Source organism: Musca vetustissima, unplaced genomic scaffold (assembly GCF_032173495.1).
Source record: "Musca vetustissima isolate MV318-11 ecotype Yass unplaced genomic scaffold, APGP_CSIRO_Mvet_v1 utg30942, whole genome shotgun sequence".
Taxonomy (NCBI): Eukaryota; Metazoa; Arthropoda; class Insecta; order Diptera; family Muscidae; genus Musca; species Musca vetustissima.
Window position 1 is genome coordinate 6,184 of NW_026887064.1, and position 72,089 is coordinate 78,272.

Sequence of the window (72,089 nt, forward strand, 5' to 3'; positions counted from 1 at the left end):
TAACATGTGCTGTCAAATGCAACTAATACCATGACAACCAGTATATCCTTTCGGGCATTTTGTAGTTTTGTTGTTCTTACCTAGGGTTTGGTGTACACATTTTCCAGGTCGCAGCAAGGTCATTAGATGAGCTGACAAAATATGGTGACACAAATGCAAAAAAATGTTTCTCTGGCTATGACAAAAACGAAATTTGCTAACCACCACTTTAATGTATGTAATATTTTTCATGAAGAATAAAAATTATATTTTGAGAAATTATCCAAGAGATGTCCTTATCTGTTGTTAACGACATTTCGGTTGTCAAAATTTATAAAATTGTTATTCCATACACAACTATGTTGTCAGGGTATTATAGATTTGTGCAGCCCCAAGTATTTGGAACGCAGCCAAATATTGGCCCTTGACCCACCTTTAAGTATACCGATCGTCATATCTCGACTAGCTGACACCGAAATAGACTTGTGTGTCCGTCCGTCCGTCTGTCCATTATAATTTGTAAACACGATACAGGCCACAGTTATGGACCAATCCTCACGAAATTTTGCATGTAGGGTGGGTTCTGTTTTTGGTGAAGATCGGTTAATGGACCAAATACTTAATTTTTGTCTGCTTTTCTGGTCGCTCCAGAGACCGCAATTATGGCCCAAACTTCGCAATTTTTACAAGGAGAAGGGGATCGGGCCAAAGAATAAGCATGCCTGTTTTGATAAGGATTGGTCAAATGACAACATTTCTATTCTATAGCGTATATATTTACTCCTGAAGGTGAAGGTTGATAGTATATCCAAGAGTAGTGGTTGACCTTTAAATTGATGCCAATTAACTGTCGTATGTACTCGGATGCGGGAGTTAAACTTAAATATTTACAGGTGCTTAAATATTCAGATAATATTTAGTAATCCATTACTGCAATAGAGGGCGGAAATATAGCGCTGATCGCTTTGAAATGTCCATGAGGATCCAGTTATGGTCAAGGACAACGCTTATAATTTTCGGTGATGATCAGATAATAATTTTGGGATAAAGTGTACCGAAAACTTATTTTTTGTGTGTTTTTAAGATCGATCTAAAGGCGACAATTATAAGCCGAACATCACAACACAACCCACGATGTACTGAATATTAGTAATATTCGGAAAATATTTCAGTGTAAGGAAGAGGTGCTGTTGACCTCTAATCGGGCAAGAGGGTGCAACTATCAAGAAATATTTCCCAGGCTCGGAATAAAAATCCGCAGAAAGATTGAGTTCTTTGGTAGTTGTGTAGGGTATCGAACTATACTGCTCCGACTATACTGCTCCGCTCACTGGTATTGTAAATGCATTTGTCGTAATATATTCTAGAATTTGATCGGCAGACTGAACGCTATTACTGCCTAGCATTAATAATTGTCGGCGATATAGTAGAATCCACTATAAGATGGGCTATATAAACTTTGTAATAAAAAATTTAGGATTTCGGAAGATCCATTTTTTCAATCGAATTGATTAAAACTTCTTATTGTGGAATATCATTGGGTACAAAAACATAACAATATCGATCCATCTTTAGATATCGACAGCATATCAACAATTTTTTGGCAAGTATAGGTATGTCTGATGGTTCCAGGCATATTTTCCTACCGAAGGGACTATAATTTGGCATTCCGGTTTATGTTCCCGCCCCATTATAGTAATTTTGATGATCTTAGGCGCTTCTTCCAATCGAAGTGCATGTAGTTTGACATTCCGTTTTTTTGTTTAATCAATTTTTTAACATAACCTCCTAATATAGAATAATTTCAGATTGTTGAAGGTCCTAAAATAGTTACTGCTCCATAGAACGGTATTCCTAAATATTTGGTATTTTGGGCATTTTCAGCTCTTTTGAAACCAAATTGTCTGTAATTTAATATTTTCAATTCTTATGGTGTATTAAATCTCCCTATCGCTATTGGTCCAATCTTTGAGATAGCTCCCATACCGCTCTCTTATTATTCGTTATTTTAGGGATTATCAACATGTCATAGTATAGCCCGCCATTTATGAAGGCCCCAAACTATTAAAATTTAATTAAATGTTCATCTCATGTGGAGGGTATACAAACGTTTTTATACCCTTCACCACACTGTGGTACAGGGTATTATATATTTGTGCATAAGGAAACGAGATAGACACATGGTTCCCGACTTAATGTAAACGGTCCCTATATATCTTTCGATTTGCACAAAATTTGGTACAGCCTAACCATTTAGGTCTAGAATGATGTCTGCCAAGTTTCGTGAAAATCTGTCCAGATTTAGATATAGCTCCCATATATAGTTTCGTCCGATTTCATGTAAATGGTGCCCCAAAGTCCCTATATATCTTTCGATTTGCACGAAATTTGGCATAACGTTTTGAATTAAGCCTAGAGTGATGTCTGCCAAGTTTCGAGAAAATCGGTCCAGATTTAGATATAGCTCCCATATATAGTTTCGTCCGATTTCATGTAAATGGTGCCCCAAAGTCCCTATATATCTTTCGATTTGCACGAAATTTGACATAACATACTAAATTGGGCCTAGAATGATGTCTGCCAAGTTTCGTGAAAATCGGTCGAGATTTAGATATAGCTCCCATATATAGTTTCGTCCGATTTCATGTAAATGGTGCACCAAAGTCCCTATATATCTTTCGATATGCACGAAATTTGGCATAACGTACTGAATTGAGCCTAGAATGATGTCTGCCAAGTTTCGTTAAAATCGGTCAAGATTTTGATATAGCTCCCATATATAGTTTCGTCCGATTTCATGAAAATGGTGCCCCAAATTCTCTATATATCTTTCGATTTGCACGAAATTTGGCATAACATACTGAATTGGGCCTAGAATGATGTCTGTCAAGTTTCGTACAAAATTGAGCATAGAATTACGTAGTTGCGTTTTCTAGAAGTACAGACATAGCCCAACGGATGACCTATTTATATTTGTTTGAAGTCGATTTACATACTTTTGTCCCATTGTAACAAACGAATGACATGTTTATGGATAGATCTAGAAAGATTCACATTTAGATAAATATCACATATTTTATTTCATCCAATTTTATGTTAATAGTCTTGTTTAATATACCCATAGTGGTGAAGGGTATCATATAGTCGGCACCGTCCGACTTTACTACTTTCCTTACTGGTTAATTGTTCATTTTGCAATCTTCTTTTCTTCATCCCAGAGGATAATAATTCACCTAGATCTATATTTGATATAGTTCCCATATAAGGTCCCCGATCGATAACAGTTCACCTACATCTATATTAGACATAATTTTCATATAAGGTCCTCGATCGATTTTGGGTATTTAAATGCCCACCTCATGTTAGAGGGTAATAAAATTTCGTCTCTAGGTTATCTCTTGTTAAAGACAACAAAGGTCAAAACATATATAATAAACTCTCAACTTAATTATAAATATTACGAACTTATCGCCTTTTTTCACACTTTAATATGAAAATAAACATCATCTTTGAGATAATCGTGTTTCTAGGTCATGTGGGTCTACAGCACAGCACTTCACTTTCACCAAACCAAACGCACACACCAAAACAAAAATGAAAACATATCATTACACTGTGCGACACGAAAATTTTTCAGGGTTCTAATGTACCAATTCTGTTTAGTTGGAGTCCCTGGACCACGAAAATACCTTTGGTTTGTCTGGGTCACTTCGAAAATTAATTTTATAACGGTAAATATAGAGAAAAACGTGGTTGCATGGATTTTCTATTCGAAACTTGAATAACTTATTTACTTTATAACGGATTTATACTATTATTTTTTTCTTTCGAAGAGTACAATTTTTCCTTTCAAACATGATATATATTTGGTAAATCGGTTGAGGATTGGCTGAGTTACAGCGGTTGAAATGTGAAAAAATACGCATAAAATGACAAAATTTATTTTTCTTCGGACTGTACGATGAAATTATGATATCAAGCCATATAAGTTTTATTATATTACGGGGAAGAAAATTAAATTAGCTTTCGAAAATGATAAAAATCAAAAAAATCGGTTAAAAAATGGATGACTTATACACATTTTTGTATTGATTCTATGCATATTATCTAAAGGAAATATGGGTCTGTATCGTTTCCTGTTACAAACCGTTATGTTTGCAACAGGCAGAAGGAAACCAGATAGACCCATAGTTCCTTTAGAGAATATTCATAGAATCAATACAAAAATGTGTATAAGTCATCCATTTTTTAACCGATTTTTTTGATTTTTATCATTTTCGAAAGCTAATTCAATTTTCTTTCCCGTAATATAATAAAACTTATATGGCTTGATATCATAATTTCGTCGTACAGTCTGAAGAAAAATAAATTTTGTCATTTAATGCGTATTTTTTCACATTTCAACCGCTGTAACTCAGCTAATCCTCAACCGATTTACCAATTATATATCTTGTTTGAGAGGAAAAATTGTACTCTTCGAAAGAAAAAAATAATAGTATAAATCCGTTGTAAAGTAAATAAGTTATTCAAGTTTCAAATAGAAAATCCATGCAACCACGTTTTTCTCTATATTTACCGTTATAAAATTAATTTTCGAAGTGACCCAGAAAAACCAAAGGTATTTTCGTGGTCCAGAGACTCCAACTAAACAGAATTGGTACATTAGAAACCCTGAAAAAAAAATTTTTGTTATTTTGTAGCACAGTGTAATTTACAAGGCAAAACACTCATATATCACTCGCATGCTGATTTTCACACACGCACACACGTACAAAGAAAACACACGCATAAATTCCCACACTCTGATTTAAGTATCTAAAAACACATAAAAAAAACGTGTATATATGAATACGCGAACATATGGTACAATATGTTCGGCTTGTATTTGGAAAAGTGACGGTTCCAAGAATGTGCGTGTGTTTGTGTGAGTATGTATTTTCAATGTGAGATATAGACACGTTTTCCATTCTCACATCCTTGATACGCTGGTATGTTTGTGTACATTTACAAATTATTAGGGTTGACCATATGGTGTTGTGAAATTTAAGTAAATTAAACTGTCTAAAATATAATGAAGGATATTTTATCCTTAATTGGAGAATATTATGTTTTATTTGTATTTGTTTCTTTTATTAAGGATAATTTACAATAATTACAATGCCTAACCAAAGGGTGGTCGAAATTTGGGGACAGAAGTTTTTGACATGCCCTATATTAATGTAATAAGCACCCCAATTTCTTTTAATCCATCCTTAAGGCTTCAAATTGTTGATAGACGTTGTTTGCTTGTTCATATTTTAAAGCATTTTCAATTTAAATTGACTATTTGTATCAAACACCTCCTATTGGGTACTAACACTTATACAATCTCCCAACAGACTTTCATCAACACAAACACATTTGCTCAAATATTTGTCATTTTGCTAATCATAATCGGTAAATACCACAGATGACCAAACGAATGAATAAATGTCTTATTAAATTTGGATGTTTGTGTTACTAATGTGTATGCTATTGGACATGATTGTGTTTGCTTGTTTATTTATTTTCCCCCAATGTATACTCAGTATGTGTGCTAGTGAACTTTAACAGTTATAATTGCATTTCTGATACTTCACTTCTACTGAAGTGTTCAAGAACAGAAGAGAATGAGATAATATTGCATGACTTAATTTCATCCAGTGGATAGTTTACGAAATGAAAGGATGTCATTTGGTTATGTCATGAATTGCATGGCTTTTGTAAAACAAATAAAGAGTTTTACGGTCTGAAGGCAGATATATGGAATCTTAAAAGAAAATTAAAAACATCTACCCTTGAAGTAGCACCAGACGTCTTGGTGGGGCTACAGAAAAAAATATTTAATAAAAAACCAGTGAGCGGAGAAGTATAGTCGGACGGTGCCGACCATATAATCCCCACACAACTACCACGAACTTTCTGCGGTTCTATGTATATTCTGAGCCTGGGCAATATTTCGTGATATTTGCACCCTTTTTACCCTTTTTTTTCATTGCACCCCCTGAATGAAATCTCAACTTCACCGAAAACTATAGTCGTCGTCGTTGACCATAATCAGAACTTCATGTACAATGTCAAAGCGATCAGCGCGACAATTCCGTCCTCTAATGGAGTAATAGTAATACTATGCACATAATCACCTTTACCTAATTATACCCTACACAACTATGTTGTCAGGGTATTAAAGCTTTGTTAAACCCCAGGAGTTTGTAACGCCGCGAAATATTGGTCCTAGACACACCTTTAAGTATACCGATCGTCATATCTCGACTAGCTGCGTCGATCTAGACATGTGTGTCCGCCCGTCCGTCCGTCTGTCCATTATAATTTGTAAACACGATACAGGCCCCAGTTATGGACCAATCTTCACGAAATTTTGCATGTAGGATGGGTTCTGGCCAATGAAGACCCCTATTGTTTTTGGTAATCGATTTATGTTTAGGGAATGAAATGAACCAAATACTTAATTTTTGTCGGTTTTTCTGGTCCCTCCAGAGGCCGCAATTATGGTCCAAACATCGCGAATTTTTACATGGAGAATGGATGATCAGATTATAATATTGGAATGAAGTGGGCCGAAAACTTAATTTTTTGTGTTTTTTGAGTCGATGCCAATAATAGGCCGAACGTCATAACACAACACACGGTAATTAGAAGGGCTGTACTGAATATGAATAGTTATATTCGGAAAATATGTCAGTGTAAGGAAGAGGTGCTGTTGACCTCTAATCGGGCCAGATTGAACAAATATATCGGCCCCGTCCAACTATACTGCTCCGCTGACTGGTTACGTACAACTCCCATATCAGAGCACATACAAACATATAATTAATATCAATTTGAAGGTCAACAACCCATCTTGGATATGCTATCAACTTCTCGGGTATATGTACTTCAGGAGCAATTATATACGCCCCAGAATAAAAATGTTGTAATTTTTCACACAAAAGTCAGGGTCTATTTGACCCGCTAAATATTGACCGATCATTATCAAAACTGACCCCATCTTATTTTTTGGCCCGATCCCTTTCACGACGTTCTGACTATAACTTCTTCCTCTGGAGCGATCAGAAAACCCGACAAAATTAGGTATTTGGTTCATTTCATCCCCTAAATATTAACCGATCTTTACCAAAAACAAAAAGGATCTTCATTGACCACAACCCATCCTACATGCAAAATTTCGTGAAGATTGGTCCATAACTGTGGCCTGTATCATGTTTACAAATTATAATGGACAGACGGACGGACGGGCACACATGTCTAGATCGACTCAGCTAGATATGGCGATCGGTATACTTCAAGGTGGATCTCCCTTCAATATTTCGCTACGTTACAAACTCTTGGGGCTGCACAAAGCTATAATACCCTGACAACATAGTTGTGTAGGGTATAAATATTATATAAAAATCGAAGAATCAGAAAAGGTATTGTTCATAAAGGTATTAATAAAATCGAAGTTCTGCTAGGTATTCGAGAAAAAAACCTATCATTTTAAAATCTTTTCACGCCTGTTTCTAATCCGAAGAGGCCATATAAAAGTCGACCAAGGCGATCGGCCGAGAATATCGCTGCAGTACGAGCCAGTGTTTAGAGGCCCCCAAGAACATCCCAAAAACGCCGTTCTCAGCAATTGGGCATGGTTCGGTCCACTTTACAACGGATTATTCACATTGATTTGCATTTGTTCCCGTACAAAATTCAATTGACGCAAAGAATGTTGCCTGCGGACAAACCTCGTCGATTGGAATGGGCCCAAAGAGTCATCGAAATGGCCGAAGATGACGAGCAATTTTGGAACAAAATTATCATGTCCCATGAGCAAAATTGTCGTTTTTACGCCACTTAAAATCCTCAGGAGATTCAAGAAGTGCCTCTTCATGACGAAAAAGTCACAGTTTGGTGCGGCGTTAGTGCGAAAACGGGTGTTCTTCCAAAATGAAAATGGCCATGCTGTTACTATCAATCAGGAGCGTTATCGCGACATGATGACCAATTTTGTGATGCCAATTATTCGTCGAAAGCGTATGAGGCAGTTCTGGTTTCAACAAGACGGCGCTCCACCGCACACAAGTCGCATAACAATCGATTTTCTGAAGAATTTGTTTCCGGGCCGTTTGATGTCGATAAGTGGTGATTTGGATTGGCCACCGCGTTCGCCCGATTTGACGCCGCCTGACTTCTTCTTGTGCGGATATTTGAAGTCAAAGGTTTACGTTAACAAGCCAAGGACCGTAGAAGAGCTCAAGGACAACATTCGTGAAGAAATAGCCGCTATTCCGCCCGAAATGTTGGCAAAAACGATGGAAAATGCAGCAAAAAGGGCACAATACGTCATCAACGCCAGAGGAGGCTATTTGGGAGATATCATATTCAAAAATTGATGTAAACAAATCTACTTGGAACAAATTAAATGATTAACATTGCCAACCGCCAAATTTTTTAATTTTTTTCTTTGAATTTTACAAAAAAAAAAAAAAAAAAAAACATGGGTCCTTTGAATATGGGCAACCCTGTACTTTCACAGGTCTTAAGAAATAACATTATTTAAAATCTGTGATCTGTTATATATTTAGAATTTTTTTATTGTTGATAAATTCAAAAATTTTAATATATACTTACCAATTATAATTTTTTCTTTTCATATTTTCAGAATAATGCTCAATTATGTTGTTATGGCGAAATGAAATGAGCTTATAAATGATAATTCAATAAGCCTTAATTACTGTGGCTAAAATAGACTGGAATCCAGCCACCACAGCTGGCATTTACATATGTCACCATTAAGGGCGGAATTCATTCAGTTGTGTTCTTAGATCATACTACAACAACAAAACGCTTTTTTCTTTAAAAAGGAGTCGTGTGAATATAAATATGTCAGAATAACAACATTTACATACGCAATATTTCCATCAAGTAATTTCTCTCGGAAAGGATCACATTTTATAAATAGACAGACCGACAATAATAACAAGGATAATGAGAAATTAATTGAATTAAAAAAACAAAGAAATTCTATTCAATTCAAATTCGTTACCTGCTAACAATGGAAATGAGCTGAAAAAACAACAACAATTACTCAGCACAACAAATTCCGAAATTCAAAAAAATCAAAACCCATTCAAAAGAAAATCCTTCACTTCAAAAGACTAAAAAGGGAATAACAGAAAATAGAAATAAAGCCGGTTGTTCCCCACCCCATATTCATTGTAAATATCTATGTCAATTCACTGTAAGAAGAACAAAAATAACATCAACAACAACAATAACGGTAACATTAATCATCATTCCATTGCTGCTAATATTGTCTAGACAACAGTGACTCATTCCAACACCACCACCCCCCACAAACCCATCAAAGTGTGGCCAAATAAATGTCAACATGAGTTTTTTAAGTTCCATGCAACAGTATGTCACCAGTGGCATTAGCAGCCTTGGTCTGGGAAATCGCCGATTTTCACTCTCCAAACAGGATGCCAATGAAAATCAAGCACAGAATCCAGTTATGGGCACAACACCACTGCCCACACCAAATATACAACCAGCCATTGGATCGGGTAGTACGGCAAGCAATATTTTTAATGTTGTTGCACCGACAGTTGGCACCGGTTCTGGCGCACCGGGTACCATGGGTAATTACCCTAGTGGCGGAGTTGTAATTGGCAATCCGAATGCTACAAATCCATTATTGGGTAAGTAATGAAGAGTATAATTAAATAAAAATAAATAAATTATAAGACAATAATAAAGGTCGCTGAATTAAAAAAATCACAATCAGACTAGAATTAGGAATTAAAAAGTAGAACATTATATTAAACCAATAAGGAAAGCAGTAAAGTCGGACGGGGCCGACTATATGATACCCTTAACCACATTCGGTAAATTCAACAGATGAATCCTCACACCTGTCTCATTTTTGAAGGACCAGTAAAGTTAAATTGGATCCATAAACAGATATAGAGTTGCTTCTTACAATGGGACAAAATTATGTACACCAATTTAAAGCAAATATCAATCGGACACCCGTTGATTATTTGGATAAATATCTGATAAATCTCCTCATGTTTATGTTTAGTGCAGCATTTACGTCAAATCGGGAGAATATATATATGGTAGCTCTATCCAAATTTGAAAATATTTCAACAAAATTTTCCACATGCTAGGTTATATTAATTTGAGTAAGTTGTGCAGAATTGTGTTTCAATCGGACTAACTATGAGTCTTTGGTGTACCATTTACTTCAAATCGGACAAAGCTATATATGGGAAATATATCTAAATCGGAACCGATTCCTACAAATCTTGGCAAACGTTAGGCAATATTAATGTCTTTGGATCTTTTGTGCACCTTTTATTTAAATCGGACGAAACTATAAACTTTGGGTCTTTATATTCTACAATAAAGACTCATATAATCGGAAGAAAAAATGTGTAGGAGCTATGTCTAAATCTGAAACTTAACCCACATCATTCTAGACTTTTTTTTCAAATTTGGTGCACCATTTACATTAAATCGGACGAAACTATATACGGAAGCTATATCTGGGCCGATTTTCAGTAAACTTAACACATCTTTTTCTAGACCAGATTTATTGCGCTATGACAAACTTCGCGCAAATTGAATCTGAATCTGAACCGATTTTCAGGAGATTAACACATAGACTAGACTTAATTCAGTGTCCCATGCAGAATTCCGTGCAAATCGATAGATATATAGGGACTTTGGTATACCATTTACATTAAATCCGACGAAAATATATATGGGAGCTATATCTAAAACTTAACCGATTTTTACGAAAGTTAACACACATCATTCTAGACTTAATTCAGTAGGCAATGCCAAATATCGTGCAAATCGAAAGATATATAGGACCTATGGTACACCATTTACCTTAAATCGGACGAAAATATATATGGGAGCTATATCGAAATCGCAACCGATTTTCAGGAAACTTAACACAAATCATTCTAGACCTGATTCATTACGCTATGCGAAATTTCGTGCAAATCGAAAGACATATATGGACATTCGTGCACCATTTATATTAAATGGTACGAATATGTATATGGGATCTATATTTGAATCTGAACCAATTTTCAGGCTTAACACACATCATTGTAGACTTAATTCAGTACTCCGATTTGTCCCAATTTCAATAGGGTCCGTCCTTGGGCCAAAAAATTTAAATATAATTTTGTTATAAAAAAAAAAACGAAATTATATTTAAACTAGTGATCGGAGCTGTATAGTCGGACGGGGCCAACCACATGATACTCTACACAACTTCCTCGAAAATCTAACTTTCTGTGGTTGTATATTCTGAGCTTGGGCAATACTTCGAAATTGCGGCCTATAAATCGACCCAAAAAAATACCACAAAAAGTTAAGTTTTCGGTCCACTTCACACCAAAATTATTATATGATCGTCACCGAAAATTATAGGCGTTGTCCTTGACCGTAATTGGAATCTCATGGAAAATTTCAAAGCGATCAGCGTTATATTTCCGCCGTCTAGTGTGGTAATGGGTTACTAAATAATGTCTGAATACGTAAGCACCTGTAAATATTTAATTGTAACTCCCACATCTGAGGACATATGACCATATAATTGGTATCAATTTAAAGGTCAACCACTCCCCTTGAACGTACTATCAACTTTTCGGATCTATGTTCTTCAGGGCAAATATATACGTCATAGAATACAAATTTTGCCATTTTTCACACAAAAGTCAGGGTCCATTTGACCCGCTAAATATTGACCGATCTTTATCAAAACAGGACTTGGGTCTAGGTCCTCCAGGGGCAAATATATACGTCATATAATACAAATTTTGCCATTTTCCCACAAAGTCAGGGTCCATTTGACCCGCAAAATATTGGCCGATCTTTATCAAAACAGGCATGCTTATTCATTGGGCCGATCCCCTTTCTCCATACAAAAATTCGTGGTGTTTGGGCTATAATTGCGGCCTCTGGAGCGACCAGAAAAATCGACAAAAATAAAGTTTTTGGTCTATTTCATCCCTTAAATATTAACCGATCTTTTCCAAAAACAATAGGGACCAGAACCCATTCTACCTGCAAAATTTCGTGAAGATTGATCCATAACTATGGCCTGTATCGTGTTTACAAATTATAATGGACAGACGGACGGACACACATGTCTAGATCGACTCAGCTAGTCGATATATGACGATCGGTATACTTAAAGGTGGGTCAAGGACCTATATTTCGCGGCGTTACAAACTTTTGGGGCTGCACAAAGCTTTAATACCATGACAAAATGGTTGTGTAGGGGTTAAAAATTTGTATTTTATGGCGTATATATTTACTCCTGAAGGATATAGACCCGAGAAGTTGACAGTGTATCGAAGAGGAGTGGTTGACCTTTAAATTAATACCAATTATATTGTCGTATGAACTCGGATGTGGGAGATACACGTAAATATTTACAGGTGGATACGTATTTATATATTACTTAGTAACTCATTACCACACTAGAGGGCGGAAATGTAGCGCTGATCGTTTTGTAATTTTCCATGAGATTCCCGTTATGGTCAACGACAACGCTTATAATTTTCGGTGATGATCAGATAATAATTTTGGGATGAAGTGGACCGAAAACTTATTTTTTGTGTTTTTGTTTTCGAGTCGATCTATAGGCCACAATTGAAAGCCGAACATTACAACACAACCCACGATGAACGAAATCTGGACAAGTACACCCCTCGTCTACTGAATATTAGAAATATTTGTTGACATCTAGTCGGTCAAGAGGGTGCAAATATCGCGAAATATTATCCAAGCTCAGAATATATAGAACCACAGAATGTTAGATTTTCGTTGAAGTTGTGTAGGGTATCATATGGTCGGCCCCGTCCGACTATACTGCTCCGCTCACTGGTATAATGTTCGATCTTCGAAGTCTTCAGAAAAAAATATTATTGATAAACTAAGGTCCAATAAATCCAATTGAGACAAAATATTATAAAAATCTTCCAGAAAAAATAATCAATTCAGTTTGGTATTTGTTTGTCGGAATGTGTGTGTGACACATTTTACTTTAAGGTAAGCCAGCATAATCCTTCTACATTTGACTACATTTTTTGGTAGTAACATGTAAAAATTGTTAGCCGTTTAAGCTCTAATTAAACATTTTTTTAATTTATCTAAAGCCTATTAAGACCCCTCGAAATCTTGAAGGTTGTGATAGGTTATGTACTCAACGCGCATGAGTATATTTATGCATATTTTAACATCATATTATTCTTAATACATTTCAAAATGTAATATAAATTTTTCATTATACCCACACCAGTCAACCATTTCAATTTGCCCAACTCTTCATTTCTTCTGTTCACTTTATCTGCCAATGTGATTTATTTATAATTCCTCTTCTGTAACGATATTTTTTCCTTTTGGATTCAAATCTCCTTTGCCGTTTACAATTAGAATAATTGGAAAGAGTTGACTTAAATGATTTCCCATTAGCTTTTTTGTTGTTATCCTTCAGTTCTTTTGAAAAGGTTACAAAAAAAACATATTTTTCCGACATTGCATATTTATAATGGACAGAGAGAAAAAGGGTACAGTTGCTTGTCAGAATTCTCAAGTGTCGGAGATTGAAAAGTTTTTTTAATTAAAAATTCATGATTAACCCCTTTGTTTTTTTTTGTGCGTTCTTGGAGAATAATTCGTTCATTTAAATAACATTTCCATGTAGATTAATTGTAGCAATGTTTCCTTTTCTAGTGAAATTAATTATTGAAATGAAGCCGTTTCTGCAGAGAATAATTTTGAAAAATATCAATGTCCTGCAAAGATAAGGAGACAGTGGAAATTATGTATATTATAAAAATTAAAAAAAAATTTTGAAAAATATGAATTGCCTGCAAAGAGATGGAGACAGTGAAAATTGTGTATATTTCAAAAATTATAACATAAAAAACACATAGTTAATAAAAAATAAAAGTTTACACTTTACTTTTTTAGCGAATTTTACTACTGTATTAAATAAAAAATATGTTTTTGTTATTCCTTTCTTTAGGTTATCCAAAAGTTGTACCCTCATCGGGCGTGACTGCGGGCATGAACACCAGCACCACATCTGCTGCATCAACATCATCAGCCTCGAATACACCAGTTAGTTCACGTCGTCAATCACGTGCCCTAGAAGCTATGGCTCCACCACAGCGTGGCGGTTCATTTCGACATCGAAATCCACCGGCCCAACAGGCAGAGCCGTCACCAAGACCACCGTTGGCATTTTGTAAAAGACGTCTATCATGGCCGGAAGTGGATCCACGTTCAAATTCTGGGTAAGTTCAAATGCTCCGAAGGCTACAAACCCAGATATTATAGATAATTACTTTGAAGGACGCTCGTGTTTATAAATAAATATTCAGGGGTTCTAATGTACCGATTCTTTTTAGTTGGAGTCCCTGGAATACGAAAATACCTTTGGGTTTTCTGGGTCACTTCGAAATTTAGTTTTATAACGGTAAATGTATAGCAAAACGTGGTTCATAGATTTTCAATTTGGAAAAATATTCAGGGGTTCTAATGTACCGATTCTGTTTAGTTGGAGTCCCTGGAACACGAAAATACCTTTGAGTTTTCTGGGTCTCTTCGAAATTTAGTTTTATAACTGTAAATGTATAGAAAACGTGGTCTCAAAGATTTTCAATTTGAAACGCGAATAACATGTAGGAGGTGTTTTTTTAAAAGATCGGTTAATATTTAGGGGATGAAATGGACCAAAAACTTTTCTAGTCACTACAGAGGCAGCAATTATTTCCCAAACACAGCGAATTTTTGCATGGAGAAGGGGATCGGGCCAAAGAATAAGCATGCCTATTTTGATAAAGATCGGTCAATATTTAGCGGGTCAAATTGACCCTAACTTTTGTGTGAAAAATTACAAAATTTGTATTCTATAGCGTATATATTTACCACTGAAGGACATAGACCCGAGAAGTTGCTAGTATATAAGAGGTGTGGTTGACCTTTAAATTAATACCAATTATATTGTCGTAGGTACTCGGATGCGGGAGTTACACTTAAATATTTACAGGTTCTTGCGTATTCATATATTATTTAGTAACCTATTACCATACTGGAGGGCGGAATTATAGCGCTGAGCGCTTTGAAATGTTCCATGAGGTTCCAGTTATGGTCAAGGACAAAACCTAAAATGTTAGGTGATGATCAGATAATAATTTTGGGATGAAGTGGACCGATAACTTAATTATTTCTACTTTTCGAGTCGAAAGCCAACATCACAACCCACGGCGAAGAGAATCTGCACAAGTAATCAGACGGGCTGTACAGATAATTAGTAAAATTTGCTGACCTCTAGCCAGTCAAAATTGTGCAAATATCGCGAAATATTTCCCAATCTCAGAATATAGAACCACAGAAAGTTAGATTTGCATGGAAGTTGTGTAGGGTATCGTATGGTCAGCCCCGTCCGACTATACTGCTCCGATCACAGGTTAGTGTTACTTTTAACCCACAGGAGGGCGGGTGATTGCTTTGAAATTTTACATGAAGTTCCGATTATGGTCAATGACGATGCCTATAATTTTCGGTGATGTTGAGATGGTGCTTAGGGTGCAATAAATCAAAATCTTTATTTTTGTAAGATTTTCTAATCGCTCTAGAGGCCATTGTTATATGCAGAATATCACATATTTTTTTTCGAAATATTGACCATGATGATCGGTCAATATTTCGAAAAAAAGGGGTCAAATCAACTACAACCTAAAGTGACCACAGTTTTATTTTATGGATTAAATATTCACCTCGGGAAAACAAGATTTGGAAAATATGCCAGCGTTAGAACGTGGAGCTGTTGCCCAGGCCCAGGCTCGATATAGAACCGCAGAAATTATAGTTTTGTGGAAGTTGTATAGGGTTTCATGTGATCGGCCCGTCCGACTATACTGCTCCGCTCACTGGTTCTTTTTTCTTTCGATGAGTTGAATTTTTCCTTTCAAACGAGATACATATATTTAAATCGGTTGAGGATTGGGTGAGTTACAGTGGTTCAAATGTGAAAAAATACGCATAAAAAGACAATCCCGTTTCCATATTATGTTTGTAACAGACAAAAGGAAACGAGATAGACCCATAGTTCCTTTATAGAATATGCATAGAATCAATACAGAAATGTGTATAAGTCATCCATTTTTAACCGATATTTTGGTTTTTCTCATTTTCGAAAGCTTAAATATATAGTTTGTTTTTGAGACTCATAATGAAATATAAAATTTGTTGAAAATGAGTTTTTATATTTTTTATTTGTAAAATATTCTGACCCGTATAAATCCGTTTTAATTGAGTTTTCAATCATGTCTGGATAAGTGAAGCGAAAAAACTCCTTCGGAGAGTCGACTGAGAAATAAGGTATTAGACAAAAATATTCCTCACATTTATATCAGAAATATTGATAAAAGACGCCATATACCCAAACTGCGTAGATTTCGAAAAATATTCATTTAAATATTTTTTAGTCCCTCTATCTTAATTTTTTTTTTTAATTTCGTAATAATTATCAAAAAATTGATATTTGTGCAACGTGCGCGTCAATTATCATAGCTAACTGGTAAAATATCCGCAGAATTCATTGTTTTCTGCTTCGACTCTCTACATTCAACCGATAAAAACTCTTAAAATTTCCGCTCCGGCTCGTCTAAAAAAAGCATTTGACACGTTAGTCAGCCAACGTAGACTCCGTACCTAATTATTGTTTTATTTTTTTTTAGATTTTCTTTATTGATTTATAAAAAATTACAATTAATGTGTCCTGCGAAGCTTTAGTTTTCGTCCATATACACATCCTGAATCTTATATACTCGGAGTCCATATAGAATTACAGGTCCTTCCTCTTAAAGATCAATCACAAAGACTTCATTGTCTTCAGCTCGTCTAGACCATCTATAGAACTTGTGGTTCTTCAGCTCAATTACGTAGGTACCCTAACTCTTCAAATAGTCCATATCGACTCTCTGGTCGTTCAAAAGCCCTTTGACCTTCAGGGTTGTCCATATTCGACGGACCCATCTGGCAACGCCATAACTTTTGACAGAGATGTCACATCGCTTAATGACATACCGCGTTTGAAGCGTCAGTCCAAGCAGATTTTTACCATGAACCAATACACGCCACGCGAGCGCTCTGAAATAGTTGACATTTACATTCAACAGAAGAAGTCAATTGTGAAAACTCAACGTGCTTTTAAAACATTAAAAAATGTGAGAAGTGCGCCTTCTAAGAAATGGCCGAAGATGACGAGCAATTTTGGAACAAAATTATCATGTCCGATAATGCCCATTTCACATTGAATGGGACCGTAAATAAGCAAAATTGCCGTTTTACGCCACTGAAAATCCTCAGGTGATTCAAGAAGTGCCTCTTCATGACGAAAAAGTCACAGTTTGGAGCGGCGTTAGTGCGAAAACGGTCATTGGGCTGTTTTTCTTCCAAAATGAAAATGGCCATTCTGTTACCATCAATCAGGAGCGTTAGCGCGACATGATGACCAATTTTGTGATGCCAATTATTCGTCGAAAGCGTATGAGGCTGTTCTGATTTCAATAAGACGGCGCTCCACCGCACACAAGTCGCATAACAATCGATTTTCTGAAGAAGTTGTTTCCGGGCCGTTTGATGTCGAAAAGTGGTGATTTGGACTGGCCACCGCGTTCGCTCGATTTGACGCCGCCTGACTTCTTCTTGTGGGGATATTTGAAGTGAAAGGTTTACGTTAACAAGCCAAGGACCGTAGAAGAGCTCAAGGACAACATTCGTAAAGAAATAGCCGCTATTCCGGCCGAAATGTTGGCAAAAACGATGGAAAATGCAGCAAACAGGGCACAATACGTCATCAACGCCAGAGGCGGCGATTTGAGAGATATCATATTCAAAAATTTATGTAAACAAATCTACTTGGAACAAATTAAATGATTAACATTGCCAATCGCCAATTTTTTTTTTCTTTGGTTAAAAAAAAAACATGGGTCAGTCAAATATGAGCAACCCTGTATAAAAGCCATTCTCAGCTCAATTATGATAAATCATTGACATTCAGCGCGTCTGTGATTACTCATTGATCTTCACATCGTCTATAAAACCTGTCTTCACTTCTTATATAAAGCAGAATTTTGCATCCAGAGTGTATGCAATGTTGTATTTCGGTTTATTTAGGGAAAATATTATTTTCAATTTAATATAAGTCCATAGTCGAATTTGTTTTTTTTAATTATTTGTTTTCAATGACACCTCATTCATTGACATATATAACTATGTCAATATAATAATAACTAATTTTTAATAATTATTTTAAATTATTTTTCGAATACACTAGAATACAAGCCACAGTATCTAGTGAAGTGACATCTGCACTGTCCAACTTCGTTTGGGGATAACAATATTCCGGTATATAATTATATTCCACTGATGAACCATTCAGATAGCTTACAACTGATCCCTTTAATTCTGTTGCACACACATAGCCCAATTGTCGCTGCTCCATTTCTCGGCCTTTAATTTGTTTAAGTCCCTTGCGATAAATTGTCATAACATCGGCTGTGAATGGAGTCCAAGGAAACCATAACTCTGAAACCAAATACATTTTTTTTTAATTTTATATAAAGTAAAATTAACTTCATACCCTCATTCATAATCGATTTTACAAAATCTGTTGTCAGCAGTGGATTATTTGTCATATACAATCGTGAACAAGCTGTCTTGGACTCATCGTAGCTATATTTTATTTTTATATCTACAAAATATAATATATATATTCGATGTCCACCACGTGAGGCAGTTTCGTCGACAAAATAAAATTGATCTCCGTGTCGAGCAGTGGTTTGGTTGATAAGCAAAAGGCAAACTGCTATGACTCTCCACAGTGATTTCATTGCTATCACTGGCATTATTGCCGTATTAAATAGATACGATTGTTTGTGGTATGTTTATATTGTGAATCATAAAATAAGCAATATATATATTTCTCGCCACATTTGTGGTCAAGGGTACTTTTGTGCTCTCTTAATTTTTATTGGGGTGATTTTTATTATTTATATTAATAAATGTAACAAGAGTTCTGAAATGTAAACTGTATATATTGCAAGATACGTTGTTAACATAAACCAGTAAGGACAGTAGTAAAGTCAGACTGGGCCGACTATATGATACCCTTCACCACCTTGGGTATATTCTACATATGTATCCTAACAGACGACAGGTTTTTGTTATATATCTATATCTGAACCGATTTCGGGAAACTTGCCAGAGACTAATTTATATTACGCCAGTACGTTGTGTCAATCGGCCTAGCTATGGATCTTTTCACGAAGCTTAGCAACAACTTAATTTAGTGCCGTATACCAAAATTCATGCAAATCGAAAGGTATATAGGGACTTTGGTGCACCAGTTACATAAAATCAGACGAAAATATATATGGGAGCTATATCTAAATCTGAACCGATGTTCACGAAACTTTGCACACATAATTCTAGACTTAATTCCGTACGCTATGCCAAAATTCGTTCAAATTAAAAGATTTCCAGGGACTTTGGTGGACCAATTACCTAAAATCGGGCGAAACTATATATGGGAGCTATATCTAAATCGGAGCCGATAGTCACGAAACTTTGCACACATCATTATAGACTTAATTTAGTACGCTGTGCCAATTTTCGTGCAAATCGAAAGATATATAGGGACTTTGGTGCACCATTTACCTTAAATCGGACGAAGATAAATATGGGTGCTATATCTAAATCTGAACCGATTTTCACGAAACTTGGCAGACATCATTCTAGGAACTTTCGTGGACTATTTACCTAAAATCGGTCGAAGCTATATATGGGAGCTATATTTAAATCTGAACCGATTTTCACGAAACTTTGCACACATCATTCTAGACCTTATTCATTACGCTGTGCCAAATTTCGTGCAAATCGAAAGATATATAGGGACTTTGGTGCACCATTTACCTTAAATCAAACGAAAATATATATGGGAGCTATAACTAAATCGGAACCGATTTTTCCCAATTTCAATAGGGTTCGTCCTTGGGCCAAACAAGTGAGCTGTGCCAAATTTCATCCAATTCGGATCATAAATGCGACCTGTACTTTGTTTACAATTTAACACCAACAGACGGACGGACATGCATAAATCGACTCAGAAAGTGATTCTATGCATATTCCTGAAAGGAACCATGGGTCTATCTCGATTATTTTTGCATGTTACAAACATATGCACAAAGACATAATACCCTGTACCACAGTGTGGTGAAGGGTATAAAAACAGATGGGTACACAACCATAATTACCACTATCAATATACGTAATTTGTAAAAAATTGCCATAATCTCAAAAATAAATGTCAAATTTTTCTTTTAACATTACAGCGTTCAAGAAACCGATGGCTCCTATTTTGAAAATTTCACATCGCTGGGATGGAAACGGGAAAACCGCCGTATGTCGGCAACGCGTGCCGCTGAGGCACGTGCCGAATCACTTCATGAGCAGGAACGTGAGCCGCCAAAAATTGCTGAAGATTCTATCGAAAGTCAAGAGCAAAAAGAAAAGCTATATTTGGAAGTATTGAATACCATTGCCAATACTGTGGGTGCATCAGCACCCGGTGGACAGGTAAGAAGCAATAACGAAAAACGACAAAGAAAACATCCGAGTTAATTCAAAAAGAAAACAGCTTATAACATTATTAAAAGTAAACATTATTATGGCTGCCATCAAGGTAAACTGATAAGGTTATGTATGAAATGGTGGTAATGTGTGTGCGTGCGTGTGTGTGTTTTGTTCAATGGCAAGCAAAAGAAGAATATGATAGTGATAATGCCATAACCACATCCTTGGGCTGCCAATTTCATTCCCCGCCCTTCTTTCTTCGCTTCACCTTGAAATGGAAACTAATTATTACTATTATATTATTTTTACTTTTCTTGTCTTTAAAAGGAAACAGCATCTCCACCCGACCAACAGCCACCCACCACTTGCCCCATTGACAGTTTGTAATAGAGATGTGTATCTAAGGAAAAATACTTTTCCATTTATATATAGACATTTCCATTATGTACATTCTCGTTCCTGGTTAAATTTCATTGTTGTATAACTCTAAATTATAAGAACAGAAGAAATAATTGAGAGAAGAAGTGGTTTTGAAAAGAGAGAGAAGGGGGAGAGAGAGAGCTAGGTAACAATGCCAAAATTACCAATTTATTGAAAATAATTAATTGGCTTTTCTTTCATAATAGTAACTTGTGAAATCAATATTGGTTTTCATTTTTTCATATTGGAATTGGAAATAATTTCAAAACCACCACAAGAATAAAACTGTTATAATTAGGATGGATCAGCACATGGAGAAAATTTATAATGTATCAAATAGGTTTTTATAATGTCGACGCCTCCGAACCATAGTGTGCTAGGTCGACTTAACATGTTTTAAAGTTCTTAACGTTTTTAGATACTACGGTCCTTAATTTAAATTCTCTGAAATTTTGGTTTGGATTGGCCGATGCCAAACCAAAGTTATAAGCAAAAATATACTTAGCATGGCACGTAACATTTAAGAAACGTCCATACTTTGAGAGCTTCTGCTGAAAAACTCACTTTTCAGACTTAGCAGACTATTCTTCGAAGGCGTCGATGTGTCAAATAAGTTTTTATAATGTATCAAATAAGTTTTGCAGTAGTATAGTAATTTGGTTGGATAACGGTATCGAACATCGAACAACCTTTTGGAAGCCATTATATATTATTTGTAATCAGCTGGACTGACAGGTATTGTTTGGCCCATTATTAAATCCCCGTCGGAATGCCAATTTGTACTCGCCCCACTGTAAGCCTTCTCTTCGAATATATTCAATAGAAGTCCATAATTTGACATAACACCTATAAGAGATTTATCCCATTTTTATGGTCCGAGTATAATTATTCATTCGGCATGTTTTTTTTTTGACATTTTATGTTCTGACAGAAAATGATCAAAAGGCTCCAATTTTTTTGAAATCCTCCCTTTCGGTATTTTGAAGGAATTAGTCGCATGATACATTTTTGAAGTAGCCCACGAATAATTGACCCGACCAAATTTCGGTATATTGAAAGGCCTAACTTAAATTTTGGTACTTTGAAAACGTTTACCTTGTTATGTTCTTCACTTGCAACAGATCATTCCATTTTGCAACTCCTCCAAAAAAGGTTCGTCTGATGAAATCACAATAAAGCTCGCAAGATAAATCTTTGATCTTTAGCATATACATTGTTATGACTCCTAGGATGTTTGGTATTGAAAATGGGATGTATATGTTTACGTTTTGGTATAACCCCAGAATAACATTACACCCAAATATTAAGTATTTTTGGATTTTTGGCACATTTTTCAACCGACTGGCTGAAAATTCCCCTTCCTTCAATGATCGAATTCGGCTCAATTTTTTGATAGCTCCCATATGTCACTTAAGGTTCTCAGAGGAGGAGATTTCAATGTAGACCCTACACAACAATGTTGTCAAGGTATTATAGCTTTGTGCAGCCCCAATAGCATTATTTATATTTAGGAGATGAAATGGACCAACAACATTATTTTTGTTTTTTTTTCCGGTCGCTCTGTAGGCCACTGTTATGTCACAAACACCAGAAAAGGAGTCTGGCCAAAAAATAAGCATGCCTGTTTTTATGAAGATCGGTTAATAGTTAGTGGGATGTTGAGATGATGCAATGAATGGAAAACATTATTTTTGTCTGGTTTTCTATAGAGGCCATTATTATATGAAAAACATCTGAACATCTGGATCTGACCAAATACTTAGAACGGCTGTTCAGATGATGATCGGCCAATATTCTGAAGGTCAAATGAACCGAAACCTAAACTACCCAAATTTTTAATTTAAGGCATAAATATTCACCTCGAAAAATATGCCAGTGTTAGAAAATGGAGCTGTTGTCCTGTAATCGATCAATAGGGTGCAAATATCGCGAAATATTAACCAGGCTCATAATAGAACATGCTTCGAATGTCCGATTTTAGCCAAATATGCACCATTTTGTTGCCATTTTTAAAGGCATTTCTCGATCATTTCGACGTCCGGCCTACCTATGCGAGCTGCATTTTTAACATCAAAAATTCCTGAACCAAAATTGCACATAATTGGCTGTTAAAGTATCGGAATCATAAACACAATTCACAATTTTAACCGCTTGGCTTGCATTTTCATTTTTGCTAAAGAAAAACTGTAGAATGATCGATACTTTACGAGAAATCTATTAATGCAGCCATCTGCCGAAAAAATAATCGATTTATTTTTCCGCATATAAATATATTCCCAACATATGAAGCGTCAAACTTTTTTTAAAGATTCTGGCCGAATTTTCTTACCAAATTTTCTTTACATTTCGGATTTCTTTAGAGTACAACGTGTCTTCTCCCTGAATATTTATACCCTTCACCACACTGTGGTACAGGGTATTATGTCTTTGTGCATATGTTTGTAACAGACAAAAGGAAACGAGATAGACACATGGTTCCTTTTGAGAATATGCATAGAATCACTTTCTGAGTCGATTTATGCATGTCCGTCCGTCTGTAGTTGTTAAATTGTAAACAAAGTACAGGTCGCATTTATGATTCGATTTGGATGAAATTTGGCACAAGTCACTTATTTGGCCCAAGGACAAACCCTATTGAAATTGGGAAAATCGGTTCAGATTTAGATATAGCTCCCATATATATTAGTCCGATTTAAGGTAAATGGGGCACCAAAGTCCGTCTATATCTCTCGATTGGCACGAAATTTGGCACAGAGTACTGAATTTGGTCCAGAATGATTTGTGCCAAATTTCGAGAAAATCGGTTCAGATTTAGATAGAGCTCCCATATATAGTTTCGTCCGATTTGAGGTAAATTGTGCACCAAAGTCCCTACATATCATTCGATTTGCATGAAATTTGACATAAAGTACTGAATTAGGTCAAGAATGACGTGTGCCAAGTTTCGAGGAAATCGGTTCAGATTTATATATAGCTCCCATATATATTTTCGTACGATTTAAGGTAAATGGTGCACCAAAGTCCTTATATATCTTTCGATTTGCAAGAAACTTGGCATAGAGTACTGAATTATGTCCAGAATAATGTGTGCAAAGTTTCGTAAAAATCGGTCCAGATTTAGATATAGCTTCCATATATATTTTCGTCCGATTTAAGGTAAATCGCTCTCCAAAGTCCCTATATATCGTTCGATTTGCACGAAGTTTGGCATAAAGTGCTGAATTAGGTCAAGAATGACGTGTGCCAAGTTTCGAGGAAATCGGTTCAGATTTATATATAGCTCCCATATATATTTTCGTCCGATTTAAGGTAAATGGGTCTCCAAAGTCCCTATATATCTTTCGATTTGCACGAAGGTTGCCATAGGGTACTGAATTGGATCCAGAATGATGTGTTAAAATCGGTTCAGATTTAGATATAGCTCCAATATATATTTTTGTCCGATTTAATGTAAATTTTGCACTAAAGAACCAAAGAATGGCCGACCAGCACACAATTTTGTACAATGTACTGAAGTTACTATAACCTTTCATGTGTCAAGTTTTCTTGAAATTGGTTCATTGCTTGCTTGATTGATATTACATTTTAAACAGTGAAGCATAAACAGTGAAGTTTCACAAAGTATGGAATAGATTGCAGAATGGCATGTGTAAGGATTGATGTTAGTCGGTTTACTTTTATATAAAGATCGTATTTTTAAGTTCGTTCAATTTCATGTCAATGTTCCTTCAAAAAAACGACATCTGTAAAGATACATATGTAGAATATCCCCAAAGTGGTGAAGGGTATCATATAGTCGGCCCAGTCCGACTTTACTACTTTCCTTACTGGTTTTATTCTCATTTAACCTATGTGGCTGTAATTTAGTCCTTTTTTAACTTAGGTAGTTTTAAGATATTAATTAAAGTTGTATTAAATTTAGTTTTTTTTTTTTTTTGATACGAAGTTACAGAATACTTTACTTATATCAGCGCTACGCACCAACGGCATACACACTATACTAGTTCCATCCTTGTAGTCGTTTTCTTTTTATTTCTTAATCTACCCGTTCCAAATTTCCAAAACCAATGGTTCTGCGTCCTACGTTTGTTGATTCGTCGTGTTAGATAGTTATTTATTTCTACCTTCGTATTAGTTAGTTGAAGTTCTAACGCACTTGTTGAACTATCTCCTCTTCCTCCTCTTCGTTTTCACAGATGGACGAGTCGACAACCACGTAAACTACCAACAATCATTTATTTATTTGCCTTTTTTTAATTTTCAGTTCACCCATTATAAAGATGAAATGTATTTGCATGCACAACGAGCATTTGGCATGAGTCCAGATCGTCATTATCGACTGTTGCATGCCACGGCTGAGGATAAACCAAAAGTTATCGTCCTGTCGGTGGTGGTCATTGAGGCAGAGGGGCTCGAAGCCAAAGATGCAAATGGTAAGTATGAAAAAGAAAACAGAAACAAAAAAAAAATGGAAAACAATTCGAAAACAAATGAATTGGCTATTAAAACAAACAATGTGTAAAATGAAAACATTGAATTACAGTACGGACTTCATTGGTAATAAACCTGTAAAGCACAAGTGTAAAACACATGGGATTCTGTAACATCTGATTAATATGTCGATTCGAATCCATTGAATTACATGAAATATTGAACAATTATAGGAATACTTGATTTCAATGTATTACGTGGTGGGAGAATTGAAACGAATACCATTCATCATAAGGTTGAGTGTATGCGAGGGCTGCTAGATTTATTTATAGGCTATTAATTAAAATTCATATATTTATCATTAAAAAAGCTTTATTCGCCCATGTGCTGCATTTCGAGTTTGCTCAAATGTGAAACATTTTCCCAAATTTGGTGTGCTCCATTCCGAATTCCAAAAAAATATTGGGAATATAATTCGAGCACATATTGCCTTGTGGATTGAAAACGAAATGAGATCGTACGTGTTTTTCTGAGCACATACAAGTTGAAAAAGAACGCTGAAGTAATATTTAACGTGTTTTACCAAAATGTATTTAAAAAATACAGTATTTACATTAGTTTTCATAGTAAAATTAAAGAAAATAAAAAGGGCTCCTTTTATCAAAAACAGCGCGTAACATTTTTTAGATCAATCTGGCAACTCAAACACCATATTATTAAAATAAAAATAGAATCTATAAAAAATCTACTTTTAAGATTTCCAATAGTCCTTTTAATAATGTTTCTTGCAGATGTGTGCAATTTATTATATCGATGTTGCTCCACTTGTTTATAGGGCAAAATTTTTGTCTAAAGCGTAACCACTGTTCCTAGATGCCACCTATTTTGCATGCCATTTTCTCTTTTGTTAATGCTGCCTAGCTGCATTCATATGCCAAATAAAAGCATCATGGCTGGATCCTGGTCTGCAGCTGTCCGCAGCTTGCACACACCTTGTCTTCCAGGACTTTCATTACCCTCCACAATATTTTACACATTGTTGTGAGATCAACATTTATATTTAAATCATTTGCCACTACCCTCTGAAACCCACCAACAGCCAGAAATCTTATGGTACCTGCTAACTGGAGGAATGGCACCCTTGTGTATGAAAGGACCCACTTCTCTCAAAATATCCATAAATGCTTATTGTAACACGTTCCAGTATCATTAGACTATTTCTGGTAGAAACCAGGGCAATTAATAAGCCAGTAGGCATATTTTTCTTAATTTTGTTGGTAAACAAATTGCAAATACCAATGAAACATATGTTTTTTTATTGAACACATTTCGTAACATATTGAACACAGCTATGCTTTCGAGCCGCACTTTCGCTCGAAATTGAGCACACCATTTTGCACAACATGGGAATTTAAAAAAGTATGGGAATTCAAAAACTCTCGGAACATGTTACATGAACGATTGTTTCTCTAAGCATTTTTTTATTCAATGTATATAATTTTTGTAATGCTAGCTTGTTGTTTATGCCATCAACAACCCGAATTTGTTAATAATTTGAAATAATCGGGTTTCTAAATGTTGAACAGCGCAATAAACCGATAATAGTCTGGTTCCATAAATTTAGCGGGTTTGTTTATTTGTTTTCTAATGATATGCATATGAGCCGGGTTTTTATACCCTCCACCATAAGTTTGTTTTTCCGTTTATAACTCATCGAAATAATAATTTCCGATCCGATAAATACATATTCTTGATCAGCGTAAAATTCTATGACGATTTATGCATGTCCGACTGTTGTAATTACTCTAGCCTCTAAACGAATTTGCATAGAGTTGTCTTTTGTCTGCAAGGAGGTCAAGTTGGAATTTGAGTTGTACTGGTTCACGTTTAGGGTTCTTATTATACCCTTCACCACACTGTGGTACAGGGTATTATGTCTTTGTGGATATGTTTGTAACAGGCAAAAGGAAACGAGATAGACACATGGTTCCTTTTGAGAATATGCATAGAATCGATTGCATGTCCGTCTGTCTGTCCGTCCGTCCGTCTATGTATTTTTGTTAACAAAGTACGGGTCGCATTTATGATCCGATATATATTTTCGTCCGATTTTAGGTAAATAGTGCACCAAAGTCCCTATATATCCTTCGATTTGCACGAAATTTAGCATAGCGTACTGGATTAAGTCTAGAAAGATGTGTGTTAAATTTCGTGAAAATCGGTTCAGATTTAGATATAGCTCCTATATATTTTCGTCCGATTTTAGGTAAATAGTGCACGAAAATCTCTATATATCCTTCGATTTGCACGAAATTTGGTACAGCGTACTGGATTAAGTCTAGAACGATGTGTCTTAAATTTCGTGAAAATCGGTTCAGATTTAGATATAGCTCCCTATATATTTTCGTCCGATTTTAGGTAAATAGTGCACCAAAGTCCCTATTTATCTTTCGATTTGCACGAAATATGGCATAGCGTATTGAATTAAGTCTAAAACGATGTGTGTTAAATTTCGTGAAAATCGGTTCAGATTTAGATATAGCTCCCATATATATTTTCGTCCGATTTTATGTACATGGTGCACCAAAGTCCCTATATATACTTCGATTTGCATGAAATTTGGATTTATAAGTTATTGAAGAACTCAAAAAGTTGCCGAATGCATAAAACATACTGAAATAAGTGTAACCTAACATGTGACAAGATCTGATGAAATTTGTTTAGATTTCGATATTTTGCTTTAAATTTATTTACATAATTTTTGTCCCATTGTAAGAAGCAACTCTATATCTGACCAAAATTTAGTATAGGTTGCAGAATGACATGTTTATACCCACAAAAGCTACAAAACAATTTTAGCTAGTCAGCAAAACATCATCGCGCCTTATATGCGAACTTTGACCTATGGGTAATTTTTTCTTTTGGGGTTTTCAAATACCCACCAATGTCTTTCATCCCCAATTTGAATTTCCACTCCTACAAAATCTTCTCACCCACTGAAATGAATATGCTGTTTATTAATTATAATATAAACTGTATACCTTTCATTTATTGTAAATGATTTTGTTGTAACGAATGATTAATATCGCTATTATTCGTTAATCATACGTACCATTGAACAACATTTAATTCCCATTTCAATTCTTAAAGCCCAGACACTTTCAACACCTTTAGGCCACATTTATTGATTCATTTATATTTATAACCTGCTTGCATGCCGCCAGACATAATGGCTGTGCACGCCATGAGTGTATGGGTGTGCGTGCGTGTCCGTGCAACAATTTGCACAAATATCCGTTTTATGCCTTCGAACAAATTTCCATTGCGTGTTCGCTAATATTTAAGCGTGTCGGCTGTCTGTTGATTGTTTGCCAGTAGTAGCAGCAACAAGACATACAACAACAACAGTGCATGCACACACATACATGCATGTTTGCAAATTTCCATTCATAAAACAAAACGTTTAATTTGCTTTGGCTGGCTATTTGCCAACGGAGGCCAAAACTTATAAATGACCCGATGTCAGGTTATACGCGAGTTAGCATAAAATTACGTTGCGGCAATAACCACGCAAATTAACTTCATTGCTGTCAATTGTCATTACTTGTCATCTACTGTAAAATTTTACGCTGTTAATTATGAAACAGAACAAAAAAGAATAAAAAAAGAAATAAAGTGTTAAATATTCCAATGATAATTTACATATTATTTAAATATAACTTCTTTTAAATTCTGTATTGTTTCGAAATAATTATTTTTGGAAGTATCAAACACTATATAAACCATTAAAATAGAACGGATACCCTTAGCACTTTGGATATATACACAAGGTACTCTACACTGTGCAATAAAATTTTGGAGGGTTGAAAATTCCCTTTGGGGAAGAAAGCACTTGGCGATTATATTAAGAACCCAAAATACAAATCCGCCACAAGTAAAGTTTTTGATTTGTGGCGTGACGATTTTTTTGCTGGTAACCCAAAGGCTTTATACATTTGTTTACTTTTTTGCTCGTCTATATTTTCTTGAACTGTACACTAAATACCACAATATCCACCACAAGATACCACAAGGGATCGAAAATTCAAGAAAATTTATGGTACGGATCCAACAATTCTTCATAATCTTCAAAATGTATTATTGTATATAGATGGGAGACATTTTTGTAGTTGATTTGGAGGTCAGAAATCTCGTTTTTATATTGTTTACGATTCAAGGAGCTAAAGAGTAAGTAAGAGTACCTCCCACAAAGGGTCACATTTTACAAACCTGTACATTTAATCTGAAGCGAATTGAATAATCGATTTAAATGCGAAAATGGGGTCTAAAGATAGGGTATAGGGTACCTTTCCACAGGTGGTCAACCCTTTTCTAAAAACATATATCTCATATAAAGCGAAAAAACCTGTGTATATAATTCCGTAGAACTCCGCAAGCTATAGGTTGAGGGTCGGCAACACCGACTTACAATATTTTACTTTTTTTTAAGTCATCAATTCAACATTTGTAATTTTAAATTGAAATCAATTCAACATTTGTAAATTTAAATTAACATAATAAATTTTCTTGGAATTGTTCATTTATATTATTTTTATATTAAATTTTATATTATTTTATTTATTTATTTTATTTTTATTTTAGTTTTTTTTAATAAAAACAAAAAATTCTTCTGTTTGTTTTGTCGGTTATGGAAATTATGCCGAAAATTGGCTTCAAATTACATATTGTCTCTTATTATACCCTACACAACTATGTTGCCAGGGTATTATTACTTTGTGCAGCCCCAAGACTTTGTAACGCCGCGAAATATTGGTCCTAGACCCACCTTTAAGTATACCGATCGTCTTATCTCGACTAGCTGGGTCGATCTAGACATGTGTGTCCGTCCGTCTGTCCATTATATTTTGAAAACACGATACAGCCCACAGTTATGGACCCTATTGTTTTTGGTAAAGATCGGATAATATTTAGGGGATGAAATGGACCAAATATTTAATTTTTGTCGATTTTTCTGGTCGCTCTAGAGGCCGCAATTATGGCCCAAACATCTCGAATTTTTATATGGAGAAGGGGATTGGTCCAAAGAATAAGCATACCTGTTTTGATAAAGAAAAACAGGTATGCTTATGCTTTGTGTTAAAAATGACAAAATTTGTATTCTATGGCGTATATATTTACTCCTGAAAGACATAGAGCCGGGAAGTGGATAGTATATCCAAGGGGAGTGGTTGACCTTTAAATTGATACCAATTATATTGTGGTATGTACTCGGATGTGGGAGTTACACTTACATATTTACAGGTGCTTATGTATTCAGATATTATTTAGTAACCCATAACCACACTAGAGGGCGGAAATATAGCACTGATCGCTTTGAAATTTTCCATGAGGTTCCAGTTATGGTCAAGGACAACGCCTACAATTTTCGGTGATGATCAGATAACAACTCGGGATGAAGTGGAGCGAAATTTTTTTTGTTGGTTTTTTTTCGAGACGATCTATAGGTCACAATTGTAAACCGAAGGGAATCTGGACAAGTAATTAGAGGGGCGTCTGTACTGAATATTAATAATATTCGGAAAATATGTCATTGTAAGCAAGTGGCGCTTTTGAACTCTAATCGGAAAAGAGGGTGCAAATTCGAGAAATATTGCCCAGGCTCGGAATAAAAATCCGCAGAAAGTTAGAGTTACGTGGTAGTTGTGTAGGGTATCGTATGGTCGGCCCCGTCCGACTATACTGCTCCGTTCACTTGTTTTTGATAAACGGTTGGTAACACTGGCAATGACACCCGGATAGCGCCATCTATTGATTTACATGATTGGTTTTAGCCAAACCATTTTTTCAGTTTACATATTTACACTCAATTTTCAAAAAAAAATGACACGGTATTAAATATTATATAATCGATTTCTTTCAACTACAAAAACGGTAAACCTATAAAAACAGAGTACATTCTTATTTTCTGATGATATTACATTCAGAATTTCTTTTGAATTTTATTAGTTTTTCTTACCCACGAGTGTAGGTGTGGGTAGTTGCTTGCTCTCTCTCATGGGTCCTGAAGTATTTTCTTTTTTTTTTTTTTTTGTGGTTTTCTCCTTTCCAGTTTAGTGCCACTAGTGCGAATATTGTTGTCAAGGATTCAGGTTGGGATGTGGTGCAGGTACACTTAAAGTTTTTATCTGTATTCGTGTATATAGATCGGTATTTGTTCGTTTATACTCTTTCTTGATATTGTTTGGATACGCTGATAAGGACAGGCGAATTTGGTTGCTATAAGCGTTATGTCGTTATAAACAATATGGAATAAATGGCAAAAATTACCTCGGGGGTTTCGTATAAGTCGTTATAAACAATTTCGGCTACATTTGTAATTTACAGAAAATTCGAATTGCAAAATTCAATAAATAATTGCGTGGTTGGGAATCTGCAAGAATTTAACGAAATTGTTTTCGATTTTTCCTTTGTTAATAATGTTACCAGTTTTTGTGTACGGTAACAGGCTATTTCTTTATTGATGTTGTCTGCAAGTTTTTAACGCAATAAGTGCATTTTTTCGGAGTAAATACAAATTTTTCCGTAAAGTAAGGGGTCACGATTTTACGCAAAATGACCATAAAATGTGTAATTATAAAATTAATTTACCAAAACCAATCATGTCATTCAATAGATGGCGCTGTCCGGGCACTTTTAAAAATTAAAGCATACTTTTAGGCGTAGACGGTAATATGAATAAAAACGTCATAATTTTATAAGCAAATTTATTATTTATTTTAAAATTTCAATGATAATGCATGATATTTGTAAAATATATCATACATATTTCAATCAAATACGCATAACATTTCCTGTTAAAATATTTATTCCGTATGCTAGTGGTGGGCATGTGTGCGGCTTCGACTGTAGAAATCCAATCCACTTTTGAAAACACGCGTTGCATGATCTGAAATGAAAGAACTAAGAAATTCTATTAAATTATGTGAAATATAAACGCCATTTATTTAAATATATTCTAAATTAGTAGAGGAAAAAATTATGAGGTCCTAGTTTATGATCTGTTAAGGAATTTAGGGACAAAGATCAACGTTGAATTTATTTAATATTTTCGATCAAAATGTGAGTGTTTTTAGCTTCAGATTTAAGTCTGTATCCAATAGGGTTATGACTGTTTTACAACATCGAATTCCTTTATCACATTTATATGAGTTTTTAGTAAGATTAGACCAATTGTTAATTATTAGGCGATTCTTTTATTTATTTATGGGAAATAAAAAAATTGAAATGGATTTGTTTCAAATAAATGTGGCGTCTAGAACCAATGTTTCGATGAGGCACATTTTTGCCGTAGAAAAGTGTATATAGTCATGAGGGTATAATAAGAAATATCAAATAGCTTGCGTCAATGTTTTCTGAACACCAATTTTCATTTTTTCACAATCAGTTCTAAATTCTCGCACTTTCAAATATATTAACAACATTTTACTTGTTTGTAATTTTTTTTATATTTTTAACTCAAATTGGTTTCCTTTTCAAACACAAAGAATTCAATATTTAAATTTAATTAAAAATTCTTTCTCTATATCTTCCCCTCCCCCATTCAAGGCTTCTCCGATCCATATTGTATGCTGGGCATTCAACCAGATGGTGGTCCACCCGTATCACCATTACCACTGCCACCAACACCACGGGCTCTATCAGCCGATATGAATGCATTCGATAATAATGCCGCCGATTCACCGCCCCACCGTAAGCATAGCTTTCGTTTGAGTTTCAAACGACGCGAAGGCAATCGTCGCGAGCAGCGTGATTCATTGGGTGGGCCGGTACCAGCAAAATTTATATGCGCCACATCAATAAAACCGCACACTCTGACGCCCAAATGGAATGAGAAATTTAAATTGTAAGTACAAAGAAGAAGAAATAACTACAGCATCAATAACAAAACAAGTCGAAACAACCACAACAAGAGAACAACATTTATCTCAAAAGCAATGTTTTGAGTATTTAAACACAATTGTAGAGAAATTTGATTTGCCTAAATTATTGTGATTCTTTATAACATACCACACACTGTGGTACAGATTATTATAATAGACTCATAGCTAATATTGAGGACACAAATCCAATGGATTATTCGATTTGATTCAAAACATTGCACATCCAAAACTTAATTGTATACAAATGTAGGGTATCTTTGGACACATGACGTAGAATGAAATATTCAGAATAAACGCACGGGTTGACTCATATTTGAGTGTATGTTTTTTTATTCAAAAACTTCGCCTACAGTCCTCCACAGCATTTTAGTCCAACACTGTTTTCCTGCACGTGTATACGACACACACACATACATCAGCATATCGTCACTATTACTTTTAATTGATTAAGTGTACGCCAGGAAGTCGGTTTGATGAAACAAAAGAAAATTAAATTTCTGGTTAAAAAGTTTCTTATATCATTTCCCTCTGGTATGCTCTGGGCTAAGAACATCGCAAAGCCAACCAAGTCATTTTAATGAAATAAAGTCAACATTTTGCCTGTGGTTAAGGAAATTAAATTAAGACGTGTCTGTCGAAGTTGTTCGTCATTTATTTTAGTTTTCCAATTTATTGCTTAAACGTGAAATGAAATGATATATATGTACGTAAAAAAACGATTTAGTTTTCTTGTGGTTTTAGAAGCAAACACTAATATAGTTTTTATACCCTACACAACTATGTTGTCAGGGTACTATAGCTTTGTGCAGCCCCAAGATTTTGTAACGCCGCGAAATATTGGTCCTAGACCCACCTATAAGTATACCGATCGTTATATCTCGACTAGCTGAGTCGATCTAGACATGTGTGTCCGTCCGTCCGTCCGTCTGTCCATTATAATTTGTAAACACGATACAGGCCACAGTTATTTACCAATGGACCAAAAACTTTATTTTTGTCGGTTTTTCTGGTCGCTCCAGAAGCCGCAATTATGGCTCAAATACTGCAAAATTTTTGCATGGAGAAAGGGATTGGGATAAAGAAATAGCATGCCTGTAAAGATTGGAAAATATTTAGCGGGTCAAACGAAACCTGACTTTTGTGTGAAAAATTACAAAATTTGTAGTCTATAGCGTACATATATTTATCCTGGAGGGACAAGTTGATAGTATACCCAAGAGGAGTGGTTGACCTTTAAATTGACACCAATTATATTGTCGTATGCACTCAGATGTGGGAGTTACACTTAAATATTTACAGATGCTTACGTATTCAGATATTAATTAGTAACCCATGACCACACTGGAGGGCGGAAATATAGTGCTGCTCGCTTTGAAATGTTCCATGAGGTTCCAGTTATGATCAAGGACAACGCCTATAATTTTCGGTATTGATCAAATAATGATATTGGAATGAAGTGGACCGAAAACTTATTTATTTATTTTTTCTTTCGAGTCGATCCACAGGCCACAATTGAAAGCCGAGAATCACAAAAGAAAACACGTTGGGATTTGTTAACCTCTAGTGGATCAAGAGGGCTCAAACATCGCGAAATATTGCCCAAGCTCAGGATGTAGTACCACAGAAAGTTAGATGTCGGCCCCGTCCGACTATACTGCTCCGCTCACTGGTTTAAATAAAATTTAAATTTAATGGAACATATTCCAAAAAAAAATCCTATGAACACTTTAAATGTTCGAACGAGTCATCGAAAATTGGAATGAACAGATGGGCCATTAGAAACATTGTCTTTGATAGCCATAAGAAAATAAATGCCAAATAAATGCCTTAAGAAAATAAATAACTAAGTTCTATGCTGATTGAGTGATGTCCGTGCTCCCAATGTTTAAGATAGAGCTTCGATATATTTTGCAATACATTTTTAATACTCGTAGGAGATTCGGTATTGAAAATAGAATATAGTATCACGTATAAATCCCCTGGAAATCTTCTTATCCTGCCAGATATGGTCTGTATATTAAATTTGTCATTCTGTTTGCAACACCTCGAAATATTCACCTGAGGCCACATAAAATAAAATATACACAGAAAATTTGTGTACCAAACATGTTCCAAATTTTGAAGCTTTTGGGAGCGTTTTTCAAGCAAACCAGCTGTAATTTGGTATTTTGGTTTCTCACTGGATAGAACATTGTCCTACTTAAAATTATCAATATTTGTCCCCTTTTTGGTAGCTAAGTCGGGTGTTTCAACAAAATATGCTGTAATTTTATATTTCAAATTCTCATTGCTTCAAAAATCTCACTACAAAAAATTATCAATATTGGCCCAAGTTGCCTTGTAGTCCCTATGTAATGCTTCCTCCATTATTCGGTATATTGGACACTTTTTAACCGAATGATTTTACGAAAAGGTCCACAAGCACTGACAAATATCCTTTAGAATTTTCAGTTTTTCAACCTGAGTGCTTGTAATTTTTTTTTTTTGGAGTATGAACAGCCACCACCACATACTACAATAACATAGTCCCCATATAAAGATCCCAACCGATTCGAGGCATTTTGAATATAGATTGTGGTTTTGAATGTAGATTTTATCCCCTGATAAAACGTTGGGCCCGGACGAACTTAACTAGATTTTTATATGCCCCCTACTTCGTTAGCGAATGTGGAAAATATTTAAACATTTATTAACAAATTATTTTATTTTCACAGAAAACTGCATATGTCAGAAAAATTAAATAATCAACACATTAATCTCGACCTAAATTTAATTTGAGTACCAAATATCATGATTCGAGCTCTAAAGGTTCACCCAAATACAAATCTTACCAAATTTAGTTTCATTAACACACTTACCCCGTACATACAGACATACCCCAATCCTACACCCCCACAGTGATCCTAAATCTAAATTTCAGGATTTCAACTCTATCGCTTCATCCACAACTTAAATTGTACCAAATTTGGTACACATTAGTACAAATTTCTAAAACTTCCTACATATCTCAATCTTACACCTCAACAATGATCCTGACTCCAAATTTCGTGATTCTAACTATATTTCTTCATTTAAAATCCAAACTGTACCAAATTTAGTACCCATAAGCAATAATGTCTTAAACTGAGTCCTGACCCCAATCCTACACCCCTACAATGATCCTGACTTCAAATTTCATTGTTCGCGCTCTATCGGTTGACCCAAATCCAAATTGTACCAATTATAGTACGATTTAGTACTTTTCGTAAACATAAGAAAAAAATTTCCAAAACTACGTACATATCCCAATCCTACACTTGAAATTTCAGGATTCCAGCTCGATGTGTATCTCCAAATTAAATTTGTACCAAATATTATACCATATAGTACTTTTCGTACACATGGGTACACGATTTCAAAACCATCTTCTTAAGGGGACCCCCCATTCTCGGGGTCAAACAATTTTTTTGACTTAATTCGAATCTACACAAATTCAAGAATGTCCCTACAAAATTTCAAGTGAAAATCTCAAGAACTCTTGAAGATATAGCCGATTTATTCTGTCAGCATCATGTGACGGCTGAAGGGCTTTTCAAACTTTAAACGTGTTTTTCTCTAAACGAATGGCGGGCACGATAACTCAAAAACCAATAATCCAATCGATTCCAATTTTTTACACGTTTCTCTGTGAGTGTATAGCTATCGTATGAACTAGGATAAAGCCAATCGGTGAAGAACTTCCTTATTTTTAACTTGGTTTTTGGTCAAAAATCGGCGATTTTCAAAAATATTTTTTTAAAGGTCCGCCATTTTTCATACGAGAGCCAGAAATGTACTCTTTCTAACACCTTTGGAATTTTCGGATTCCGATCTTCCAGTGAGGAGTTATCATGCCCGCCATCAAAAATAAGGACATTTCTTTAATTACAAAAAACAACAACAAAACAATAACAAAAATTTGTTATAAATTATTTTTTTCTCTTTTAATCTTCAAATATATATATATATATATATATATGCAAAGTTACATACGTTAACAAGCATTGGTATTGATTTACCAGCCCTTTGAAAATCTTGAAAAATTAAAATCGAGAAAAATGAAAATCGAAATTAAATAGGCTCGGCATCTCAACCCTAATTCGCAGTCCAAAGCTCCTCCGGTTCGCCAAATACAAATGGTTTCACATTTAGTACTTTTCGTACCGTTCTAGTACGAATTTCCAAAAACTTGTCTGTCACCTTTGGACCAGGATTGACCCTCACCAAAAATTTCATGATTCTAGCTTCAGCCTTTTCGTCTGGGCGTTAATGAATCGTTAATCTTTTTTATTGTATAGATTACATTTGGAATTTGAAAAGGACATACTTCAATACTTTAAATTTAAATATTGTCTTTTTTCTTCATCCTGATATCATCTCTTAGTTAGACAATATTTCTCTATTGTACAATTCATGGCGTATACTGAATAAGTGATCTACAATTTATGTATTGTAGTCCGACAAGGTGATTCACGACCATTTGTTTGCTTTTCTTAAATTAAAAAATATATAAGTCTCAAAACTGGCAGATGTTGAAATACCGGGCAATTCAACTTTTACAACACTTACAAATTCAAATCATTAAAGTCTCCGCCAAATTCAATACACCATTTCTCTCTTTCTTACTTCACTTCATATTGCAATCGGAATTTTATTATAATTGAATCGATGAATTAAAATACAACCAGCCAAATCATTTCTTGCAGTTTTTATCTGCGGATGACAACGTATCGGAATATCATAGACCTCAAAATATTTTGTTGAACCATTTTTATACCAAACAATAGCTCCCTGCAGTGGTGAGGCACATACAAATGTCTGATAAGGCATATACACCACCTTGCTGCTGACTTCATCGACATAATAACGATCGGTGGCATAATCTGCTCGAAAAGAATGAATATTAGCAAACCAAATATAGTTTTAGAAAATAAATATATAAATAAACATACCACTTTCCGGTCTCAACAACATTATTTCATATTCGGTATTTGAGTATTTCGTATTCAGTTCGTAACATTTCATAATACACTCGTCGTGAAAATATGAACGATTCACAACTAAATAGGGATAGCCAAATTTATTTGTGGCCACCAGCCACTGATCGGCTGAATGCTCTCGACTCAATATTATTTTCAAAATACAAATAATGATTGTAAATATGAAATGTTTCATTTTTGTTTTTTTTTTTTTTTCAAAAAGAATTGATATACTCGTTTGGGTGTTTTGTGTTAGACACTACGCGTATGACTGTTTTATTTTTACACTATTATTATAAATTTATTGATAAACATTTTATGAGTATTTAACTAATAACAACCACAAGACGCAGGCTAGTGATACGGTCAAATATGTACTAAAACGAAATGTCGACATCAGTTGCAGTTTTAATCGATTTTGATATGTTCGTGTATTTTTTAAAGAAATACTTTTTAATTTAGGAGTGTATAATTAAATTGGTAAAGGCATTAATTGTGTTATAAATGTACGATTCCCTGGAGCATATAACTATTGTCAATACTTATACGCCACATATATTTTTGGAATAAAATAGTTTTTTCCAGATTTCTTATTATTTTTTTGGTGAAATTTCCAATTCCAGAATTATTGTGAAAGCATCAACATTTTTATATATTAAAGTCAGAAATGGAGTTCCCATCATATGAGGAAAAAATCGAGTTTGCTTCATATTCGTCAACAAAAAATTGTCATAATAAATAAAAATTGTCAAAATAATCAACATCCTTAAAGGAAACTCATTTTAATTAGTAAAAAAATGGAATACCATCATGCTATTTACTACGTAGAACCACAACATTCTCTTTGAGAGCTTGATTCTGTATTTCAAATTAAATATTAAACCAACAATCTATTTTTCTTTTTCGTGTATAACAACAACGCATTTGCTTGTTTAATTAGAATTGAACCATGAAAACTAAAATTATTTTCTCATTATTTTCTCATTAATCTACGCGAACAAATATTATAATTTTGTAAATAATTAAACAATTAAAACATTTAATTATAAAACGGGATCAGATATAGTCAGAATATCTTCAATTTCAATTTGTGTTTGAAATATTGTCACAAATGGCCAAAAGTATGTTGCAAAAAACATAAAAATATTTTGTCTATTTTACTGTTTCTTTTTTTAAATTTGTTTGTGGAAAGTTTTACAAATATAATTGGAAGTTTATGCCACAACGATGTCCGATGACGAGAGAATATTTTTCTTACACATGTTTAGAAATTAGAATGATTGAATATGATTATATTCAGTATGTCGAATATTGCTATTATAATATTTCAATGTGTAATATTAAGAATACCTGATTCATATCGCATATGATGACCACAGTTTTCCTGATATTAATATATGCAAATATTGACCTGTAAAATAAATACTTAGATTTTAATTAAAAAAGGAATTACGATTAAAAGAAACAAAGGTTTTGTTATAGTTATATATAGGGCGAATAAGTTTTGTCACTAGTTATACGCACCAGTGGACCTCTATTTAAACACATCAAGAATACATATGTTACATGCTAAATGGACTTTGGCCAGAGGTTTAGAAGAAAAATATTTTTGATGGTACCTTTAGTCATTTATTTTCTAACTAAATATTTTATGTGGTTTCCTTTTGGTGTTGATTTTTCATGCATACCCCGATCCTACACCCCTACAATGATTCCAAATTCAAATTTCAAGATTCCAACTCTATTGGTTCACCCACAATTTAAATTGTACCAAATTTAGTACACAGTAGTACGAATTTTCTAAACTTCCTACATACCCCAATCCTTCACCCCCACCCCCACAGTAATCCTAAATCAAAATTTCATGATTTCAACGTTATCGGTTCACCCACATTTTAAATTGTACCAAATTCAGTACATCTTAGTACGAATTTCTAAAACTTCCTACATATTTCAATCTTACAACTCCACAGTGATCCTGACACCTATTTTCTTGATTCTAGCTCTATTGGTTCATCTAAAATTCAAATTGTACCAAATTTAGTACAATTTAGTATCCATAAGTATTAATTTGTTAAATTGAATCTTGACCCTAACTGAATCTTGATCCAAATTTCATTGTTCCAGCTCTATCGGTTCACCCAAATCCAAATTCAACCAATTATAGTACGATTTAGTACTTTTCGTACACATAAGTAAAAATCTTCCAAAACTACGTACATATCCTAATTATACACTCCGACGGTAATGTCACTTCAATTTTCGGGATTCCAGCTCGATTTGTACCATATATAGTACCATATAGTACTTTTCGTACACATGAGTACACGCTTTCCAAACTCTCTTCATATCGACCCTACTTCTCAACCTTAATTTGCATTCCAAATTTCAAGTTTTTAGCTCAATCCATTTACACGCTACGAAATAGTACCAAATTTAGTACATTTCAGTACTTTTCGGATACTTATAGTTATAGTTAGAATTTCCAAAAAGCTCTTCGCTACATCTATTCTACACTCCATCAGTGACCCTCAATCCAAATTTCAGCGTTCAAGCTCTACTGGTTCGCCAAATACAAATGGTATCACATTTAGTACTTTTCGTACTTTTCTAGTACGAATTTTCAAAAACCCAGCCCTTTCTGACACTTTTGGACCAAGAGTGACACACACCTAAAATTTCAAGATTCTAGCTTCAGCAGTTTCGTCTGGGCTTTGATGAATCGTTAAATAAGTCAGTCAGTTAATCCCATTACTCTTTTATTAGTATAGATTTGTACTTTTTAGTACATTTCATACCGTTCTAATACGAATTTCCAAAAACCCAGCCTTATCTGTCACATTTAGACCAAGAGTGACCCTCACCCAAAATTCTAGCTTCATCCGTTTCGTCTGGGCGTTGATGAAACGTTAAATCAGTCAGTCGGTCAATTACTTTACACTTTTATTAGTATAGATACAAGACAGTCATAACTCAAAAAAAGTGATTTTCGAGTTAATGATGCACGATTGTTAGCTATAATAGACCTCATGTTGTGAATGAATACCTCTTACACACTCTAAATGAGAAGCTGTAGATGTTCCTCTGTCCCATATAAAGTGTGAGTAAATTAAAAACTTAAAAGGAATTTTCCCTTTTTTTTTTTTTTGAGTTATGCCTGTCTTGCAGCAAATGAGCCATATGGACTTGAAGGCTTGTGTTTTAAAAATTTCCCGCATATGAATGAAAAATGTAAATGTAAATTCCTTAGCATATAAGTTTTAAAAAATCCTGTCAAAAAGACAGTATCAGCAAATATTTTAAATAATCTAAGCATAGAGAAACTATTTTAAAAAGTCATAGGACAGTCCTTAATTTATTATGAAACCACTTAGAAAATATTTTTAATTTCAATCCTCGACTTCTGCAAAATATATTTCGAAAAGAACTACGTTCATGATAGTGACTCTCCACACTCTACTTTAATCCAAGGAACATTTTACTGCATATATAATCACATTCTAAAGCTCTATATAATAAAATGAATATTTTTTTTAACAATTTACACATTTTTATTTCCAAGTATTAAAACACAAGCAGCCATATTATATTTTTGAAAATAATTCACACCCATATCCGCGTCTGGATGACAGCATTGAGGTATTGTCGTTTCACTGACACTGTAATAAATCGATGTACCATCCCTATAGTGTAGCAGAGCCCCCTGAAGAGGTGCAGAACAAACAAATGTTTTACCCGATTTGTAAATTTCTCGATCGAATTGTTCATTTATTTCATGTACATAAAAATTCGGACTAGGACGAGCTGAATAAAAAAGAAAACAAAAACTCATTGAGTCAAAACTTATCATTTTAAATTAAAAAAAAATTAAATATTTACCATAATCGGATGTTAAAAGCATAATTTTAAATTCAACCGCATTTGACCCGTCTCTATTCAGTTGCGAACAAACGTTTGTGGTATTTTGATATGATTGCTCGTGATCGTGTACAAAAACTAAATGTGGAACTATGGCCTCATTTTTTGCCATTAACCACTGACCCGTTGTTTGGTTGCTGAATTTCATTTGTAATAAAAATATAAAAAATGTGAATAATGAAATCTTCATTTTATTTGAAATCCAAATAAAATATCGTTTTTGTTGTTTTTCGTAAGAGAATCAGCAAGTGACTGACTGTTCACCAAAATCACAAAAACATCAAATAATTATTTAAAAATGCAAAAGCGAATTAAAAAAAATACCCATGTTAATGATAAAAGAATGTGTGGTACACCGCATCAATACTGATACTGAGTTCGTAGACCTTCGATTAAACCCTTTGGTCTTTGAGGGTTTTTTTTATATAAAATGGTTAGTGGAGACAAAATATGTCCATTGTTACTACTGAGAATGTAGATAGGCAGAATTATATATGACAAATTTAAATTCAAAACAACTCGGCTACGGAATTTACATTTACAAATTGTTTTCAAAGATATTCATATACGGATTTTGTTTTACCATATAAATTTTTTCGTATCCTTTACAAGTATCCTACAAGTACATATATACAAAGATAGATGTAATGCAAGTCCATTTGCCAGCCGTGAACATTTTAAAAAAAAGTTGAAATTTCACCAAAAAGTTAATGAAAGCAATCAGGATTTTATTCTAGTTTCATATCTGGCGTATCCGTATTGACAATAGTTATACGCACAATTGAACACTATATTATTCACTGCGTATAATAGACTTTAATCAACGACTGAATAAATATTTCTTTCGAAAGTCCACGCCTAAAGTCACACTAAAAATGTTTCAATGATAATTCCACACACAAAAATTTCCCTCAAAAATTATTTAATAAATACCTGTCGAAAGTGTCTTTAATTAATTCATACCCCCAAAATATATTTTTAATTTGTCCAAGGCTAAAAGTGGTTACAAATCCTATTTCTGTAAAAATCCACACCTCCACCTCATCAAATATTTGAATAGTAAATGTACCCCTAAAGGTACATTCAAAAATATGTTTCTTCTAAATCTCTGTCCAAAGCCCATTTAGCCTGTATCGTGTGTTTTCTTGATATGTTTAATTGATGGTGCACTAGTTCCTCATTCTCCCGTCACCGGACATCGTTGTGCAATAAGGGCTCAATTATATTTGTAAAGTTTTCCACAAACAAATAAACAAACCAGTAACGAAAGGAGTAAAGTCGGGCTGGGCCGACTATATGATACCCTTCACCACTTTGGGCATACTGGTACTGTTTAAAATTTAATCTCAATCAGACACCCATTGATAATTTGGTGTACAATCAACATAAATAAGTCGAAATTATATATGGAAGCTAAGTTATATCTATATCTAAACCGATTTCAAGCAAACCTGCCAGAGATTAATTTTTATTAACTTCAGTACGTTGTGTCAATCGGCCTAGCTATGGATCTTTAGTGCACAATTTACTTAAAACCATCACATTATTCTAGACTTAATTTAGTACGCTATGCCAAAATTCTTGCCTTTCACGAAACTTAGCATACATCATTCTAGACCTAATTCAGTAGGCTATACCAAATTTCGTGCAAATCGGAAGATATATAGGGACTTTGGTACACCATTTACCTTAAATCGTACGAAAATATATATAGGTGCTATATCTAAATATGAACCAATTTTTCCAAATTTCAATAGGGTTCGTCCTTGGGGCAAATAAGTGAGCTGTGCCAAATTTCATCCAAATCGGATCATAAATGCGACCTGTACTTCCGATATATATACAATTTAACATCAACTATAGACGGACGGACATGCATAAATCGACTCAGAAAGTGATTCTATGCATATGTGTGCAAAAGGAACCATGGGTCTATCTCGATATATTTTTGCCTGTTGCAAACATATGCACAAAGACAAATACCCTGTACCACAGTGTGGTGAAGGGTATAAAAATTAAAAAAAAAAAATGTATCGTGGTATTGAGACGGTATTTCGTGGGATTGAAGCGATATTGCAATAGAAATTTCTATCACGGATATTCTCTGAAAAAAAAAATAAATAAATAGACATTTTTGTAAAATATTTTTCGGAGACACTCATAGCCATGGATTTTTGAGAAATATTTTTTCACAGATAAATTTTTGGATTTGGATTTTTTAATATATATTTTTTTGCCAAATCTATTGGTCTCTAAAACGACATTCATAGTCGGTTTTTTAATCCAAATATATTTTCAAAAAAAATTACGTCATTTATTTTATTTAAAATACAACTTTTATGAAAAAAACCCCCACCTTTGTTAAGGGCCCATACTCTATACATCATGCCGTACAGCATTTATCATAGTATGTGTTATTTTTTGAAAGTTTATTTATGTATGTGTGACACATACAATGCATGAAGAAAATCAAAATAGTTTTGATTTTGAAAATGAACCTCTATCAATCTGGTGAATAATATTCATTTTGAAAGTTGTCAGTAAATAATTTTGTGTACAAAAATAATAAAATTGTGACGGAATAAAGAAACAACTGAATTACGACTCAAAATACAATTTTTGGGACAAAAATCGATTTTTTGGAATAGTGATTGAAGAGTTTGCCATACACTAGTCAATCTCACATATACAAAAAGGGGTTCATCGGCATGACGGCATGATTTATAGTGTATGAGGCGCTTAAAGGATTCATGCATAAAATAACCTAAAAACAACTTTTTAAAACAAGAAGTACATATTTAATAGAAACATGCCTATGATAGCCTCCAATAATAATATTTATAAAACAAACTACATTATCGACTTTGTCACGTAATAGTTTAAATTCGATTCAAAGACATAAAAAAACCCCATACAATCCTAGACACCTACTCAACCGGTCACTGGTGTAGTCGTTGGGACGAAGTCTTTATCACATTTTAGTTATTACTTTTTATGCACATTTTCACAACGATTTTTTTCCAGTTACTCATGTCTTAAATATTTTCTTTCTCTCTTTTCATGTTCTTCAAACAAAAAAAAAAAAACTGTAATTCCCTCGAAAATAACAAAAACAAAACACAAATACTACAACAATGTCCACAGTGACATTGATGACATGAACACCGACACATTCCACTTGGACATCTGGGACCATGACGACGAGAGCTGTGTTCTCGATGCTGTGTCACGTTTAAACGAGGTACGCGGTGTCCGGGGCTTGGGACGTTTTTTCAAACAGGTTTGCCAATCGGCACGTCAGGGCTCACAAGATGATTTTCTCGGTTGCGTTAATATACCCATTGCCGATATACCCAGCACCGGCATGGAGGGTTGGTTCAAATTGGAGGCACGTAGCCACCGCAGCACCGTACAAGGTCGCATACGTTTAAAATTATGGCTATCAACACGTGATGGACAATCGGGTGATGGCGCCCAAATGGACAGGGATCACACAATGGATGTACACAATCTGGAGGAATTGCAAAGGGTGTTTATGCAGCATGAGGTGGCCACACACGAGCCCTCCTGGACATGGAATGGTGAATTGCCGGGACCAGCGTTAACCATACTGCATCAATTAGCGGTGCAGGCCGATTTGGCGGAATTACATTGTGCAGCGGCAAGGTAAGACGGAGAACTTGTGCAACAAATTCTAGAGAGTATAAATCTGAAAACCATTTTATGTTTTCCCTTAGATTTGTGGCCGCCGCCAAACTAAATCGCAGCACACCCCTCGATCCGAAATTTATGCATCGCCTGCTAACCGAAGTGGAGAAACAATGGAGCACCGCGAGTCAGGATCATTTTACGCGTGATTTCGAACAATGGTTGGCTGAGGCCATGAATGGTTTTGTGGAACGTTCCTTGCAACAGATACGCCAGCATCGTAAAGTTTTCCCCGCCCTCAACCCCCCTTCACTTATAAGACTTGAATTTCTGCTGCGTTGCCTGGGACTGCTGGGCTCCATGCGGGCATTTCGTGCCGTATGTCCCTTCAACAAAGGTGTTCGGGGCGAAGTTGTGAATGCTCTGCGTAAGGGCTCAGTAACATGGGGACAGAATGTCCTTAAGGAAGCACAGAATTTACCCAATCCCTTGGCACATTTTGTGACAACCATAACGGCTGACATACAAATTGGACAATCCTATTATCATTCGTTGTTTGACAAGTAAGTACAAAGTTTGTGTATTTTTTTTTTTACTTTGTAGTGGAGTGGTTTGGGTGGGAGGTGACTGACAAACATTTGTGTCGGTTGTGCTATTTTTAAAGGCCAAATAAAAATCAATAAAAACAAACAAAAAAGAAGTATTTCTTTAATGTTGGCACGTGCATTACATAAAATGGGTTTTGTGTGACTCGAAAAATGTGAACCATAAAATACCGGGGAAGTGTTTAAAAGGGCAACATCACATCCTTCTACCAAGATTTAAGGCAGTTGGTACAAAACAGTAAATAATGTAAATGGGAATGTAAGTTACATTCCTTTGGAAGAATGTGATTTTTTTTTTTTGTTAAAAAAAAAACAGAAATGTAAACAGATTTTCGGTATTTCATATGCAGGGGAATTCAAAGGCAAAAATATTTTAAAGTTTAACCCCCCAACGAGAGTCTTTGTTAGAAGTTTTAAAAATATTATAAATACACTTTTATTGGATTAGAAATACCCCCTACCCCCTAGGAAACATTTGGAAAACCCCCTATGATAGCAAATATTTTCAAAATCCAGGAATGTTAAAATACTCCCTAATAGCTCATTAATAATATTACGATAGTATTTCTCAAAAATTACGATAGTATTTCTCAAGAAATGTTTTTAAACCCCTTACAGTAGACTCACAGTAAACAAGTTTCAAAATTCCACAATAGGGATATTTTTTTAAACCCTTCGAGAAATCGTTTCAAAATATCTGCGATAGTTCTTAGAACGTAGTATTTTTAGTATTTTAGTATTTTAAGGACTCTAAAGAAAGCTCCTTGGGTTTCAATGAGGCTTGGGTGCCAGTGAAGACACTCGAAACAACAAGATTTACAATAATGTTGGCTACTCCTTGTTTAGGAACTACTTCCAGCTTATGATCTATTCCATCAACTTGGGCAAGCGTGGGTAATGATCTTAAGCTTCAGTATTCGCTAAACGAATTAGAGCCGGGTGGTCCAGGACTCGAAGTGTAGCGATTTTATTGAAATTTGATTGAGCTTAGGTACTACTTATGATAAGCAAGATTCTCGTCTAGTATTGGTTGTATGATAAGGTATTAATATCAGTGATGTAGTTTTTGTACTATTTAAAAATATTTACATGGTTAACCCTTAATTTCAAATATTTAAATAAGAGTTGTATTCAAATGATTAATAAAACGTATGTGTTTATACTATAGCAAATAAAACTAGAGTTGATCCGCTTCAAGCCTAAATTGTTCCGCAAAAATCATTATAAAACAAGTAAGAAAAGTAGTAATGTCGGACGGAGCCGACTATATGATACCCTTCAGGAATGGTCCGTGTGGTCCGAATTTTTAGGTTTTCGACCGTCAAAAAGGTGTAAACGTCGAAAACGTCACATACCTGTATAAAATGTAATAAATGCAGTAAACGTCGTTTATTTCAATATTATCAGCATATAAAGTTATTTTCAAGAATATATATTATTTTTAAATATATCTCACTATTCCTTGCTAGAACTAATAAAAATTTCTAAATTTTTCTTTAAAATCTAAAAAATCTATGTTAAAAAGAACTTAAGAGAAATACCGCTTTAAAATGTTATATGTGTATAGAATATCTTAAGAGGTTCTCTGTGCGTGGAAGTCCTTAAGCGGTATTCTGTGTATGGATGATCTCAAGGGATCTCCTGTTCATAGATGACTTCAAAATGTGTTCTGTCCTATAGAAGTCTTCAAAATATGTTGTGCGCTCTAACTCATCTATTTTGTTAAACTACTCTATAAGGGGGTTTGAAAAATATCCTTTAAAAAAAATTATGCTCTGGATATTCTTGATATTCTTCAAAAAAAATTAGCTCTAAATAAATATGCTTTAAAGAATCCACAATCCTGAAAAAAAGGTCTTTAAAAAATCGAATGCCGAAGCATATTTTTAAGAAATCCTAGTTTATTGGTCTTAAAAACACCAACAATAATATTTACTAGCTATTGAATGTGTCCGTAAGAAGTACATGAACTACTTTCTAAACTATGTACGGTGTAGAAACTTTTTGAGTGACATGAACGTTTTTTTTTCGATTGTCAACTAATCTCTCAAAAAGAAAATTACTGAAATCTTCTTAAAATGTTTGCAATGGAGAGCCAAATCATTCTACACACACAATGATCCATGGCTACCGCAATCATCCCCAACCCCCGTCATAACTAAGCCCTATTTCAAAGTTATCATATTGTTTTGGCCCAAAGGTATTTGGACTTGAATCAATAAAGTTTTCATTGGTTTTCCTTTTGAAACCTCTTTCACATGCACCGACATTTCCAATGGCTTAAAGGCCTTCACCAAGTAACTATCCACCAACTATCGCTATCACCAGAACGTGGTTTTGTTTGTTTGTCCGTTCATTTCGTGGGGAAAATAAAAGTTGTTGGATTACTTTTTCAAATGTCTGCAAGTCCTTGAAGCGTGGGATGTTACGGGATAAATGTTCCCAAGGTTTTTAGAATCAAAGGAGAGAGAGAGAGAAAACCAACGGACATAGATATAATAACCACACAAAGTAGGAACGTAGTAGAGATTACATCCATTTTGACTTGTGGTTTTGTAGGTTTGTCTTACCAATAAGGATGTAAAGTAATTTCCTTATTGCAATTGTGCCACAGCTCGTTGGAACGGTATTTACATTTATTTTCATTAAATTGTGAGATTACCAGTATTTGGATGCATCTGGGAAATCTATTCCTGGCAAGGAAGTTAAAAGTTTCGAAAAAAGGAAACTTAGCAGAGATGAAGATATAGTAAAAAATACATCATCCCAGCTTATGTCTATAGTGCTTAGAAGAATTCTTGAAAAATTATTCTTAAAAAATACTCCTTAAAATATATATCTCATAATTATATGTCCTCTCTCTTTTACAGCACCAATGGTATTCAATACTTTAGCATAGTTTACAAACAATTTGATGCCTTAGTCGGCGAGGAAATCTATCATCGCATGGAGGCGGGGCAAATACCCGGAATAATACTTCACACGGCCCATTACCCCATTACAGATGCTGAGAACGAAACAATCGATATTAAACCCTTCGAATTGTTCTTGGCACTACAAGAATTTTGTCAATTAAAACGTTTCCTGTCAGTTCAGCCGCAACCACCAGAGAAACCTTTGGCACTGGCCCAATGTCATGAATGGTTTATACCCACTTTCGAACATTGGATGGTAGTGAGTAAGGCCAAGGCACTGCAACGGATTCGTGAAGCTATACGTCGCGATGCCATATGTGAGGGTGAACGAGTGGTACGCTATAGTTCCTCATCGGTGGATACTGCCTCAACGTTGGTGAATATTAAAGAATTTTGGAAAATCATAAGTTGGCCCGATGACGAAACGGGTATTATGTTGGAATCACAACTTATCGATTTAGTGTGCGCAACGGCAATGCATTATTGCGATTTGATTCACACCGCGCTGGCGGATAGTGGTTACTATGAAATTCAGGGGCCTTTTCGTTGTTCGGACGATATGTGTGTGACGGTAAATAATTTGGAATATGTCCGCTTTACCCTATCCGATTTTCGTTCGGATGATAATCCCCTCGAGGAGCAGGCCGATAATTTATTGGAAACAAGTTTGGCCCACATGGAGAGTCGTTGTGAGAGAATACTCTCGAAATTGGCACCCCTAATGCAAATGTCTTTACAAAAGGCAGTTTTTCATTTGGCTTGGTCTCCCGACTCGTTGCCCGCGAATCAGGCAATAGTGCCACTTTTGGAATATATGGATTCGCATTTGGGCGCCTTAAATAGTGCCCTGTTACCGAAAAACTTTAATCGAGCACTGCGTTTTGTATGGAAAACGGTATTGGGAGAAATGTCGCGACAAATGGAGACAGGCGATGATTCGGAGAAACCTTCGAATTTCCACAAACGTTTATATGAAGCACTACAACTACTGGTGGACTTTTTCCATGCCGAGGGCCAGGGCTTGGCTTTGGAGTATTTGCATTCGGAAGATTTCTGGCACATTGAACAACGTTTGCAGTTCCACAAAACAGAGACATGGCGCCTCATCGATATGTATCACCTCAGCCGTTTAAGGGAACAATATATGACACAATTACCCGGACCCTATGGTTCGTTGACTGTGCGTGCCTATTTGAATCACGATTCGTTGTGTGTGGAGGTATTACACGGACGGGATATAGTACCATTGGATCCGAATGGTTTCAGTGATCCATTTGTCATTATTGAATTGTTGCCGCGTCGCATATTTGGTCATTGCATGGAACAGCAAACGAATGTGCATAAGGTGAGGGGAATTGTTGTAGACATTTTGAAAAAGAAAAACAAATATTTTATATGAATAAATATTATTCCAAAATTTAAATACTGACTGTAATTTTTATTTTTTTATTGTTTCTCTAATTTTCAGAAAACTTTAAATCCAATCTTTGACGAATGTTTTGAGTTCTCGGTTACATTGGAACAGTGTTTGGTCGAAGGTGCCATGATTTGTTTCACCGTCATGGATCATGATGTGATAACGGCAAATGATTTTGGCGGCGAAGCATTCCTGGCATTGGGAAATATACCCGGTGTTGCCGATTACAGTACTAGCGTTGAAAATTTCCATGGCCTGAAGCAAATTGAATTGCCATTAATACAACAGACAGATAAAAGTAAGTAGTTACGTTTTTAATTTCTCTCATACATAACATTTTGAGAATCGTCTATGTCTCCATCGATTAATGCTTCATCGTATGAATTATAGTTTTCCAATTCTTTAACGACATTTAGGTTAGGTTAGGTTGAAAAGAGGGGTGGATGATAGCACCACATGTCCAACATAAGATGTACATACACATAAGCCAAATGAGGCCTGTTGTGCGCTCTAGAATTGCGGAGAAAGTTGAAATTAGTGAAAGCTGAGATTAACAAAGAATTTGGGTTTAATTGGCCTATGAATCTAGGAGTTTCGTATTTTTTGTGAACTCCTTCAGTCGTCTCCATTCACACCCCCTCAGATCGGTTAGTCCGTGAAGAGTGTAATTTCCCAAGAATTGTTTGCGAAGGCTTGTAAATGTTGGACAATGGCACAGGAAATGTTCCAGCGTCTTACTGTCTTCCCCACACGATCTGCACATGCCGCTACCTTCGCATCCAATCTTAAGTAGATATGCCTTCAGGCTGAGGTGTCCTGTTAGAATACCCGTCAGTCGGCTTATTTATTTTTTATTTACCGTTAGGATTTGCTTAGTTTTGTCTTCACTTTGGTCACCCCATAAGATTTTGGTGATTTTTCCTGTCCCCTGACAACTCTGGGGAGAGGAGAAAGCATACATGTTTATGACATATTATACAGGTTCTCGGACGAGAACCCGCATTTGCATAAAAGTGTTGGTGATTTATAATGGTTTAATCCAGAGACCCTGTTTTTAATTGTCCAAGGTTCCTGGACCAGTCCGATGTGTACCTTTTATTATTCCGTCTCTCTCCGACGGAGTTTAATCTGGATGATTTCTATCAATTGCCCTCCAGTAACCGGTTTTCTTGGGAGTCCGTGATCTTCTTCTCGGCTCCCTCCTCTTTGTTGCTGGGTACTTTCCCTCGCTGTTTTCATTGGCTTCATCGTCTCCAATCCTTGCCTTCCCTATTTTAAAGTAAACGGCATTGGACACGTAGTGCGTCTTGCCCTTGGTCTTAGCCAGACTTGCCATTGAAGACGTGTCCAAGCCTAACACAAGGAGAGTCCCTTCTTCATTCTCCTCCCTGTGGAAGACTTCCCACTTCTTCACATGCAGTGTATTATTCGGTCCGTGTCGAAATCGCTGCCCCAACCTCTGACAAAGTCTGTACCATTTTTGTAGTTGAGGAATGTATTCTTTCCTCACCAGCTTGAGTTTCATTGTTCCATCTATGGGTCCAATGCTTGCCACTATCTTCCTCAAAGCTTCTATGCTATTTGGATTTTAAAATTCCAGCATTAGATAGTCCCCTTTGAAAGCGCAGCTATCTAGTTCAATAGAGTCCCCTCCTTGTCGTAGGTACTCCATGATCTTGCTGCTGACCGCATTTAGCACTCCCTTATGGGACTCCTTCTTTAGTTTATCGGACGCGCTATTGCCGTCGATCACTGCATAGCAGAGCTCGTCTCGATAGCGTTCCCTGGCAACCTTGACATAAGACGGCGTCTCTTTACCATATGTTGCTGTCATCTTCCTCTTACGCAAATACCGCTTGGTCCTTTTGGGATTCTCGGTCTTTGCGGAAGATTCCGACTCCGCACTCGCCTTCCTGATATCAGAGCCAGCTTCGTTTGGCCTCGTCAGTGGATTCTCGTGGCAGTCTCATTTGACGTTGGTTTGACTTAGCTTTCTCTTACTATCGGTCGACGGGACGTTCTTTTTCTTCTTGGCAGATTTGACAGTCGCCTGCTCATCCGGAAACCTTATCCTCTTAGCCGCTTCCGCAGAAGTCAGTCTTAAACTTTTAAGCATCTGTCTGCATCTCCCCCTTTTTGTTCATCCGGTTCATTCTGGCCATCTTCCGCCTTTGTTGTTGTTGTAGCAACAGAATACATGTCGTTTGTCATGCATCGTCTGGTTCTGCATCTTCTACATCCAAATTCAGGAATGCTGCAACTTCAGCGGGTTGCGATAGGTGAGTAGGCTTAGCTGGGCAATATAAGAGGTGAACCGTGTCGTGTGGTCCTAGTCCACATGCCGGACATGGTATCGAGCCGTCAATTCTTGCCCAATATGAATTGAGGCGGTTGCACCATCCTGATCTTAGTTGAGCTAAGACTACTCGTGTTTGCCTTGGCAGCTACTTCTCCTCAGCTGCGATGGATGGGCGATGGTCTCCAATTATGGTATTCACTCGATATTGCTCTACTGCCTGAGCAACTGCATCCGTGTGAATACCATTCAGACCTGCTTGATAGGCTTCTTGATCTAGAAGTTCACGCTTGTACCTTTGGACCTCTCTCTCTAGATCATGAAGATCTTTCCTGACGTGCCTGGGTGGGGGAGTCCTGTCCACAAGGCTATGGCAGGGATGTTCCTGACGATAACACCGAAGCAGGTACTGCATCGACAACATATAGTTGTGACGATGGACGGCTAGCGACTTGAGGACCTTGTTCCTACTTCTCAGCTTATCGCATAAAGCAGTGACATGCACGGACGACTTGAAAAGGCTGTCGAACGTTACTCCCAATATCTTGGTGGTGAATATTTTCATATTCCTCAGATGGAAGTAATTAACAATATCTGCTATGTAGACGTTTAGCCTCTCACATATATCATCAATAATAGGACCCGATCTTCCCGATGTTACATGTTCCGCCTTTGTGCCCCAGACCTCCTCCATCATCTTACCAGCCTCTTCTCTCTTCCGGCTCTCCAAGACGGTTATGTTTGTCTGATTCTCATGGTCAGACTCAGAGTTTGAAGTTGAGTTCCCTCCTGTCTCTGAATGCTGGGTCGAGATTGCTCTTCCCCTGTTTAAGGAGGTCTCCAGTCTATAGACGACCTTGAGAGGTCTAAACACGTTACTTCTGATTTAGGGTACTTCTGTACTTAAGGTTAAATATACTTAAAGATTTTCCTGCGAAGCATCCATTGAACTAAATATGATAATATTTTTTTTATTCCACTCTTTGCAGATCATCCCATACTTCAAATATTGGAATTACGTGTCAATGATAAACAAGCACAAGACTTCGTACGAAAACAACGGGATAGAATAATACAATAAATTTAACAAAACTGAACAACAACATAATTCGACAACAAACATAGAATAGCTCCTCAAGAAGAAAAAAAAAACAAAAACAACAACATTACAACATTTTCCAGCTTATGAAACGAAACTACAATCAAATTGTATGTGTAAGTAGATATGGCAAAAATAAAATAAAAACATAGAGACAGTGGGGAAAATAAATGTTTATGAATGTATGGAGTGAATATACCAGACCACCCTATACCATATAACATCATATTATGATGTAGACAAAAAACGGAGAAACAAAATAAAAGATATCTCAAGGGGAAGTAAATAAATTCGGATGGTGCAAAATAAAGAAGACACTACTGTTTGGATGATACGAAAAATATAAGTAAATTATTCAAGAGGAGATGATAACAAACAGTGACTACGGACATTTTAAGAGAATATAATTATACAAGTTTCAAATAAAATATATATAAACAATTCGATTTTTCATTTCGCATATTTTCTCCTTAAAAAAAAAACTTAATACAAAATAACAAAACTAAATTATTAAAATAATATACAAACATACACACTTTTTGGAAAAAACCAACCCAATTAAATGCAAACTCTTAGGGAATCTTTTTTGTATAAGAACATATTTTTTGGTCATGAAATGCTTACGAGAACCGATCCTTAACTATTATTAAATTATATAACAAAATAAAATTTATATGATTAATGTATATCGTAATACATGTAAATTAAATTAAATAATTAAAAAATATTCATTTTTAAAATTCATCATGTTGATATTCATATTTCAATTTAAAAAAAAAAAATCCCACTACAATTATATATTCAAAATTACACGATACATTATGCCATATCCTGCAGATAAATAAAGATTGATATCGTATTTGGACCATATAAAGCGAGTATATCAAAACGGGGTTACTTAAATTTAAAATATTGAGGTTGAAAATAAAATATTTAGTGGACAAACTAATAATAAAATCTAAAACTAAATGTAATAAAAATTTTGAAATGTTCATTTAACATTTTGAAGGACAAAGGGTAGACTTTTTATTTTTTTAATTGAAATGGATTTTTTAAATTAAAATCCACGCCTTAATCATATTCATGGTATGGATTTTAAATTTAATTTTCAAAAGCATTTTGATTTTTTAATAATTTTTTAATGTAATTTTCACAGACCATATATAAGAGGTTGATTTTTTAATTAATTTTCAGAGGCCATATAAGGCGTGGATTTTTTAGTTAATTTGTGTTTTTTAATTAATTTTAAAAAGCCAAATATAAGGCTTGAATTTTTTAAATTAATTTCTAGAGGCCATATATAAGGAGTGGATTTTTTAAATTAATTTTGAGAGGTCCCAAATTAACTTTGTGTGGACCTATATAGACATGGATTTTTTTAAAATTAAATTTAAACTGTCATGGATTTTTATTTCAAAAGCTGCTGTAGTTTTTGTAATTAATTGTGAGAGGATTGATATTTTACGAAATATCAATAAAATTATTCAACTCCGCCTTTATAACATTTTTAATTCTGTTACAATCAAGAATAGGTTTTTATACCCTAATCCATAGTATGGACAGTATTTTAATTTTGTTTTTCCATTTGTAACTCATCGAAATAATCATTTCCGACCCTATAAAGTATATATATTCTTGATCAGAGTAAAATTATATGACGATTTAACCATGTCCGTCTGTCCTAATCACTCTAGCCTCTAAACGAATTGAGACAGATCGCCAAAATTTTGCATAGTGTCTTCTTTTGTGTGCAGGCTGGTCAAGTTCGAAGATGGGCTACATCGGTCCACGTTTAGGCATAGCTCCCATATAAGGGTACCCCCCAAATTTCGGTATTTTGGGGTTCTCGAGCGCGGTTTTCAACCGAATTCTCTGAAATTTGGTACATTGGGTTTTTATTGGGTATCTCCACTAAAAATTATAAATATAAGTCCATTTTTTATTGTAGCACCCATATAAGGGTACCCCCAATTTTCGGTATTTTGGGGTTCTTGAGCGCGTTTTTCAACCGAATTTGCTGCAATTTGGTATTTTGTAGTCGTATATGGTAACAAATCTCCCAACCAAAAATTATTTATATTCGCCTCCTTTTTGGGGTAGTCCCCATATAACCCCCTTTTTACACCCCTCACCCAACTGTGGTAAAGAGTATTATGTATTTGTGCATATGTTTGTAACAGGCAAAAGGAACCGAGATAGACACATGGATCCTTTTGAGAATATGCATAGAATCACTTTCTATGTCGATTTATGCATGTCCGTTCATCCGTCCTTCTGTCTGTCGATGTTAAATTGTATACAAAGTACAGGTCGTATCTATGATCCGAATTTGGATGAAATTTGGCATAGGTCACTTATTTGGTCCAAGGACGAACCCTATAGAAATGGGGAAAAATCAGTTCAGGTTTAGATATAGCTCCTATATATATTTTCGTCCGATTTAATGTAAATGGTGCACCAATGTCCCTATATATCTTTCGATTTGCACGAAATTTTGCATAGTGTACTGAATTAAGTCTAAAATGATGTGTGCTAAAATTCGGTTCAGATTTAGACATAGCTTTGACATATTTTTCTTCCAATTTTATGTAAAGTATGCACTAAAGACCCAAAGTTTGTTCGATTGCCACACAATTTTGTACAATGAACTGTAGTTAATATAACCTAGCATGTGGAATTTTTTTTTTTTGAAATTGGTTCGGACTTGAATAGATCTACCATATATATTTTCTCCCGATTTTAAGTAAATGGTGCACTAAACATAAACATGAGAAGGTTTATCAGATATTTATCCAAATAATCAACGGGTTGATATTTGCTTTAAATTGATTTACATAATGTTTTCCCACTGTATGAAGCAACCCTATATCTGACAAAATGATAAATTTAGTATAGGTTGCAGAATGACATGTTTATGGATCCAATTTCGTTTTACTGGTCCGTCAAAAATGCGACGTCTGTTAGGATTCATCTGTTGAATATACCCAAGGTGGTGAAGGGTATCATATAGTCGGCCCGTCCGACTTTACTACTTTCCCTTTTGGTTTATGTTAAAATACTTATCTGATTTGTTCCGCGTTTTGAGTTTCGTTCTAAGACTCTGTTGTAATAATTTCACCTGCGGAGGATAGCGAGACCTAGCCTTAGTTTGGAGATTCCAGAAGGAGTGGACCGATATTCCCCATCTTCGAATTTGAACTAAGCTTGGAAGTGATAATAAGATGGGCAAAGTTTGGATGAAATCTAAATTTTCTGAAACTGATAATTATCCATTAAAAATTTCTGAAATATGTATTATGGTTTACATAATCCGTTTTTAGAAATGTCGGTATAGGTCCAATTTTTGGTATGTTCCCTATATTTTCATTTCTAGTTCCTGTCAGTATATCTATGGTAGAGGGTATCCAAAGTTCGGACCGTACGAACTTAACGCTTTTTCACTTGTTTTTTGAATATTACGAGATATTACTGATTTATCTACCCCATATAATGCTGAAGGATATCACAATATCATAAAAGGATATGGTGTAATGTTTTTTTTTAATAAAGTCGCCCAGCACGGTCACAGCATTTATTTTCAAAAACATTTGTATTTATGTTATAAATTATCACTAAACACTCTTCATTTGATAGTTATCAATTAAAAGGATTTCGGTTTCATTTCAAATAAGCGCAATTAAATATGTAATATCAAATAAATATTTATAGACGTAAAAAATCACAAAATAAATATACATATATCTATAAATTATTATTAATAATAAAAATATCAAATAAATATTGTCAATTCTTAAAATAAAAAATATGTTTATATGTAACAAATAATGTATTTCTAATAAAAGTGATTGATATACCTACGAACTACTACAACAATCTTAGTAAAAAAAATGAAAAAATAAACCATTCAGAGCTTAGCCTTTTTAGAAGTATTTTTTACATAGAACCTACGAAAATGCACCCGCTCTCCCCCTTTCCTTTACCTGAACTCAAACAAAAACTTTTTATACAACCTATAAACAAATTTATTGAAAAACAAAAACTACCTAAAACCCGCACCAATTTATTATATACAGAAGAGAGATAGAGCAAAAAACAAATTACTTGTAAAAACTGCACTTATTTTATAAGAAGTTTATTATTATAATTTACAAATACACAAAAGAATTTATAAAAAAATTTAAATTTATAGATTTCTAAAATCTATCCTTAAAGGTCTTAACTTTTTTTCGTTTTTTATTTATTTAACTTCGAAAAAAAAAACTAAAAAATGAAACTTTCTCAAAAAATCACATTCGTGTTGTAAATTTTGTACTATATCAATATTTAACTAAATGCTATACTCTATGTAATAGACATTCATACAGATCAAGAAGATCATGATTACATACTTGGTAATCTTCATTGCCAGCATCTTCATCAACTACATTCTTCTCTTAGACTTAACAACAACTTATTTTTTAAGACATTACAACTTTTTTATACCTGACTAAAAGCAAAACAAAACAAGAAACAAACTAAATGGAAATTCTTTTTTAACAACAAATTATCGAATCTAATAAAACGATAATGATAATAATTATCTATAAATTAAAAAAAATAAAACTTAACACTAAAACGATAAATTTATGTAGCTAATTATACATTTAAAATATAAAAATAAAATCATATTGGTAATAATCAATTATTACGAAATAATTCATTATTCATAATATATAAATGTAGAGCAAATACAAACAGAAAATGTTTCATTAAATATTAATATGTGAACACAAACAACTACACTACAAATATGTATATTAATAAGTATAATTGTTATAGGCTAAGAACATACAAATTTCTAAATTTCTTTTGTTTTCCGTTTTCTAATTTATTATATACAAAAAAATAAATGTATGTTTGCGTTTTGGTGTGTAATTTCATGATACATTTTTATTCCAAATTGTCGATAATACGGAATTGGCATTAATTTAACATTTATTGTTCAAAATGGGTAAGAACTTGTTCCACATAGATTGCTCTTTGTCATAGAGCTCATATGATATTTCAAGCTCAGCTTAGATTGCAAAAAAATCAGTCAGAAAGTCCTTTTAGTAAACCATCCATGTTCAGGAATGTTAGAATTCATTTTGTGTAATATGATCTTCGGTTTAGGATATTTTTGGGCGTTGAAACCCCCATTATTATTAATTTTTATACCCTACACAACTATGTTGTAAGGGTATTATAGCTTTGTGCAGCCCCAAATGTTTGTAACGCAGCGAAATATTGGTCCTAGACCCACCTTTAAGTATACCGATCGTCATATCTCGACTAGCTGAGTCGATCTAGACATGTGTGTCCGTCCGTCTGTCCATTATAATTAGTAAACACGATACAGGCCCCAGTTATGGACCAATCTTTACGAAATTTTGCATGTAGGATGGCCAATGAAGATCCCTATTATTTTTGGTAAAGATCGGTTAATATTTAGGGGATGATCAAATACTAAATTTTTTCGGTTTTTCTGGTCGCTCCACAGGCCGCAGTTATGGTCCAAACATCGTGAAATTTTGCTTTTTGATTAAGATAGGTTAATATTTAGCGGGTCAAATGGACTCTGACTTGACTGTGAAAAATGACAGAATTTGTATTCCATGGCGTATATATTTACCTCTGAAGGACATAGACCCGAGAAGTTGATAGTATATCCAAGAGGAGTTTTTGACCTTCAAATTTATACCAATTATATGGCTGTATGTACTCTGATGTGGGATTTACACGTAAATATTTACAGGTGCTTACGTATTCAGATATTATTTGGTAGTCCATTACCACACTGGAGGGTGGAAATATAGCGCTGATCGGTTTGAAATGTTCCATGAGGTTCTATTTATGGTCAAGGACAACGCCTATAATTTTCGGTGATGATCAGATATTAATTTTTGGATGAATTATTTTTTTATGTTTTTGTTTTCGAGCCGATCTATACGCCACAATTGAAAGACTATCATCAAGACACAACCCACGGTGATGGGAATATGAACAAGTAATTAGAAGGATTGTACTAAATATTAGTAATATTTGTTTACCTATAGTTGGTCGAAGGTAAGAACTGAACCGATTTCAACACACCTTGTCACACATCATTTTTTCCTCAATTGCATTCGCTATACAAAATTTTTGCTCAATCAGGCAAATATTGGGAGTTTGGTGTATCATTCACATGTAATCGGACGAAACTATATATCAGAGCTATATCTAAATATGAACCGATTTTAACAAAACTTCGCAGAGAACAGTCTTGACCTAATTCTGTACTCTGTGCACAATTTTGTTTCAATCGAACAAATATTGGGAGTTTGGTACATCATTCACAAAAAATCGCAATAAATCTGAACCGATTCTAACAAAACCTTGCAAACGTCAATCTGGAGTTAATTCAGTACTCTGTGCAAAATTTTGTCCCAATCGGACAAATATTGGGATTTTGGTGCATCATTCACAAAAAATCGGAGGAAACTATATATGGGAGCTATATCTAAATCTGAACCGACTCCAACAAAATTTCGCATACATAAGTATGGACCTAATTCAGTGCGCTGTGAAAAATTTTGTCCCAATTGGACAAATATTAGGAGTTTGGTGCATCATTTACATAAAATCGGACCAAACTATATATGGAAGCTATATCTAAATCTGCACGGATAGACGGAGGTGCGTAAATGGACTCAGAAAGTGATTCTACGCATATTCTCAAGAGAAACCATGGGTCTATCTCGATTCCTTTTACCGTTACAAACATATGCACAGAGACATAATACCCTGTACCACAGTGTGGTGAAGGGTATAAAAAAATTAATTAATGTTGGGACGGCAAACATACGGCTTTGATTTCTACACCCTACACAACTATGTTGTCAGGGTATTATAGCTTTGTGCAGCCCCAAAAGTTTGTAACGCAGCGAAATATTGGTCTTAGACCCACCTTTAAGTATACCGATCGTCATATCTCGACTAACTGAGTCGATCTAGATATGTGTGTCCGTCCGTCCGTCCAATATAATTTGTAAATCTGATACAGGCCACAGGTATGGACCAATCTTCACGAAATTTTGCATGTAGGATGGCCAATGAAGATCCCAATTGTTTTTGGTAAAGATCGGTTAATATTTAGGGGTTGACCAAATACTAAATTTTTTCGGTTTTTCTGGTCGCAAATATGACCGCAATTATGGCCCAAACATCGCGATTTTTACATCGAGGAGGTGATCGGGCCAAAGAATAAGCATGCCTGTTTCGATAAAGATCGGTCAATATTTAGCGGGTCAAATTTTGTGTGAAAAATTACAAAATTTGTATTCTGGGGCGTATATACTTGCTGCTGAAGGACATATACTCGAGAAGTTGATAGTATATCCAAGTGGAGATGTTGACCTTCAAATTTATACCAATTATATGGCTGTATGTACTCCGATGTGGGAGTTATACGTAATTAGATAAAGGTGACTATGTGCATAGTATTACTAGTACACCATTAACGGACGGAAATGTCGCGCTGATCGCTTTGAAATTGTACATGAAGTTCCGATTATGATCAAGGACGACGCCTATAGTTTTTGGTAAAGTTGAGATTTAATTCAGGGAGTGCAATGAACCGAAAACTTTAATTTTGTATAGAGGCAGAATATCACATATTTTGCAAGGTGAAGGGGATCTGACCAAATACTTAGAGCGGCTGTTTTGATGATGATCGGTCAATATTCCGAGGGTCAAATCAACCAAAACCTAAAATGACCATTTTTTTATTTTACGACGAAAATTTCACTTCAAGAAAAAAAAATTTGGAAAATATGCCAGGGTTAGAAAGTGGAGTTTTTGATCTATTATCGTTAAAAAGGGTGCAAATTTCACGAAATATTGACCAGGCTCAAAATAGAAAACGCAGAAAGTTTGCTTTTCGTGGACGTTGTGTAGGGTATCATATGGTCGGCCCGTCCGACAATACTACTTCGCTCAATGGTTATAAAATATTTTTGGTCAATTTGTTTAATTATTTTTGAGAGAGCAAATATAAAGGATTGATTTTTTAATAAATTTTGAGAGAACAATTTTAAGGCGTAAATTTTTATACCCTTCACCACACTGTGGTACAGGGTATTATGTCTTTGTGTTTGTAACAGGTGAAAGGAATCGTGATAGACCCATGGTTCCTTTTAAGAATATGCATAGAATCACTTTCTGAGTCGATTTATGCATGTCCGTCTGCCCGTCCGCCTATCCGTCTGTTGATGTTAAATTGTAAACAAAGTACAAGTCGCATTTATAATCCGATTTGGATGAAATTTGGCACAAGACACTTGTTTGACCCAAGGACGAACCCTATTGAAATTGGGAAAAATCGGTTCAGCTTTGAACATAGCTCCCATATATAGTTTCGTCTGATTTTATGTAAATGATGCACCAAACTCCCTATATTTGGCCGATTGGGACAAAATTTTGCACAGTGTACTAAATTAGGTCCATATTCATGTATGCAAATTTTTGTTAAAATCGTTTCAGATTTCGATATAGCTATAATATATAGTTTCGTCCGATTTTATTTGAATGATGCACCAAACTCCCAATATTTGTCCGATTGGGACAAAATTTTGCTCAGAGTACTGAATAAAGTCCAGACAGATGTCTGCGAAGTTTGGTTAAAATCGGGTTCAGATTTAGATATAACTCTCATATATATTTTCGACCGATATTATGTGAATGATGCACCAAACTCCAAATACTTGTCCGATTGGGACAAAATTTTGCACAGAGTACTGAATTAGATCCAGACTGATGTCTGCTAAATCGGTTCAGATTTCGATATAGCTACCATAGTAACCAATGCACCTCTTCGATATCTATTTCCCGTAAAATTTAAATGATTCCACATCAGTAGCATCAAATTTCGATAATAACAAATCCATTCACCGTAACTTTGAATTCAATATCGATTTCGAAAAATGAAAAGTTCAATGATACTAAAACAAAGGTCTATAAATCACACCAAACATCCATACTTTGAGAATGGAGAATGCATGGGCCACAAGTTTGTCCTTTTTATACCCTTCACCACACTGTGGTACAGGGTATTATGTCTTTGTGCATATGTTTGTAACAGGCAAAAATAAATGAGATAGACACATGGTTTCTTTTGAGAATATGCATAGAATCACTTTCTGAGTCGATTTATGCATGTCCGTCCGTCCATGTATTTTTGTGAACAAAGTACAGGTCGCATTTATTATCCGATTTGGATGAAATTTGGCACAGATCATTTATTTGGCCCAGGGACGAACCCTATTGAAATAGGAGGAAATCTGTTTAGATTTAGATATAGCTCCCATATATAGTTTCGCCCGATTTAAGGTAAATGGTATGCCAAAGTCCCTATATATCTTCTGATGTGCACCAAATGGCATAGCGCACTGAATTGAGTCTAGAATGATATGTGTAAAATTTCTTGAAAATCGGTTCAGATTTAGATATAGTTTCCATATATAGTTTCGCCCGATTTTAGGTAAATGGGGCACCAAAGTCCCTGAAAATCATTCGATTTGCACGAATTTTGGCATAACGTACTGAATTGAGTCTAGAATAATGTTTGTAAAAGTTCTTGAAAATCGGTTCAGATTTGGATATATATATACATATATATATAAGGTAAATGGTTCACCTAAGTCCCTATAAATACTTCGATTTTTTTTACATAATTTTGACCCATTGTAACAAACGAATGATTTAAATAAAGGTCACATATTTTAGTTAATCCAAATTCATGTTATTGGTCCTTTTGTTAGGATGCATTCGTTTAATATACCCATAGTGGTGAAGTGTATCATATCGTCGGCTCCGTGCGACTTTACTACTTTACTTACTGTTTTTTTTTTTTTTTTTTTTTTGACCTGGACACCGGGAGGAAATGAGCTCGCTAAATTCTTATGGTAAATGATTTTTATATTTATTGAGATCTATGCCGAGGAATGGACAAAGCAGTGTATTATTAAAAATGGATATAGCATCTACATTTGATTGAATTCCAAATCTTTATTGTCCACACAAACTTGTAACACACTCATAGCACATTTGTGGACAGAACATTAACAAAAAATGTCTATATGAGTCAACAGATTACTTTAATAATCTGGTGCACACCAACCACTATCCACAATGGATATACAATCGTCAGTCAGCCGCAGACTATATAACAGAAAACATAAACATAGAATGTCGGTTTGTTACTTAAAATATAAAATACATATTTTAAAATTGATTTGTATTATTTGTATTTCACAAATAAACTCCAGTTCTCAATACACTGGTCAATGGTTGGTGGCAAAAAATAATTTCGATGAGTCATATTTAGTTCTAAATCAGCGGTACTCAAATGAAGCGGTATCTAATAAATGCAAGCAACTTAGTGGACAAGATAATGTTCACTTTGGTATGATGATCTTAATGTCCAACAATGGTAAATATTAAAGTGATAAATGAGGAGAGTATATCCCCGAAGTTGAATAATTTCCATAATTAATTAGGCAACTATATGGTTAAGGAAATTCGAAATAAATTGGATTATGGATCGGCGAAGACATTTGTGTGTTCAACACCTCTGGATGGTGCAATACTTTGGTATACCAATGGTACAACAACTCATGCATATGTAATTCCCCGTTGTTGTTATCCCCAGGAAGACAAACGTACTGTAAATTGTAGAAAAACAAACATAGCTGGATGTATTCTTATTTTTCAACGCACATATATCTATGTGTAATCGTAGTATAATTAGGGTGGCCAACCGTCATCTCCTGGATAAATGCAAATAAATTTTGGAATATCTGATAATGATACATTTTTTCACTGGAAAAATTTATTATTAAAAGAGAAAGAACGAGATATTCTAAGACCGCTGAAAACTAGTTTACTGAAGCATGCATATAAGTCAACATCTTATTTAATAGCACCAATCACTACCCCATTCACTGTACAACCAGCATTCAGCCACAGATAATCTAAGAGAAAACATAGAATGTCGGTTTATTTTTTAAAAAATAAAATGTATTCTTTAAAAATGATTTATATTATTTGTATTTTACAAAAAAACCCCAGTTCTCAATACACTGGACAATGGTTGGTGGCTTACAATAATATCGATGTGTCACATGTAGTTCTAAATCAGCAGTACTCTCATGAACTTGTATTTAATAAATGCAGACAACTTAGTGGAGGAAATAGTGCTCAGTTTGGTGTTATGATATTAATCTCCAACAATGCACTATGGGTATAAAGTATGATTTTTTGGCATAAAGTCATTTTTTTTGTTTTTTTTTTAATATTTTGAAATGTAACTGATTTCCTAAATGTAGACATCCATAATAAAAAAAAAAACATTCAATATCAATACAGGTGGCAACCCTGTTTTTCTGGCGAGCTTTAAAAGTCAGCAGTTTGAAAGTCACATTGTTTTGGTACAACTGGCGGTAAAAATCAGCTAAGTTCAGCTAATTCGACAAAATTGAAAAAATTTAAAATGTGTAATTATGGAAAACGTTAGAGCAGGTATGTAAAATTAAGACGAGATGCCCTTTTTGTCATATTTGTCTGTTGTTGTAATACTGTGAAATGTTTTGTTTATGTATAACTTTATATAAAATCTATAAATTGTAGTTTTGTTCCGTGGAGTGTAACTTGTGAATGGCAAAGCGTTGCAAAAAGGTGCAAATGCCAAGTTATTAACAAAAGTGTGTTAATTAATGAGTAACTATCCTTTTTTGTGCTATTTTGTGCCAACTAGTTTTTTACTAATAAACATGTGTTTGCCCATACAGCTCTTATTGAAATTTGGAGCAGCAAAAATCGCTCAGAAGATGCACTTGTGAAATATGTGCTACAGAATATCAATAATATCAGTTTAAATGAAGACCAAATGCGTTTGATATCGAAACAAGATAAAGATTTTGTTAATTATATAAAAAACATTTGCCAAAGTTCAACCGTAAATTAGAGCGATTTAAAACTAAACATTCAAAATGGCTTAGCAAAAATATAAGTATAGTTATGGATGAGCAGTATGTCTCCCCAAACAAACTAGGTCGCCCAAAATTAAATTATGAAGATGCTGGACCTAGGCTCAAAAGGAAATTAGCCTCCGAAGTTGCTTCACAAAATAGGTTATATCATTGCTGCTACGGTTTCAGCCAAAAAATTCAACGACAGAGGCATGGGCTTTGTTTTGAATAAAGCAGTCAGTAATGGAAATATCGCCGAAGTAAGGAACAAACATATTGTTATATGCAGTTATGTGAAATATGAATCATATAAAATTGGTAGGTCATCTTGGGAGCATAAAAAATTATACAAACTAAATTTCACTTCAATAGCTTCATAAACAAAAAAGTCGGGACAAATCGGTCATATCGGCTATATGACAGCTATATGAAATAATGCCCCAAATCATATGAAAATTTGTAGGTTATCTTGGGAGCATACAAAATGTATACAAACCAAATTTCAATTCAATAGCTTTAAAATTAGAGTTTATGCCAAAATAAACGTAAAAAAACCATAGTGCAATGGTAAATATAAATGTTACAAATGGTGGCCATATCGCCATGAATTTATAATTGAAACGATTTCTTATAAAATTAGGCAATTATGTTGTTGAAGAAATTGATTATGATATGGATTATGAATCGGCTCAGACTTTTGTGTGCTCAGCGCCCCTAGATGGTGCAATACTATGGCATAAAAATTCAACAACAACAACAACTCACCTATATATAATTCTCACATGCTGTTATCCATAGGAAGATAAAAGCACTGTGTACTATAGAGGAGCAAACGTAGCCGGGTGCAGTCTTATTTTACAACCGAGATATCTGCTGTGAGGTGCACAAATGATTACACTTTTGTATGCTGAGTAGACCATGTTTTAATCCTGCAATTTTTAAGGTTAGCAATGTTTGTTAACGTTTGCAAATTTGTAAAAATATATATTTCAAGATTTAAAAGAGAATCATTATTATTGTTGGCGGTCATGATAACTCCTCCCTGAAACATCGGAACCCGAAATTCCAACGGCATAAGAAAGAGTACATGTCTGGCTAGTTTTATTCACTTCGCACAAAAATTAATAAATTGATAGATTTTTTTTTCTTTTTTATACCCTCCATCATAGTATGGAGGGTATATTAATTTTGTTTCTCCATTTGTAAATCATCGAAATAATCATTTCCGACCCTATAAATAAATATATATATATATATATATATTCTTGATCAGCGTAAAATTCTAAGACGATCTAAGCATGTCCGTTTGTTGTAATCACTCTAGCGTCTAAACCAGTAGGGATAGATGTCCAAAATTTTGCATAGAGTCGTCTTTTGTCAGCAGGCAGGTCAAGTTCGAAGATGGGATAAGGGTATCCCCCAATTTTCCGTATGTTGGGTTTCATGAGCGTTTTCAACCGAATTCGCTGAAATTTGCTACATTGGATACCAAATGTCTCCACAAAAATTATACATATTGGTCCATTTTTTCTGGTAGCCCCCATATAACGGTACCCTCTAATTTTCAGTATTTTGGTGGTTTTGACCTTGGTTTTAACCGAATTGGCTATAATTTAGTACTTTAAGTTCTTATTGGGTAGCAAATCTCTCCACTAAAAATTATAAATATAAGTCCAATTTTTCTGGTAGCCCCCATATAAGGGTACCCCCAATTATCGCTATTTTGAGGTTCTTGAGCACGTTTTTCAACCGAATTCGCTGAAATTTCGTATTTTGTAGTCGTATATGGTAATGAATTTCACTGCAAAAAATTATTATTATGCACCCCCTTTTTATATACTAAGTTTGGAAGAAATATTAAGATGGCCAACGTTTGGATGAAATCAAAATTTTTTGAAACAAATTTGGTCCAAAGAAACATGGGGTCTAGAACCATCTTAACCGTGTCATTATCCATAAAGCTGAGGGTATAATTGTCCATTAAAAATTTCTGAAATTTGTTTTATAGTTTACATTGTAGTTTACATAACCGGTTTGTGGAAATGTCGATAAAGGTCCACTTTTTGGCATTTTTCCTATATTTTCATTTCAAGTACCTGTCAGTATATCTATGGTGGAGCGTATTTCGGTAATTCACCTAATTTTGGCCGCAAACTAAGATAAAAATTATCCGATTTTCACCGATTGAATTTATCCGAGTTCATATGGTAACTAATGATCAGAGAGAAACGTGTCAAAATTAGATAAATAGTTTTTGAGTAAACGGGTTTCCCATACATTGCTATTACTCCTAGGGTGTTTGGTATTGAAAATGGGATATATCGGCCTACTTTTGATATAGCCCCCAAATAACGGTTCCCCAAAAATTCCATATTTTGAGAATTGTTGGCTCGACTTTTAACGGAATTGGCGGTAGTTTAGTACTTTGAGCCCCTTTTGGGATTGCAAAACCTCCTAGAAACAAAAATCAATATGGATACATTTTTTAGGGTAGTCCACATTGACGTTACATTGGTTAATAAATCTTACAACGAAAAACTATGAACATTGCCTAATTTTTTGTATAGCCCTATGTTAATTTGGGGTGATGTGGCACATTTTTCAACCGAATTGGCAGTAATATTGTATTTTTATACCCTTCACCACACTGTGGTACAGAGTATTATATCTTTGTGCATATGTTTGTGACAAGCAACAGGAAACGAGATAGACCCATAGTTCCTTTGGAGAATGTGCATAGAATCACTTTCTGAGTCGATTTATGCATGTCCGTTCGTCTGTTGGTGTTAAATTGTAAACAAAGTACACGTCGCATTTATAATCCCATTTGGATGGCACAGCTCATTTGTTTGGGCCAAGGACGAACCCTATTGAAATTGGGAAAATCGGTTAAGCTTTTGATACAGCTCCCATATATATTTTCTTCCGATTTAATGTAATTGGTGCCCCAAAGTCCCTATATATTTCGATTTGCACGAAATGTGGTACAACGTACTGAATTGAGCCTGGAACGATGACTGTCAAATTTCGTGAAAATCGGCCCGATTTAGATATAGCTCCTATATATAGTTTCGTCTGATTTCATGTAAATGGCGCACCATCGTCCCTATATATAGATATAGCTCCCTTGTAAATTGATTTTAAGTAATTGACGCACCAATGAACAAAACCTACTGAAAATGGTATAACCTAACCTGTGAAAAGTTTAGTTAAAAAACGGTCCATATGTGAATATAGATTCCATATATATTTTCGTCCGATTTTAAGTATATTGTGCATTAAACTCCTCATGTTTGTCAGATTGACATTACATTTTGCACAACGTACAAAATAGAGCATAGCATAACGTTGCGTTTTCTAGAAGTACAGACATAGCCCAACGGATGACCAATTGATATTTGTTTGAAGCCGATTTACATACTTTTGTCACATTCTAACAAACGAATTACATGTTTATGAATTGATCTAAGTTGATTCACATTTACATATCACATATTTTATTTCATCCAATTTCATGATAATAGTCCTGTTTAATATACCCATAGTGGTGAAGGGTATCATATAGTCGGCCCCGTCCGACTTTACTACTTTCCTTACTGGATTAGTGACACATTTTTGGAGATAACCAGAAGAGGGGATCCCGAGCATTCTTTTAATGTATCTTAACTGAAAGACAAGAAGAAAATGTATTTAATTATAAAAAATATTTAAAAAATAGCAAAAAGCTGTAATTTCAATGGAAAACACAATTAACATGATGTTGCGTATGAATAACGACAACACTTATACGCATCTTGTACACTAAAACATGTTTATTCAGGGTCAAATACAAGCATGGATTCTTAAATCTGCCACATATGGTATGGATTTTTTAATAAATATTTTTCTGGTATAAAAAGCGAAGTGGATTTTTTAAAGAATATATTTTCACGTGTTTCTATAGCCCAATATATTGGTGTTCCCAATACGGTGCTCCAATATTCGATATTTTATGCTCTTTCTCAACCAACTAGGCTGCAATTTGATGTATATAAATCTCAATTAGTGGCATCTATAAATCTCTCTAAAACCAACTATCAATTTTTGTCGAAACTCGAAGTTTTTTATTATATTTTAACTTTCAACTAACGAGCCACAACTAATTTATATACAATATTCTCTTGGATTCAAATCACAAAATGCAAACATTTTAAAATAGAATTCTCAAAATTACCATCCATAAAATACACTTTACAAAAAACATGCAATACTTATTTTGGCACATTTACATTTACTAAATAATAAAAATACTTTTATTTCTTTTCAAAGTAAATAATATGTAAGAAACTCAAACATACATACAGATAAATGATACATATGAGTGTATGTGTGTGGCAGATTATTTCCTCAAATGAATTTCACATAAATCAAAGAAAGAAAAAATCCTACAACAACAATGGCCATAGCAAAAAAGAAAAATAATCAAAAAATTGCCATTCTGTTTATGTTATGTAATATTGATGTTATTTTTTCATGTTTTACAAAGTGAATATTTATAAATGTATGGAATGAAAACACAAAAAAAAAATAACAAAACTAAATCAAAAATATAACCTCAACAAACAACACATTTAAACTATGTCCTGATCAAAGAGTTAAAAACTATGCAGCAAATGAACATACTACTTGACATATTGTTACATTATTTACACAAAAACAAGATTATTTTTTGTAATGAAAAAACATATTTTTATAATAGTATTTTTTCTCCAATTACCTATTTACATTTTAGGGTTCAACAAGAAGCAATCAGCAGAGAAAATACTGAAAGAAATAAACAAAAAAATAATGAAATGGAAAAACTTTTTGTATGGTTTTCAAAATTAAAAAAAAAATGCAAATAAAGGGGAAAATACCATTTAATTGGTCGTAACTATTGGCATATTTGTGTTCAATGAAGAGTTAATTGTAAACAAATAGAATTAATGATTTCAATATTTAATAAAATATAAATTCAAAGTGGTCTTTTTAAATACAATATGATAACTAGGCTGGCTAAATTAACCTTCGTATTTGTTTGGATATTAAATTTAGTTCCAATCCATTCATATATGACCTTTTAAAAATTTATATTATGAGGTTTGTGTATTCGATAGATGTTGTAAGAGTTATGCGATATCTTCGTCAGTACTGCCTTGGTGGCCCCGTAAAGTATTCAGTCTGTACTGATTTATATCATCATTAATCTAGCATGGTATGCTTGTTCATGTAAAGACTCTCACATATAACTTTTGACTTCATTTCTACATCATTCAGATCCTTCAAGATGAAACTCGCTAAAATCTTCAACCAAAACAGTAACGAATATATACTGATATCCTGATGTAAAGAAAAAATAAACGTAATGTATAAGGGGTCACATAACACACCACAGATCATTATATTTTCTTATCAGAGCCAATCGAGCTCGTGGTCGGTCGGGTGGAAAATCCCTTATGGGGATTAAAACCTTGGCAAAACATAAAAACCCAGAATGACAAATTCTTCGCAGGTCATGTTTATACCCTACACAACTATGTTGTCAGGGTATAATCATATCTCGACTAGATGAGTCGATCTAGACATGTGTGTCCGTCCGTCCGTCCATTATAATTTTTAAACACGATACAGGCCACAGTTATGGACCAATCTTTACGAAATTTTCCATGTAGGATGGCTTCTGTCCAATGAATACCCC

At 34.6% G+C, this 72,089-nt stretch overlaps 1 protein-coding gene across 1 annotated transcript; it reads left to right on the plus strand.

The window, feature by feature from the left end:
* The first annotated feature begins 9,369 nt into the window (after positions 1 to 9,369).
* Positions 9,370 to 54,332, plus strand: LOC133334545 (BAI1-associated protein 3). Its single transcript, XM_061542860.1, has 10 exons — positions 9,370 to 9,692; positions 14,048 to 14,318; positions 20,424 to 20,667; positions 25,349 to 25,517; positions 33,121 to 33,418; positions 45,515 to 46,036; positions 46,108 to 46,581; positions 49,494 to 50,883; positions 51,007 to 51,253; positions 54,241 to 54,332. The coding sequence occupies exons 1-10, from the start codon at positions 9,383 to 9,385 to the stop codon at positions 54,330 to 54,332; spliced, it is 4,017 nt and encodes a 1,338-aa protein (XP_061398844.1). The 5' UTR covers positions 9,370 to 9,382.
* The last annotated feature ends 17,757 nt before the right edge of the window (positions 54,333 to 72,089 follow it).

Coding starts and splice junctions, on each gene's coding strand:
- LOC133334545 (XM_061542860.1), top strand. CDS start 9,383: ATGAGTTTTTTAAGTTCCATGCAACAGTATGTCACCAGTGGCATTAGC. Junction 33,419..45,514: donor TGGAATGAGAAATTTAAATT/GTAAGTACAAAG, acceptor CAATGTCCACAG/TGACATTGATGACATGAACA. Junction 46,037..46,107: donor TTACATTGTGCAGCGGCAAG/GTAAGACGGAGA, acceptor GTTTTCCCTTAG/ATTTGTGGCCGCCGCCAAAC.